Source organism: Nicotiana sylvestris, chromosome 3 (assembly GCF_000393655.2).
Source record: "Nicotiana sylvestris chromosome 3, ASM39365v2, whole genome shotgun sequence".
In the NCBI taxonomy this organism is placed as follows: domain Eukaryota; kingdom Viridiplantae; phylum Streptophyta; class Magnoliopsida; order Solanales; family Solanaceae; genus Nicotiana; species Nicotiana sylvestris.
Genome location: NC_091059.1, coordinates 212,187,211 through 212,259,299, shown reverse-complemented (window position 1 = coordinate 212,259,299; position 72,089 = coordinate 212,187,211). Strand labels below are relative to the sequence as shown.

General features: G+C 38.2%; 3 protein-coding genes across 3 annotated transcripts; all 3 read right to left on the bottom strand.

The window, feature by feature from the left end:
• Window positions 1–40,150: 40,150 nt before the first annotated feature.
• On the bottom strand, window positions 40,151–40,875 carry LOC138888641 (uncharacterized). The gene is made up of 2 exons (XM_070170542.1): window positions 40,797–40,875; window positions 40,151–40,710 (listed from the first exon to the last, which is right to left on the bottom strand). The coding sequence occupies exons 1-2, from the start codon at window positions 40,873–40,875 to the stop codon at window positions 40,151–40,153; spliced, it is 639 nt and encodes a 212-aa protein (XP_070026643.1).
• Window positions 40,876–44,832: 3,957 nt separating this feature from the next.
• LOC138888640 (uncharacterized) lies at window positions 44,833–45,237 on the bottom strand. The gene has a single exon (XM_070170541.1). The coding sequence runs from the start codon at window positions 45,235–45,237 to the stop codon at window positions 44,833–44,835; it is 405 nt and encodes a 134-aa protein (XP_070026642.1).
• Window positions 45,238–45,246: 9 nt separating this feature from the next.
• On the bottom strand, window positions 45,247–45,843 carry LOC104243281 (uncharacterized). Its single transcript, XM_009798451.1, has one exon. It carries the CDS (start codon window positions 45,841–45,843, stop codon window positions 45,247–45,249), a length of 597 nt encoding a protein of 198 aa, XP_009796753.1.
• Between the last annotated feature and the right edge of the window lie 26,246 nt (window positions 45,844–72,089).

The following is a 72,089-nucleotide window of genomic DNA, read 5'->3' as shown; positions in this document are numbered from 1 at the left end:
ATATGACCTATTAAAATATTCTTAGGTGAGATTTTTTTAGTAACACATAACAGTTTATTTTCTTAGTTGTCTAATAATAATTTTTCATTCATATACGCTTTCAAGATTAACCGAATTTAATAAGTAAACATAAAATCAATATGATACCTTAATAATAATATGTTCTATGTAATTTATTATTATCGAAATACCACTTCAAAATCGAAAAAGATATATACGAAATCTTGACATATGAATATGAAAGAGCAAAGCGATGATTGATGCATTTCAATAACTCTTAATAAGAAAGCGATACAATCCACTATTTAAAGTAAATACAAATGAATGCACTTCATAATTCTATTACATACTACATCTCATGAGAGGATCCCAAATATTTCTAGATATTTTTAAAATAAAATTCTATATAAAGTAATAAAAGTAGATATAAAAAATTATATATTTATATGTCGGTTTTATTCGGATTTTCTTACTCAATAGCAAACCAAATCAAATCAAACTTAGTCTTATTTTTTAGTCAGTTTAATTTGAATTTTCAATTTGGTGTGATTATCCAGTTCGGTTTGAACACCCTTACAAAACACTATGAAGCTTTTATGGATAGGGATAGCTCACTAGTATTTACCTCTATGCTCCTCCTCATGTGCCTATCCCTTGTATAAAAAGAAGGCCAATTAACATATTTATATGTTTTGTTTCCTACATTAGAACTCGGGGGAGGCGAAAGTACAAAAAGTAAAAGAGCTTTTTCAACATTTCTTCTCAAATTACAAGGTAAGAATTAGTGGTGACAAAATAGTCAAAAGAAAATAGTTAACCATCCATATTATCAACTAAAAAATAGGTTGCATAATTAATTTTTTAAAAATGGGTCAAATATGGGTAAGAACCATATTATACATTTAGAAAATGGTTAACCAATGGATAAACAATGAGTTTAACTTTTACATTTGTAAAGCCTCAAATTGAAGATTCCTCAAGTTTGGGAAATTACGAATTCTCCCAAAAATATCATATTCAAAAAGTCATGGTTAATATGGGTAACTATATTATCTGACGGTTAATCTATTTTTTATTCGTATTAAATATGAGTTGGATCAGATAATTTATTCGTTTTTTCATTATCCGTTTTTTACCTGAACCATATCCGACCCAACCCGCATGTTTGCCACTTCTAATAAGAATAGCCCCCTTTTTAATAAATTATGTAATCATTTGAAAGTCCAATTAAGGAATTTGTCATCGGCCAAAAGTTTAAGAACCCGTTTGAACATAGATTTTCAAAAATTATTTTGGAAAAGTTTGATTGGGTAAAGTTTGATTTGAAATGAAAATGTGATTGGACATAAAATTTGAAACAAATTTGGACATATTAAAAAGTCCTTTTTTCCGGCTAAAAAGTCTCAAATGGTCATGATTTGGTCCAAAAAGAGATTTTAAGTTATATTTAGAATTTGAAATTTTATTTTCAAAATTTCTTAAAAACTAAATTAATTCTATAAACAAACACATATTTAATTTTTTTTTAAAAAAAAAACTTCCAAAACTTATAGCCAAATGCCTACTAAAAAATTCAATGTTTCCACCATATAGACAAATCAAACCTACGCAGCTACGCTAATGCTAGTCATTCAAAAAAGTTAAAAATAGAAATTCCAATTTGGTATAATATAATGACATGGTTGGTCATTTGGACGCTTTTGGGCATTGCTACCACTAAAACCAAAGTACTAAAAAGATAAAGGAGAAGAATTGAATATCTCCCCGACGAAAAGCTGGACTTTATCAAAAATCCCTTTATATCGTGATATCTCGTGATTTGACATATATCTCTCGTGTTGGGAAATGGAGATTTAATCGGAATGACATGACCGTCAACCACTCAGCTCTTATAGTTTAACACCCTTTGTTTTGACATAAATATCGGAACTGCCACTTAAGGTAGTCATGTCGGAAAATCCATTTTTTTATATGACTAGATTCATCCAATTTCAATTGGACAATTGAAAAGGACCTGGAAGGAATAGATCCACGTTCAACGTAGTCTGCATTTCCACGCAAGGACTATAGGCCCCATTTTGCTTTGCCGGCAAACCCAATATAGCCAATCTTTTCTAACCATTTTGGAAAGTCTTTCGTATGTGTTTTCACATTTATTATTAAAAAAAAAATAATTCGTTGCACGGAACATTCTGTATTCATACATAATCCGGTAAGGAGTCACATTCGAAGAGAATATGATGTGGACAATCTGCCCTAATAAAAACATCAATAGCTAATTCTATGGTTCGTACCCGTAACTGATAGATCACCTTTGTTACTAGTACCAATTTATAATGCGATGATGAGTAAATGTAGAGTAGATAGGGGAGTTCAAAAATGACTTTAGTAAGCAAGAGAATTCAAAAATTAGTTTTTAGTAGACAAGGCAATTCAGAAATTATGCTTAAATCTAAAATGTGATATTATAATAATATTTTTTATTCCCTTTATATGAATTTTTAGTTCAACCATTGAACTGGTGTAATTGTTAAGGATTCACATGTTTGAATTAGGATTCTATTCGGTTTGCTAAAAATGTGTCTCGAAGTCAGGTGTTCATAGAAACCCGAAAAATCGTATTGTTTGACCAAAAAAGCGTTGAATCTTTTTGTTAAACTAATTATCAGAGATATAGAAGGTAAATCTTAGCCAAACATAATTAAGTCTAGATCCAGATATATAGAGTACAAACATCGAAGAAGAACAACATTGTATAATATTTCTTAAGATAATTATCGTACATCAAATGTGGATGATAGACTTACATCTGTAACTGGTATACATCATAATCGTAGAAGCAAAGAAGGAGAAAAGTGGGAACTGTTGATGACCAAGAGATTTCCCTTGTTGATTCCACAGTGATGACAATCGAAGAAAATCTCCCCGCTTCTCTGGGCCCAACTCCCCATATATATATATATATATATATATATATATATATATATATATATATATATATATATATATATATATTGACAATATTTCCTTTTATCCAATGGTCTTTGACCAGCGTACTTTCTTATGATTGTATCCTTCACCGCTCGCCCAAACACTACGCTTGTCCTGGGATATAAGCTTTCCGACGGTTTGACCCCGACAATGGCCGAGGTGTTCTTTGCTATCACGCCCCGTGGGCGTGATTACGGCTTGGTCGACCCCTTGTCATTCCCTTTAAGAGCAATCTTGGTCAGATTTTGACCCATACACGTATCAAATCGAAAATCGAACCAAACCGATCAAAAAAATTGATACTTTTCAGGTTTGGTTTGGTTTGGTTTTGGTTTTGAATTTTAAAAATTGATCAATTTTGATTTTAATAAAAAACTAACCGAAAAAACCGAACCAAATCGGCTATAAAAGTAGCTATTTAAATTTATTATTACACCTATATATCTGTATATTTTTATATAAAGTTTCTATAATTTTATGGTACATATTAGTCATTTGTATTTTTAGTCTAATTCTTTGCTATTATAATAATCTAATTTTTTATTTTTACATTCTAGTTTGATTGGTAGTTTTCTTTTGCTAAGTACAAGAATTTAGTTCATGTTAAAAATAATCGATTTTTAATTGAGTACTTAAATTATCACTAGATTCAATTATTATCAATATATCTTGGTAAATGATAGATTTCTCAAAGAGCAATTGATTTGATAGTGTTACGTTGAAAATATAGTCGCCGAAATATGCGTTTGGTAGTGTATGTATCATATTTAAGAAAAGACCAATAAATAACTGAAAAAACTCGAATCGACAAAAAATCGACTTAATTGGTTTGGTTTGATTCCAATATTTAAAAAAATCGACTTGCTTGGTTTGATTTTTTTAAGAAAAAAAACCGACCCAAACCGAACCATGAACACTCCTACTTGAAGTATATATAGTTTAATATGTAAAATAAAAAGAAGGTAATCTTCATATTTTTCATTAGTTGTAAACTTGTTTTTTAAAATAAATAAAAGGACGAGAGGTTGACCTCATCTTTATTTTTTCATCGAATTCTCTGGGTCAAGCCAATCACTACACTACAAAAAGACAGAGAGGGGGGGGGGGGAGGTAAAAGGGTAAGAATTAATCAATTACTATGAATCAAAGCAATAGTTGAACGGTAGAGATCAATACATCCCACGTGAAACGGGCAGCGGACCCCCTTTTCCTTTTCGGGTCAACCCGCCAGGACTTCACAAATAGGGGAATTCCCTGGTTTGGAATTCGGAATGCTTCTTTATTAGTAGCACTATTTATGTGTCATATTTGTTTTTTATCATAAAAGGAATACTATACTTTTTATCTAGAAATAATTTATTTTATTCTTAATGAAATAAGTTATACTTCTAAAAAATTATAATTGTTTTAAACTACAAATTTAAAAATAGAAATAAACTGTTAAACTTCATACGTAAATTAATACTACCACATAAATCCGGATGAGTGAGTAATTGAGGAGTTTTACAATCACAACGAGCGCAGTCCCTTACACTCTGTTTGGATCATTGTTCCCCATCATTTTATAATGTATCGTATCGTTTTATGAATACAATGATTGGATAGATTGTATTGTTTGTTATTGTTAAACAATATTTTGTTGTTTGATTTGACTGTATCGTACTGTATTGTAACTGATAAGTTTACTAAAATACCCTCAATTATTTAAATATTACATTTATAAAAAATTATGCATAAAAATAATTTAAAAAATAAACATAGAAGAGGGGAAAACACTTTAAGAAAGCAGAACAAAGGAGCGAGACAGAAGAAGGCAAAACAAAGGAGCACAACTAATTAGAATTAAGTTAAAAGTAAATTAAGAGAAAAAATAAAACGGAAGGAGGCAAACACCTTTAACATTGACGGCAGAGTTCTGGAAAAAAAAAACAAAGTAGGTTATTGGTTGAAGATTTGGAGTTAAAATAGAAAAAAAAAAGGTAAAAAGTAAAATAGAATTATGGAGTAATAAGTTAGGGCATAATTGGAAAGAAAAATAGGAAACAACCCCACCACACCAAATCGGTTGTTTAAAAAAAGGGGATTTTTCATTGTTCCGGAACAATAAATTTAACAATACAATACAATCAATTTTAATGAAACAATCAAAACAAATATTATGTTGCGATAACATACAAATACGATACAATGGAGAACAACCATCCAAACAAATTGTTAATCCCTTTACCTGGTCCTTTCACTTTACTTTGGATGTTGGAAAGTTAACCTTCTTTGTCAAATAAATTAATCCTTTAGGAGTCGTTTGGTACGAGGAATTAGGTGGGATACGATGTGAGATTAAATTTATACCTTATTTGGTTGGAAGTATAAATGTATTCTACCTCCAATCAAACAAGATATAAATTTAATCCCAGACTTAATCCCATCTTATCTCATCAAATATGGAATTATTTTATTCCATCTCTCACGTGGTATAAATTAGTCTTCGAATTATAATCCCAAAATTATAATCTCGGGATAATTTAGTCCGCGTACCAAACGACCCCTTAGTACTTAGCTCTACATGAGCCAAGCTGAGCTTAATCAGCAATCTCAGCCAACTATAAAATGAACAAACTAGTCGTACCATAAACTTTGATCCTGCCAATAGCTGAATCATAACTCATAAGAAAACAAAAACAAAATTGAAAAGGACAAATCGAAAACTGAATTAAGTAAACAAGCAAAATGCCACATAATTTAAAACAGTGATAATATTTAATTACTGTTTTCCTAAATGGGCTCTCTCAACTAAGGACTACAGGAAAGCATCTAAATACTTCCAAGACAAAATAAGAACAGAATACTGAAAGAAAATTAAGCAACCACACACTTCTATAAGCCTAAGTTTCTAAAACAATTTGATCCACAACGTAACCATTGTGTTGTTGGCAAATTTGAAATGTCAAAGAGATATTTATTCAAGAGCATGAGAAAAAGAGTGAGAGAAAAAAATTGTATTATAATATTAAAAAAAAAATTGAAAGGAGAAAATAAATCGGCAAATACCATGTACCCTTGCTTTTGATTGTAATATGAATAGGCAAGGACCAATTTGTATATGTTGGACAGCAAAGGTAAGACAAGGGTAACAAGTTAGAGCAGTACTTTCTTAACAAATAAATTATATAAGTAACAAATGAAAGAAAGCCACAAAATATTTATTGTCATTTGTCAGTGCCAGCAAACAAATATCATAATTCCAGCAATAAAGCTTTGATGTGATAGGGTGAAAATTACACCATGATAATCATCCAAAATAATTTTTTCTAGTTGAAAAAGATGGTTGAGTCATGGTGCAACACTTATCTAATGATCAGTACTCATATATTTTTTTAAAAAAAATTAGGAAACTCGCGGCTGCTACCCTTTAGGTGTGCTTTGGATAAACTCTGCTTCAGTGTAATAGCTCGCAAATCATACTGGAAAGGTAAACCGTACTAGACGACAAGCCTCGTGCATTGAGCTCGACTGAGAAAGCATGCAAGAGGTTTCGAACCTGCGACCTCTCATTTGGGAGATCTCTTGTTCAACCAACTCAGCCACATTTACGGGTCAGTACTCATATATTGTTAAGGGGAAAAAATGAATTTAGGGAGAAATTATTTTCTTTTTTGTACGTTGGTAAGATTTCTACAACAATAAACTATGTCCTCAGAGTAGTAATGGACCTAATGGTTAATTATACTCCATAAATGAATTCTACTCTATTCCATTTTATCTATGTTCAATACCTAATTAATAATTAAGGTCAAATTATGATTCATCTAAAATCTAAATGTAGGTGTGACTTCTAATGCACACTGGACCTAACGATAGGTGTAATGATGACAATTTAATTTACTTTAATTTCAAATAAAAATATCCGTTGATGATTAAATAAATCAAACAAAACATAGAAAGAAAAAAAGAGAGACATGTCTACTCTATCATAGTCTCAAATCAATCAGAGATATTATGGTATTAGCGACGTGAGAGATAATGTCGTCAGTGTAAGCTTACTTATATTATTGGTCTTAAGTTTAGATAAAGGACGAAGGTTGCGATTGTTTGGCAGTCAATATAAAGTTTGCTAAAATTTATGACTAATTATCATAATATAAATCCTAATTTATTTAGGACTAAGATATAATTATTGCTAGCTAGGTGAGAGACAACCAAAAAAAAAAAAAAAAAATATGCGAGCATGACCACGACATGCTGACTTTTCTTACATATCTAAAGACTAAAGGCACACGTTTTAGGATGTATAAAAGTACAAGTTGCGATGCTTCTATATACTTTATCCGTTCATTTTTATTTGACATGTATATTAAAAATAAATTTTTATTTTTATTTGTTACTTTACGCATATTACGAGAAGACAAAAAAGAATTCTGTTATACTCACAGTATTTATTACTTATTTCAAATTATTTTCTCAAATCCAATAAAATATGCATCAATTAATATGGATATCATAGTAAATTATGTACTCCATTAATCAATATTTATATATCCTTTGTCCTATGTCCCAAAGAACCAATATGGTATATGATTATCTTTTCTCTATAATGATAATAATAGAATGTCAAATTTTGAGCTTTATTTGTAACGTCTCTATTTTATGAGTCCAATGTTTTGGTCCACATTGAATAATGGATCCTTCGCTGGAGATAAAAGTACAAAAATTTATTGTTGTGTGTGCCAGTTTAATCAAAACGGTCTATATATTATTTCATATTAAAAGTATATTTTGAAATTTAACACAATATTTATACGAAGTTTTATCATGAACTAATAGTATCTATTGTGCAAAAACAAATTCAATCAATAGTTGCTTCTGACACTCCAGAGCACCTTTGTGTTCTTATTCTTAACTCCCATTTGTCCATATATTTTGGCTGTTTTTATTTCAGAAAAAAGATATTATTTGTTTATGGAATATGAGTAGTTTTTGAATAAGTTTTAAAAAATATATAAATTCCTAAAAACTGATTTTGGGCCGTTTTTTGGGGTGAATTTTTTTTTTCCACTCACAAAACTTCAACTTCCAAAAATTATTTTTAAATATTTCTTTAAAAATAATTTTTAAATTTCAATCAAATCTATATCCAAACGCTAGCAAAATGATTCTTATCTTTTTCTTTGCCCCATTTTTGCATGGCATTTAGTTCAAAATTCTCTCAAGAGAAGGATGACTGGATGAGAATCTGTTGATGTAGTAATACTGCAAAAGATAATAAGTCGATGTGTGAACCAGTCATAGTTGCCACCACATGCGATGACAAGTGTTACTAATATTTTCTCGTTTTTTTACTTTATTTATTTTCATGTCTTGTGCAACTTTATACTATTTTCTTTAAGAGTGAATTTGAATTTATTTTCTACCAAAAATACTCTCCTCCTCCTGATTTGCTACTCCACTACTTGTGAGAGTACCTCAATCCAAAATTTTAGCAGAATAATTCCAATAATACTTCCTTTTTGGTAAATTAAGTTTAATTTACTAACAACTTTTCACATAGACATATTAATTTATTTATTTTTTAATTTTGTTCATTATATCAGGGGTGAGGGGAAGGGGAAAATGGGGTGCTAAGCTAGTCCTCAAATTCATCTCATCAACTGCGGCAACCAGATAACTCATCAAATTAGCTAGTCCTCAATCGTGATATAGATAATATGCTTGTTTGGCCATAGATTTTAGTTACATTTTTTCAACAAAAAAAAAGTTTGAAACACATTGTTTGTTTATGAAATATGATTATGTTTTGAGAATTTTTATTAAATTTTGTTCATTATATCAGGGGTGAAATTTTTTCTTCCACTCACAAAACTTAAATTTTTCTTTAAATAAAATTCATGTCAAAACACAACTTCAACGTTTAAAAATTATTTTTTAATACAACTTCAAAAATATTTTTTAAAAGTTCAATCAAATTTATGTCCAAACGCTAACTATATTTTGGCTTTCTTGGGTTGGACCACTATGGAAAGGAAGGAACAATTTGTATGCCGCTATGTTATTCATATTTCTAGCCATCTAATTATTTCCTTCTTTTTACTCTTTTGGGTGAAATGATGAGGCTCCAACAGAGCGAAGAAGAAGAAAAGGAAAACTTATGACAGTATTTAAGGGTGTGTTTGGTATAACGGAAAATGTTTTTCGTGAAAATTTTTATTTATTTTTCGGTGTTTGGTACGCAAATTAAGGAAAATAATTTCTCAAGAGTATTCATAAATAATTTGGATATAATAAACATGAAGCCATAAACTTTCAAACCAACAACCTTCCGAATCCACAAATTTCGTAAACTTTCGAAACCGCGGAATTTCAAACCCGTAAACTTTATAATTTCTAAACCCGTAAAATGAAAAAAGCAGAAATTTGAAATTACAAAAAAAAAAAAAAATTGTGGGGGTGGGAGGGGTAATAAGGTGGGTGATAACATAAAAACTGAAATTTGAAGAGAAAAAAAAAGTCTTTTTTGGAGAGAGGGGTGAGGTGGGTTGGTGAGGGTGGGGAATGTTGGGAAGTAGTTTTGGAAAATGTTTTCCCTTCTCAATGGAGGAAAATGAGTTGATAAGAAAAATATTTTCCAAAATATTTAAGTCAACCAAACATGGGAAAATTGAAAAATATTTTTCTTTCTTACCAAACACAGCCTAAATCTCGTCTACTATAGAGAAGCGAGCCTGAAAATAATTGAACTAAATAAGTCAATTTTATCATTGTTTTTCTTTAACAAAAATGTAAAGTTTAAGATTTTACAATAAGGACCGACATTTGTGCGAAGAATACAAGGTATGCACATATGGCAATGATGGTGTACATGAACACGAAGATATTCGTACGTAATGTTTACATCCAATTATATGAATTTACTCTAATAATAAAATAAATAAATATATCACTTATCTATAATTAGATAATAAATTTCACGTGCAAGCATATACATATTGTACTTATTATTAGTAGATATAAACATCGGAATATTAAATTTTGCTCGAGATTCATATCAAACTTTTGATAAAGAAAAGATAAGGGGGTGGTCCACGCTAACTGTGGCTCGCACATTCCATGCACCTGTGGGCCCCATGTGCTCGAACCGTAAAAGGAAATCCTAAACAGTAATGACAAATAAATTATTATAATGATAAGTAATGGAGTATCATATTTTTATTTATATTTAATACTATTATTTACTTATCATCTATATATATATATATTTAATAATTTTTCTTAATGAAACGGTGTCCCGTGATACCTCTTGGAACAAGACAGATACCCCTTTGTTAAACAGAAGAAATTAAAAGATGGTAGTCCGGTGTACAAGATATTTAGCGGTCACGCAGAGTCCGGGAAAGAACATCATTTTAAGAGGTTGATGTAGACAGTCTACCCTAATACAAACATTAATAACTGATTCCACGGCTCGAACCCGTAACCTAGAGGTAAGACTAACAAAATAAAATTATAATTTCATTTTTGGCTTTTTGGGAAGGGGTAGGTCATATGTGTGTACTTATGATATACTATTCCTTATTCCAGTTGATTGTTTTCTTTTATTTGCTCTTTTTCGAAACAACCTGCGTCTCTAATTTTACACGGTACTATGATTGAGATTTTCTCGAACACTTTTATATTTTAGTTATATAAAAATTGTGATTATAATAATTTTATATTGTTGCTAAATAAGTATTTATTTAAGATAATTAAGAACTTAAAATCTAATTAATATATGTTTTACTCAAGTAGTTTGAATCATGCCATTGTTTCTGTAGTAGGGCAAGACAGAAGGGGGAAAAAGAGTATCAGATTAAAGTCTTAGTCTGTCATTTCTTTAAATAGAATAAATAGGACAAATAAGGTTGGCAACTACAGGAAAAAAAATAATTCGGTGCATAAAATATTTTATGTTCATATAAAATTTAAGAAAGAGCCGCATTTTAAATAATGTAGTGTAGGAAGTCTATCTTTTCTCCAGCATCATCTATTGATACAACTTAAATTAATGATGTATATATTATATCACATGAAGATAATTTTACATTAGCCAAACATTAATTGTTAGTCCTACATAATTCTTTTATCACCTATTCATGGACAACATGAGAAAAGGAAATAGTCATGGGCACCAGATCCTTTCAAACAAGTATTAATAAAGGCCGGCGACAATTACTTGTCATTTGACCTAATGCGTTGGGAAAGAAACCCTATAGAAAGCATTCATTTCTCTTGCCTTATTTGGTGAAGCAGAGTTTGGAAAGATAATAAATTATACTGACATATAACTTGTTTGGTAGTCCCATCGTTTCAATTTATTTTAACATATTTCCTTTTTAGTCCATATAAAAAGAATAACACATTTTTTTGTTTAGAATCAATTTATCTTTATGCAATTATTTATAATCACACAAAATATATATGCCTCATTTTACACCACAAGTTCAAAAGTCTTTTTTCTTTTCTTAAACTTTATGCCGAGTCAAATGGGTTCACATAAATTCAAATGGATGGAGTATACATTTACCACATAAAAAAGTTTACTAAGCTCGTGGGAATATATAGAGGCTGTTTGTGTATGGGTCAAAATTTGATCAAGAGAACCTCGCCTGAAATAAGACAATCAATAATCAATTAGGCCGAGGTCGTGCCTAAGAAGCAACATTGGCGAGTCGAAGCAGCTAATGCCGAGGTCGAGCACTCAGATCGACCACAACGGCTAGTTTAGCAATAAGATATTTTAAGGGAATATTCTCTACATTTGTACTTTCAGTAGGTAAGGGATATGTCCCATATAAAGAAGGATAGAGAGAGAAAGAAGGGTATGTAATATTCTATTTGATAAGTTCTCTCTATAAACGTTGACTCTCAAGTAACTACAAATATTATCTTTACACAAGATTCGATTTGTTGTTTATTCCAACCTTTCCCACATCAGATCCGATAAAGTATTCAATATCCCCACGTTTGGTTACGTTACATAACTGTCAGAGAGAGAATCATCCACCTCATTGAACATTTGGGTGACTCATTCTCTCTATTTACATTTATTGCTATTTATCATATTTATTACTTGTCTTTATCCTGTCATTTATTCATAACAATATCATTAAACACCCCTTTTGGTATTTAACATCTTTAAATGCGATTTTTAGACTATTACTATCCATCAATCTTGGATCTAGGGTTTATTATATTTAACTAGAATTTACCCATTATCATTTATTTTGTTAGTTTAACAAAAAAGTTTAACACTTTTTGGTCAAACAATTTGGCGCCGTCTGTAGGAAATTTCTAGTTAAAGGTTTTAATTTTTTCTACATCTAAAAGAAAACGCAAAGCGCACTAAAACTTTGCAAAATCTCGTATCTCGTTGTTCGCATAAATCTGACATTGCAAGCAATGGAGAAGAAAAGATAAAGGCGATAGCCAATCTCACTGCCAATCTCCTCATCACCATCAACGAAATAAACGAAATGGAGGGTGTGGATATAATACCAAACACCTCTCCTAGCAGAAATAGCTCGCCTCCACCTCCCGACAGCGTCATGACCTCGTACGGAAAGGGCGCCTCTACGTCTACAACAGAAGAAGCACCACCAAAGGTGAAAACGTTACTTAAGGCATGGTTGACAAATACGCTAATCGATTTCCTCGACAAGCCCGCTCGAAGGTCGAATAGGGAAGAAATAAGAGTTGGTGTCGCATCAGCGGCTGACGAACATCATGTTCCTCCCACATCAGGTATTACTCACAATGTTAGTGAGGCAAGTAATGACACCTTCACAATCATCTTGAGAAAAATGAAGGAGATGGAGAATGAGAACAAAATGCTCCAAAGCCAAATGAAAGAGCACAATAAAGGGTAGACAAAATACTAGGTGCCCCAAAGCTGCTGCCAAAAAGAGACACAGGTCGTTTTGTCGAGCAACCATACAGCGATGAGGCTGCACCACACGCCATACCAAAACTTTCAAAATGCCGCCATACTTGAAAATATATGACGGCACGACGGACCCAGAGGATCATGTGACCCACTATGTTACTGTAGTGAAAGGCAACGACCTCGCAAAAGAGACCCTAACCGGCGGGGCCTTAACTTGGTACTCGCAGTTACGTGCGTGCTCCATAGAAACATTTGAGAAAATGACCGACAAATTCGTCACTGCCCATGCCGGGGCCAAAAAAGCGGAGGCGAGGGTGAATGACATATTCGCCATTAAGCAATCACCTAGCGAAGGACTAAGGGACTTCCTCGCCCGGTTCAACCGTGTAAGAATGACCCTTCCGAATATATTTGAAGGAATGGTAGTGGTTGCTTTCCAGAATAGGTCGTTCAAGAGTGGGTCGCGGGCGGCCAAAAAGTTGCTAAGTCGCCTCATGAAATACCCTCCAACCACTTAGGACGAGATACATAACACCTACTGTGCTGAGGTAAGAGCCGACGATGATGATCTCAACGGACCTACTCAACGTTTGACCTCGGTCCAAATAGAGTCTGGAAAAGACCGAAGAAACGACACCAGAAAGGATCTAGCAGGATCCCGACCTAATCGAGAAAGACACCAGCCTTCTGTCAGATGCACCCTCATACCGCCTCTACGCCACGACGAAGGTCCATCCAGGCCGCGAACGGGAGTCCACCGAAATGAAAGAGGTATTCCCCCCTTATTATTAGCTCACAATTTTTGTGTTTCCCCCTAAAAAATAGTCTATGCATTGGAAAAGCTCGGCCCAAAGATGAAATGGCCACAGAAGATGAAGTCCGACCCGAGCACCAGAAAATCAAACACCCTCTGCAAATTCCACCAGGAACGGGGTCACAAGACCGAGGACTGCATTGCCCTTAGACAGGAGGTTGTGACATGCTTCACCAAGGGCACCTAAAAGAGTTGATGAGCCATCGAGGGAAGGCCAACTTTGCCCGAGGGAGAGAACAACATCAGGGGCCGCCCAAACCACCTTCCCTAGTTGGACCATTCAAATGATCATCGGAAGAGGCGACGACGCATTGATCAACAACGTGAAGTTCACCACCACCCACAAACTTAAGCGGTCAATCACCCACGAATGGTAAGGTTAACTCCAAGAAAGTATCATCTTCGATAAGTTGGATACCCACAGTTTGGTCTTTCCTCACTATAACACCCTTGTCATTACTTTACCTGTTTTGAATATCGAAGGTAGACGTATTATGGTCAATGATGGAAGCGTCACATGCATAATCCATCCCCGATTTATCACCCAAATGAAGCTCGAGGACAAGATAGTGTCACGATGCATCACGCTAACGGGTTTTAACAATGCAGTCGAGCGGACATCTGGAGAAATCACACTGCCTGTCCTGGCCGGTGGCATCACCTTAGAGACCACAATCCATATCATGGACCCGGATATGGCGTGCAATGCCATCATAGGCCGGCCATGGATACATACCATGAAATCCGTCCATTCCAGTTTGTACCAAGTCATCAAATTTCCAACCCCCTAGGGAGTATTCTGCATCCGGGGAGAGCAATGCACGGCCCGAGAATACTATCGCATCGCCCAAGACTGCATATACACCCAATAGTTGAAAGGAAAGGCCGAGGAAACATAGCAATTAACAAAGTCGGGGTTAGATAATAATGAAAGGGAGGACGTCATCAGTGACCCTGAAATCATAGAAGCCACATGATCAATAGTAAAGGACCTCAACCCCGTACAATTAGACGACGACGATCACAACAAGAAAGCTTTAATCAACCATAAATTCCAAGATCTACGTAAATTCCACCAATTCTTAAAAAGTAATGTACACATATTTACTTTTTCCCATGCAGACATACCACGTATCCCGAAGGAGATAGCAACTCACATGTTGAACGTCGACCCATTTTACCCCCCAGTAAGGCAAATTAGATGAAAGTTCAACTCTGCAATAAACGACGCGATTCGTGAAGATGTCGAGAAATTTTTATTGTAACAGTTCTATCAAAGAATCGAAGTACCCTCAGTGGGTTGCCAATGTGGTCATGGTGAAAAAGAAGAAGGGTAAGTGGCGGATGTGCGTGGACTTCACAGATCTAAATAAAGCCTACCCAAAAGACTCATTCCCGCTACCCCACATGGACCAACTCATCGATGCCACAGCCGGGCACGAACTGCTGAGCATTTTAGATGCATATTCGGGCTACAACCAAATCTTCATGGAGGAGGAGGACCAGGAAAAAAACCACCTTCATCACCCATCAGGGGACGTACTGCTACAGAGTGATGCCATTCAGGTTAAAAAACGTGGGGGAAACGTACTAGAGGCTAGTGACCAAAATGTTCAAAGATCAACTCGGCAAGGTCATGGAAGTATATATCGACAATATGTTGGTTAAGTGAAAAAGAAGGGAAGACTATATCGACCACTTGAGGGAGGCCTTCGACATACTCAGAAGGTACGACATGAAATTAAACCCCGAGAAATGTGCTTTCAGCGTGACATTGAGGTCAATCCCGACCAAATCAAGGCCATAGAAGGAATACCAGAAAATCAAACCAGCAAAAAACAAGTGCAAAAGCTGACTAACTGGATAGACACCTTATCAAGATTCATCTCGCGGTCCCCCAATAGGTGCCACAAATTTTTTGGCGTACTAAAAAAGGATAACAGACTCCAATGGAATGCCGAGTGCATCAACGCCTTAAAAGAACTAAAGGCCTACCTGTCTTCACCATCGTTGCTCTCTAAGGTAGAACCCGGAGAACGCCTTCTTGTCTACTTGGCCGTGTCCGATGTCGCAATAAGTGCAATCCTGGTACGAAAAAATAAAGGTACGCAATCTCTGATCTATTACATTCAAAACTCTGATTGACGCTGAAACAAGGTACCCCTACCTCGAGAAGTTAGCTCTGGCCCTGGTCGTAGCTTCACGGAAGCTTAGACCTTATTTCCAGTGCCACCCTATCTCGGTGGTCACAACTTATCCTTTAAGGAGTATCTTGCACAAACCCGAATTGTCGGGCAGATTGGCCAAATGGGCCATAGAGTTGAGCGAGCGCGACATAACCTATCATCCACGAACAACGATAAAGTCGTAAGTTCTTGCCCAATTCGTCGCCGACTTCAATGCAAAGATAATGTCCGAAGTCAAAAGAGAAACTGCCAATACTTGAGCTAACATACACGACCAATGGTTTTTATATATCGATGGCTCTTCTAACGCATAAAGATCTGGACTAGAACTCATGCTCGAGGTCCCAATAGGTGAAATGATTCGTCAATCCATACGATACCCTGATATGACTAACAACGAGGCCGAGTATGAGGCCGTGATTACAGGGTTAAAGTTAGCACTTAAGTACGGAGCACGACAAGTCATCCTTCGATGTGTCTCGCAACTCGTTGTCAATCAAGTCACATGGAATTTCCAAATTAAGGAGCAATGACTACAAAAATATCAGGCCAAAATTTTCAAACTATTACCCGAGTTTGACGAATGCCAACTCAACCAAATACCCCACACGCTGAACATCAAAGTGGACGGCCTCGCCAAACTGGCAGCGGTTACCAAAAGTGTAATTGGAGAGGGGGATGTGGTCACTCTCTCCATTTATCACTAGACCAAATCACGTTACAATCTATAGACCTAACTTCGGACTGGCACAATCGTATTATCTCATACTTACAGAACGGAGTGCTCCTACCCGACAAAAAAGAATCCAAGAAGCTTCAAATGCAGGCGGCCAGGCACATCATCGTCAATAACGACTTGTACAAAAGAACATTTGGTGGTCCCCTAGCAAAGTGATTAGGAACAAATCAAACATGGCGCGTCCTCGAAGAAGTACACGAGGGCCATTGCAGAGATCACACTGGCAGCCGAGCTCTCATCAGATACCTCATACGAGTAGGCTACTATTGGCCCACGATGAATAAGGAAGCTGCCAACTTCGTCAAAAGGTGCGAGAAATGCCAAAGATACACCCCCATGATTCACCAAGTGGGCGAACACCTTCATTCAGTCACCTCTCCCTAGCCTTTCATCAAATGGGGAATGGATATCGTCGGACCCCTCCCGACGGGACGAGGTAATGTATGATTTCTTTTAGTTTTAAATGACTATTTCTCCAAGTGGGTAGAAGCAGATGCATTCGCCCAAATACTCGAGCAAGAAGTAATCATGTTCATATGGAGAAACATCATATGCCGCTTCGACATCCCTAAAGAAATCAGCTACGACAACGGTCCCCAGTTCACTGGAAAAAATACCACCGAGTTCTTCAAAAAATGACACATCAAAAGAATACTCTCCATGTCATATCATCCCGCATGCAACGGTCAGGCAGAATCCTCCAAAAAAATAATATTGAACATTATGAAAAAGAAGCTCGAGAATTCCAAGGGAATATGGCCGGAACTACTACCGAAAGTGCTATGGGTATATCGCACTACGCCAAAAATGAGCACAGAAGAAAAACCATATTCACTAGTATATGGGACTAATGCAGTAATACCTGTCAAATTTGGGAAACCAAGCCTGAGGTATTCAAATGAGAGCGGGCCAAACAACGACATAAATAGATGGCAAGACCTCGACGAGGCCGAAGAGCGAAGAGACATGGCCTATATAAGAATGATAGCTCAAAAACAACAAGCAGAGCGGTACTACAACAAAAAGCCAAAATTAGGTCGCTCAAATTCGCGGACTACGTACTCAAAGCCAAAACACAAGCAAGAACAGAGTCACGAGAAGGAAAAATGGGAACCAATTGGGACAACCCATACAAAATCACGGTGGCAGTAAGCAAAGGGTCATTCCAACTAGAAACAATGGAAGGAAAATTACTACCAAACAATTGGAACGTCGCCTACCTCAAATACTTCAACTTCTAAGAGTAGACATCTCCCGAGTCATACTCTTTTTCCCTTACCCAAGTTTTGTCCCAATTGGATTTTCTCGGGGAGGTTTTTAACGAGGCAACGAAGAGAGCATCTCGAAGTTAAGTATAAGTTCATCGCTCAACCTTTCAAGTTGCTTTTCCATGTCGATAAATGAAAGGACTAGATAGACTGAGACTTCAATGTATGCATGAAAATAACAAAGACATGTAAACTTCTCCAATGAATGTATAAACAAAGCAAAATAAGCAAACACACGAGTTTTTCATCTCTGCCAAGTTCATACATTACGCCAAGTTAAGAGTTAAACATTTGACCTCTCTCGAATGGACTAACTTTCAACCTCGCTCGAATTTATTTACATTCGATCTCGTTGAATCACTTAAGAGTCAAATATTCGACCTCGCTCGAATCGGCTCACATTCGATCTCGCTCGAATTTATTTACATTCGACCTCGTTCGAATCACTTAACAATCAAACATTGTTCCTTACTCGAATCGACTCACATTTGATCTCGCTTGAATTTATTTACATTCGACCTCGTTCGAATTACTCAAGAGTCAAACATTCGACCTCGCTCGAATAGACTCACATTCGACTTTGTTCGAATTCATTAACATTCGACTTTGTTCGAATTCATTAACATTCGACTTCGTTCGAATTCATTAACATTTGAGTTCGTTCGAATTTATTAACATTCGACATTGTTCGAATCAACCAGTGTTCGACCTCACTCAAATTAATTAACATTAGACCTCATTCGAATCAACTAAGTCAAGAAAGGAAAAAACATGTGAAGAAAAGCGAAAAGAGCCGAGAACACACAACAAAAAGTCAATAGTCATTCCATTCCAAAATATAAAGTATCTTACAAAGGGCCAGAAAGACCCCCTAAAAAAAGAGAAAGAAAGAAAAGAGCAAAAAACTAAGTACAAGAAAATCACACTGCATCATTTCCGCCTGTGCCATCGCCACCTTCACCGCCCAGCCCAGCAGCACCATCTCCACCTTTACCCGCACTATCAGCATACTCATCATCGTACCAAGGATCATATGCAAGCCCGTCCAAGTCCTCTTCATCATCGTTGTTCCCCAGCGTGGCAGGGTCAAAACTACAGGCAAGATTGGCATCACGTGCCTTAACACGGGCATCTTCGAAGTCAGCCTCAGGAACCTTCCCCGCCGCTATCAAGTTCCTATATATGTCCAGATTTGCCTCAGCATGGATCCATATCTCGTATAAATCACGAGGAACGTCGGGGAAAGCGGAAGAACGAGAGGAGAAAGGTAGAACCAACAACTGCGCCTTCTCAACCTCAAGGGCGGCGACTTGCTCACTTAGGCTCAAAACTTCTTTCTCAAGCCCACCAATTCTCTCATCAAGTCGCGTCTCCCTCAACGCGGACGTTTCCCCATCGGTTGTACGTTCAAACCTGATAGCGCTCTCTAACGCCGCCGCATTTGCCAAGACCGTTACGAGCTTCCTCGGCGCTCACCAACTCTGCCACCTTCTTAGTCAACTCACCACTTAGGCCGACAACTCTAAGTGAGCTTTGCTCAAGCTCAGTCCGCAAGGTCTCCACTTGTGCTTGGAAGTCGATGCACTTAGCCACGACCCCCTTGCTCACCTCGAGCTCATTGTCCTTGGCCCTGGGCAACCCTCGAGCTCACTGCATCTACAATAGTTCACACAAGCTCCTCGTTCTTCTAAGACAATTCATCTTTAAGGGCCTGGAGATTACCACCTGCTCTAAACCGTGCACGCATCTCATGATAATTGTCACGATAACGAACGTACTTCGAAACCATCTTCTGAAAAACTACCTTCCACCTCTTTTCTCGGTGGGCACTATCGATCTCCAAAATGAAAGTTTAAAAAAAGAATAAGAAGAAAATTAGCAAAGGTAGAAAGAGGAAAAAGATGCAAACTACAGAAATGACGAAAGAAACTCACCCTCAAAGACATCCTAGATATGCCCGGTGACAGGTCGGAATCTCAGAGCGCCCGAAGGGTCGTGTTTTCAACAACAAAACAAAAAGGGGCAGATGAGGGGACCATGCTCACCGTATCCTCCAACAAATTGCAGTCCAAAGGGATTACGATCGAGTGAGAAGTTCCATCCGTTCTCACCTCCACCTGAGTAAGCCCTTCATTGAATATCCTCGCTTTCTCAGGGTCGACATCAGAGCCAGATTCATAATCATCTATGATCAGACTCTTCGACCTCTCCCCAGTCGAAGAAGGAACGTTGGCCTTCCCTGACATCGAGGACTACTCCTCGAAATGATCACAACCGCTTCTGGTCGCTTCCCTTCTTCGATAAAGGTGATCTCCATGTCCGAAGGAGGCACGATCTCTACATCTGAGGCCATACCGCCCCTCAACTCAGTCGTGTTCAACTCAGGTTCATCCCCCGCCGGCTCCTCTTCAATCACTTTTCCATCAATCTTTATCCTTCGCCTTTTCAGTGGAGCCTCTTCGTCTTCGCCCTGATCCGACTCATCGACCAAGTGAAAAACTGTAGAAGCCGAAATCTCCACTAGCAGGGCAGCTGCATGTTGACTAGGACTGTGCGAGGCCGGGGTCTGAGGAGTAACATCGGTCTTAGCAAGCTCACTTGCAGCCACAGAAAGTGCAAGCCCGATCAAAATACCCGACTGGCAAAAAATAGGCATAGGAGCCCTCGCCTTCCTTGAAGCCCTCCGACCTACTAACGAAGAAAGATAAATAAGAAACAGGAGAGAAAAGACGATACAAGGTCAAAATTACAAAGGTCAAAGCAAGGTGAATCACCGGCCATAGGCCTACGCCCAAACCTCTCATTAAAATGCGGCCCCTCATGAATCCCCATCGTGTGAGGCAAAATCTGACTCTCCTAGTCGCGAATGTCAACGACTGGTGAAGGGGTATACCTCTCGGATGCAAAAAGAGAAAGAATGATCAGACCTCCAAAAATAAATAACGAAGTCATCTGGGAGAAAAACACTTACGAGCAATGTTCCACTCCTCGGGGAATCCGTTGGGGTTCGATACCACGTGCTCTGTCTTCACGTAAAATAAATTGGCCCATAAATGGTGATTAGTTTTATTGTCCATCTTCACCACCAATCCCTTGGTTCCGCGGTGGCGCATGTGAATCATCGTGCCCCTATGAAAACTTGGGGCAAAGAGGTGGAGCAGATGGCGGAGAGAAATACCACGGTTGGTCAGCTCCATATACTTGATAAGCATGAGGAAAAATTGTATATGTACGGAGAGAGCTGAGCCGGGCACACACTGTAAAAATGGCAGAAATCCTCCGCCAAGGAAGGAAGAGGAAGTGTATAGCCGACAATGAACAGATACGCGTAAAATAGGCAGTACCCTAGGCGATGTACTTGCACCACATTGCCACCAACATGGATAAGTTCGACGTGGGTCAGGATTCACCACTTAGCCCGAAATGTAGCAATCGCTGCCACATCCATCTCGGAAACGACGAGCTATGGTTCACCCTCAAGTGGGTTCTTGAAGTCTAACCTGGCCTTCCCCGAACGTGGAATTATCTCATCCACGGTGGGGAAATTCTCGTCTTCTACCGTGGCTGCTCCTTCCTCATGAAAAGGCATATCCACAACCAAAGTGATAGGATCAGAGGAAGCATTAGCCATTCTTCTGATTGTATGCAAAAAGGAAATGCAAATATGAAAAAGGTGACAATGGCGGAAAACGCTAAAGGGCGGAAAAAAACACAGACGCAGGGAATTTGAAGGAGGAGGAAAAACTTGGGTTTCAAGAGCTCCAAAAATGCAACAACTCAAATGAAAAATACTAAACCTATTTATAAGAATATGGGCACCCTGAACGAGAAAGCCCAAACGCTGCCTTATTTACTTCGAAATGGAAGAGGCGCGGGAAACGATGTAACGTATTGGGAACATGCGCCATAATGATGCATGATGAAATGATGTCAATTCGAACTGACGTAACGGTCAGATATGGCTCTTGAAGCGCCACATCATCACCTCGCCATAAAAGGGTCACTCCTCGGCCAACGTGTTTAGATTTCTCATAATTGCAACTGGCGAAGTTCGCCCATCGAGTTCTTCCAAAAACAGCCCCGACGAGTGGAAGGACTAATTGTATGGGTCAAAATCTGATCAAAGGAACCTCGCGTGAAATAAGACAATCAAGAATCAATTAGGCCGAGGTCGTGCCTAAGAAGCAACATTGGTGAGTCGAAGCAGCTAATGCCTAGGTCGAGCACTCAGATCAGCCAAAATGGCTAATTTAGCAATAAGATATTTAAGGAAATATTATGAAGAATATTCTCTGCATTTATACTTTCAGAAGGTAAAAGATATGTCCCATATAAGGAAGAATAGAGAGAGAAAGAAGGGTATGTAATATTCTATTTGATAAGCTCTCTCTAGAAAAATTGACTATCTAGTAAGTACAAACATTATCTTTACACAAGATTTGATTTACTGTTTATTCCAACCTTTCCCATATCAGATCCGATAAAGTATTTAATATCCCCACGTTTGGTTACCTTACATCACTGTCAGAGAGAGAATCATTCCATCTATTTACATTTATTGTCATTTATCATATTTATTGCTTGTCTTTATCCTCTCATTCATTCATAACAATATTACTAAACACCTGTTTTGGCATTTAACAACTTTAAATGCGATTTTTAGACTATCACTATCCATCAATCTTGGATCTAGGATTTATTATATGTAACTAGAATTTACCCATTATCATTTATTTAGTTAGTTTAACAAAAAAGTTTAACACTATTTGGTCAAATATTTTGGCCATGCAAATTATTTTACTTTTTTTCAAAATCAGCGTTTGACCATGAAAATTTTAATTCTCATTTAAAAATTAATTTCGAAATTTTTCAAAAATTTGAAAACATCAAAAAGGTTATTTGTCAAAAATTTCACTTTAAATCACTCACAAAAATTCAAAAAAGTCCAAAATTATATTCATGTTCAAACACAACTCTAACTTTCAAATATCATTTTCACTTGGAAAAAAAATTCACTTTTTTCCGGAATTTACAAGTCTTATGTCCAAACGCCCACATAGACTGGTCCAAAGAACTAGAGTCTTATAGAATGTTTGACCAAACTTTTAGAAGAAAAAAATTACTTTTGAGTGGAAGCAGAAGCAGTTTCAGAGAAGGAGAAAAAATAGCTTCTCTTCGAAAATACTTTTTTTTGAATAGCACTTTGAGAAAAATACACTTAGAAACAGTTTTTAAAAGCTTTACCAAACATTAATTATTGTTCAGAAGTATTTTTCAAATTAATTAACCAAACACAAACTGCTTATTAACAAAAATATTTTTGAAAAAAATACTTTTGAGAAAAATATTTTTCAAAAAAAGTTGATTTTTACAACTTGGCCCACCATGCTATTAACTTATAGCCCGTTTGGTCAATCTTCTAAAATCAACTTATTTTGAGAAGTACTTTTCTCAAATACTTTTTTAAAAAGTGTTTTTGGTGAGAAGTAGTTTATGTTTGACTAATTAATTTAAAAAACACTTTTGAGCAGTAATTAGTGTTTGACCAATCTTTTGAAAACAGCTTAAGTGTACTTTTCTCAAAAGTGATTATCAGAAAAGTGCTTTTGGAGATAAGCTACTTTTTTCTGTTTCTTCTCAAAAGCATTTTTTTTCTTCCAAAAGTTTGGTCAAACACCTCAATTTTTGGCCAAAAGTGCTTTTGGCCCCAAAAAAACTTACTTTTTTTTCACCGTAAATGTGGATCTATCTTCGAGTACGGTAATTAAGAGCCGGTTTGGATATTAAAAAAAATTACTTTTTTTTCGAATTTTTTTTTACTTTTTTTCGAAATCATTTTGGCCGTAAAATTTTTAATTTTTACTTGAAGATGAATTTTATAATTTTTCGAAAATTTGAAAAATCTATTTTTCAAAAATTTCATTCATATCCCTCGCAAAACTTTAAAAACAATCCAAAATTATATTCATATTCAAATACAAATTTAATTTTTAAATATCATACACTTGAGAAAAAAAATTCACTTTTTTGGAATTTTACATTTCTTAGGTCCAAATGCCCACTAAGTTAGTAAGAGCGTTGGAAATAATATTAGAGTAAAGAACGGCATGGTTTGAAATTACATATAAGTCTCGCTGACTTGTAAGCCGACTATAGTTGTTTCGAATTTATTAAGGAAATGGACCACAGCACTAAAACTAGAACCCAAGGCAGTAAATGACAAGTCACATAAATAGCATAAGCTCCACTGTCCCCTCAGTTTCTTTATTATAGTTACAAAATAAATATTTATCAATAAAAATTATTGTGGAGGGTTAAATATTCTTAATTTTTAATTACTACTCCCTCCGTTCCAATTTATGTGAACCTATTTGATTGGACACGAATTTTAAGAATAAATGAAGATTTTTGGAATTTGTGGTCCTAAACAAGTTAAAAAGGGGGCCAGAGTATTTGTGTGGTTATAAAAGTTTCTCATTAAGAGTAGAATTGTAAGTTTAGGCTAAATTATTTCCAAATTTGGAAATGAATCATTCTTTTTGGAACAGACCAAAAAGGAAATAGGTTCACATAAATTGGAACGGGGGAAGTATAAATTTTGAGTTCAAACTTTAATAGTCTTTTTGGTCAAGCTTAGCCAAACCTAAAACTACTTTTTTTTTTCAAAATTAAAGTGTTTGACCAAGCTTTTAGAAGGAAAAAAAGTATTTTTGAGTAGCAGCAGAAATATTTTTGGAGAAGCGCAAAAAAGTAGTTACTCTCTAAAAGTACTTTTGAAAAAAATACACTTAAAAGCTCTTTTTAAAAGTTTGGTCAAATACAAATTGTTGCTTAGAAGTGTTTTTCAAATTAATTAGCCAAACACAACTATTTCTCACCAAAAGTACTTTTAAGCAAACACTTTAAAAAAATGAGGCACATGTATTTTGTGTGAATATAAATTATTTCGTAAAGATAAATTATTTTTAAATAAGAAAAGATGTTATTTTTTTTGGTTCGGATTAAAAAATAAATAATTTTACATAAATTGAAATAGAGAGTATAATATAAATATTTTAAAAAAGAAACAACAATATCTGACAGTGACAACTTATAAAATCCTACGGAACACGTCCATATCTTAGATTGACTGGCTCTACATAGTTTTCTCGTAATATCTCCTGCTTTACATTTTATCGTGAGATAGTAGCGTTACGATACGCTATCGGCGAATTTGGAGATCTTCTCCCTGACTGAGCTTTTACGCTCTGGCTACTTAACGTGTTGTGATGGAGATATCAGAAAAATAGAAATTCGAAAAGAAAGCGATATTAAACGTAACATTCAACCAAAACCCGGGATAAATTGGACCAACTTTCACCCATTCAGCGCGTCTCTGACGTAATATCGTTCAAATAAACCAATCGAATTAAATTAATTTTGTCGGTCATTACAATTGCTTAAGTTTTATTTTTGTAGGATTTTGTTAAACGTTTAGAAATGGAGCATTTGCATTTATATCTGTTTTTTGGATCACGTTTTAACTTGTGCCCGTTTTGTAAAAAAATTTGTAAGTGTACTCACTTTTTTGCGTATCTTCAGCATACGAGGCTGAAGTAGCAAAGACAATTACGCAAAAGTTCAACATTCTAGTAGACGGGCCTGAAGCAGCAAGTGTGCTGAAGTTCTTGTATGTAATTGCTGAACTTAAACATAGTAGCTAAAGTTTTGTTCTCAATTTGCTGAAATTTTTGTTTGTAATTGCTGAACTTAAGTATAGTAGCTGAAATTTTGTTCTTTATTTGCTGAAGTTTTTTTGTCTTGGATTCATTAGTTTGTCATTAAGCTTTTTCAAAAATTTCAGTAGAAGATGCTGAAGTTATTTAGTTCATTTATAAAAATTTCAGCACTAAATAAGCTGAAGTTTTTTTTGTCCTTGATTCATTAGTTTTGTCATAAAACTTTTTCAAAAAACTTCAGCAGAAGATGCTGAAATTATTTAGTTCATTTGCAAAAACTTCAGCACTATATAAACTGAAGTTTTTGAAAAAGCTTTCTAACATACTAGATAAATAATCAGATTGCCAACAGTATCTAAACCATAAATTTTGGAAACAATAAACGTGAAAAGAACATAATTATCATGAAAAGAATCACTAAGTGTGACCTGAAATTTTCTGTACGTGAAAATATTCACAAATTATTGTCTACTAACTTACATAATTATTTATAATTTATTTTTAAATAATTTGATAAACATACTTATGACAATCATCCCATGAACTGAAGTTTCATAGCAACACCAACAGCAGAAGAAAGAAGAAGAAGAAGAAGAAGAAGAAGAAGAAGAAGGAGAAAGGGGGCTGAAATTGTTTAAAAATTGAGTACAAATTAAAACTTTTTAGAAAAATGGATATAGGTTAAATGAGGGCGACCAAATAGGGCGCCCTGTACAATTTTTACTTTAAAAATTGACTTCTTTTGAATTATGAATTGATGGAGTTTTAGTCCACATTCATCCTTTTATTTTTAGTGATGATTTTAGAATAAGGTCACGAGTACATCTTCTATAAAAAGAATCTTATCCATCATTCATAAAACGACAAAGAAGCCTTGGCCAGAAAATATTGATTTGCAATCATATTAAATTTAATTTATTCCAAAGAATTACATTAATTTTTTATGTAACACACACTTTTATTATGTTAAAAGAGAATATACTGAAAGGATTTGAACGCTACTGTAAAAGATAATTATGTTAGATATATTGTTTACCAACCATGATTACGTGGCAAAAGTTCTAGTATAAAAGAAAAATGTCATGCATATATATTTATTATTTGGTACAAACACACAACAAAAACAATCTTTGGTCACGTAACGAAGAGATATTGTCCGATTTGGTCCAAGTTCATACATGATTAAGAGATTTATGCACTTTATATGTAGACTCCAGATTTTTTTTCAGTTACCAATGGTCGCATATCCAACAATTTTCCCCTCAAACTAAGTTCCACGTGACCCATCACCATGCTTTACAAATTAATTTCTAAGATTTATTGTGTGTCACCCACATCGTTAGAGTATTTTTGGCAAGTTTTCTCTGTGCATCTATGGAGCTCGTAAAGGGAAGTAAACCAAGTCTTACATTATTACTCTGTCATCCTCATACTTATCCCGTCGAACTTGGGCTCTTCACCCGCTATTGAGCTAAACAAGCCAAAATATACTCTTTTTATTGGTATGAAATTGCCTGCTTTTGGCCCAAACTTATGCGCTTTTTCCCAAAAGGTCACACCATTAAAAGATTCTTATACTTTATACTCCTTCCGTTTCAATTTATATGAACCCATTTGACTGGGCACAGAGTTTAAGAAAAGAGAGAAGACTTTTGATTTTATGGTGTAAAATGAGGCACATATATTTTGTGTGGCTATAAATTATTCTGTAAAGGTAAATTGTTTTCAAATAAGTAAATGAATCATTCTTTTTGGCACGGACTAAAAAGGAAATAAGTTCACATAGATTGAAACCGAGGGAGTATGTAAATTCTAAATCTTTTTAGGTACCAATACGAGACTTTCTTCGTGTCCAACGGGAAGCTAAAGAAAAAAGATCAAATTCAATTTCTACTGAAGTATAAGCTTGTGTTCATCGTCTAATATGTTGGTATTTTCTCATTAGTGCATTAAATAGTGTCAATTTGCACCAATAAGTTTTAAAATTGTTGAGTATACTAGTCATGTCGTGATTGATGACTACTCAACCTCCATCAACCATATATTATATTTTTAATATCCTCTAATGACCGTCTATTTTTCCTTTTATCCCACCTCATAATAATGTTTGTCTCAAATTAAAATTTTCTGTTTCACTTTTTAAAAGTCAAACTTTGCCCATAAATAGCTCGTTGAACAGTCTACCATTTTGTTTATTAAAATGATAATAAAAGTTATGAAAATAATATAATTAAATATCAGAGAGTAATTGAACCCCATGTGTTTCTCCATCTACTTTAGCACCAGAAGTTTTGATCCCCACATGATGCACGTGCCGGAATTAGAAAGCGAAGTTTCAATTACGACCAAAAAAAGGAAAGTAGAATAAAGTTCCAATAATAAATATCGTTAACACTAATTTCCTGTTTTAAAAAATACAACTAGTAGACGTTATTCCCGACCCAATATCCAGATAGCGACACTAAATTTTGAGACTGAGAGACAGAGGGCATAAGGTGAGAAGATAAGATAAGGTTTCTGAAGCTTCTTTAATAGCAATGTGGTTTTCAAATCTTTACAACCAAAAGAAATTGATAAAACAGCCACATATAAAGCTTTTGAAATTATAAATCAATGAAAGAGTCACTGTCACCCAGTTCATGACAAACGGGTCGAGAATTATGGATGCCAAAGTCATTTGATGCTGCTTCATTATTTTTTATTTCTGATAATGGTGGTATTCGAACGGCAAAATTGTCTCTGTGTGACCTATAGATTACGGGTTCGAGCAATCAAAATAACTATTAATCTTTGGATTAGGTAGTATCGCACATCTTGGGATGCGACCCTTCCCGCATCCTACGTGAACGCGAGATATTTTGTGCATCGGACAGCCTTTTATAATTGTGGTATCCGATTAATATGAAAGCACATTTGATATTTCAATGTATATTGCTTCCCCCATTAGGTATAGGTAATTTTGCTAAGCTTATATATATATATATATATATATATATATATATATATATATATATATATATATATAAATAAATCACTTAATATTTTGTCTATGTTGAAATTTGAACTATAATCTGTAAGGTTTACATCTATTTTATAGAATACTAACTGTTAGCCCCTTGACAAAGTTCCTCGGCAGGTGTGGGTTGTGACAAGGTTTTTCATGATGGCCTTGACACACAACCTGATAAATAGGGCAACATCACGACGGACAGCTCGGCATGACGTACTATGCGGGGTTGACAAACGCACCTTGAACGGAAGCAAGACGCATTTCACATGGACGTGCAGGTTGGCATGACAATGGCAAAGCAAAGCCAAGTCAAAGCAGGGACTAAGACAAGGCAAGGCAGGACAAGCAATGACATTAATGTGGGCAGATTTGATCAAGTTGAGGGTGACTTGACATAGGCGGGCAGTAGTGGCAATGGGCGTGTGCGGCTAAGTCAATAGGCGGCAAGCTGTGGCCATGACATTGAGGCAGAGCAGTGTCAAAAGAGCAAGGCTGGGCGCAATGCCAGCCTTGAGCGCACAACAGCTGGGCAAAACAGGCACATGCAGTGCACAAACAGCGGTTACAAAAAGTGTGTTGGGCACATGACAGGCAGTTGGCGGTTACAACCACATCCAAAGCATGACTAATCATGGGCTAAAGTGTGGACACGTTTTTGTATCAGGTTTGCCTAGGGGTGTGCATTCGAATCGGTTTATCGATAAATCGAATCGATTATTTGTTATCGGTTTATCGATTTCGATTTCGATTTCAAAATTTTCCTTATCGATTTATCGATTTCGATTTCGATTTTGTCCTCTTCGATTATCGGTTTATCAATAAACCGATAAGCTACAGTAAATTTTTTTTTTAATTTTTTTTTTAATTTTTTTACCCTTATTGTATAATACTCTTTCCTTTACCCTAAGTCCCTAACCCTATTATTTCCTCTACCACATTTAAGGAATGATCATATTTAAAGCTCAAGTGAATGAAGTTCAAATTAATGGAAAACAGAATTAGCCGTGATGATGTATTTTGATTTTTTGTTTGTTTATACCGTTGGAGTGTTGGTGGCATACATTTGATCCCTTACTTTAGTTTCGTTGCATGTGCTTGTTGACACAATTTTTATGTTATAAACGGTGCTCTTCTTATTTTAGCTTCCTTTTGTCCATATTAGTTAGGTGTGTTTGTAGCGATATACTTTCCGTGGAATCCCGTAAATTTTCTTATTGGTGTAATCGATAACCGAATCGATAAGCCCCAAAAATCGATAAATCGAAATCGAAAAAATCGAAACCTTATTGAAACGATAACGATAAGCATATGTACAAATCGATAATCGATAAGTAATTATCGATAAGGGTCAAAATCGAATCGATAAATCGAATGCACACCCCTAGGTTTGCCCATCAGTTGGGGCTTGTCAACTGATTGTCTTAGATATTGCCAAGCGTACTTGGGCAGCCTACACTATAAACATATGCATAAGGCTGTCCCAAAGGGGCAGAAACTTAGTCTTGTGGCAAGTGTTAGCCAATAACGTCTAAGTGTAATTCCTAAGGGTGGGAAATTCGTTTTGGGGCAAGGAACTAAGGAGTTCTTTGTTCTTGGCCATAGGGTTGGCTTCTTTGTGTTCTTGTATTCACATATTAATACGAGTTAAGAAGAAATTCCTATAAATTTCGTGTGTGTCTTTACTTTACTTGCTGCCTAAACTTTTCTAAGTCTCAAACAACCCTAAAATAAATCTAAATGTTGGAAAGGCTGAAGTCAAGGCTGGGCTTGACTGCCGCACGAAGGTGAACCTCGGGCAGAACTCGAGTGACATAAATCACCCCTGTGGCAACTGGTATCAGAGTGTGGCTGGATCGGGACGAAGATACGACATTCAGTGGTTGAATTTCGTGAAAAATGGCTGGTGGCAACGCAGAATTGAGGGAAAAAGTTGTTGCATTTGAGGCACCCGTCGGAACTGTTGATGGTGATCAATTTCTGACTATCATGACTCATCTCGCCTATCTTGAGGCCGAGATGAACAAGCTGAGCCAGGAGTGCACAGATCTGAAAGCAGAAAATGGGTTGGTGCGTCGTGTTGTTGGCAATGATGATGCACAGCATGGGGAAGCTTGTACCAAGGTCAAAATCCTAAGCCTAAAGAGTTTAATGGTATAAGGAGTGCCAAGAAACTCGAAAATTTCCTATGGGATATGGAGCAGTACTTCAAGCTGCCTATGTGCGAGACAAAGACAAGGTCACCATTACGACTATGTACTTGGTGGACGATGCAAAGATTTAGTGGCGGACATGCATGGTAGACGATGTAAGTGCTGGTAGGCCGAAAATTAACTCTTAGGAAGGGCTGAAAAAAGAGTTGAAGGATCAATTCTTTCCTAGCAATGTGGACTGGATTACTAGAGATCGTTTGAAAAAGTTGAAACAAACTGGAACGGTCAGGGAATATGTCAAAGATTTCAGTTCTTTGATGCTGGATATAAGCAACATGTCTGAGGAAGACAAGCTGCACAATTTCCTTTATGGGTTGCAGTCGTGGGCGCAGATGGAACTCCAAAGGCAGAATGTGAAAGACCTTTCTAGCGCCATCGCTGCAGCGGATGCGTTGGGTGATTTCCAGTTGGGATAAGATGGTTCTGATTTCTCTACTACTTCTAAGTCCAAAAACGGGTACAAGGACAAGACAAAAGAGTGGAGGAAAAATGGGAATAACTAGGGTAATACTGTTGAGGGCAATAACAATGGAAAGGAAAAGTAATATGTTGAACCTTCGACAAACAAGGGACAAAGCATCAAGTTTAATGGTTGTTTTATTTACGAAGGACCACACATGGCGAGGGACTGTCCAAAACTTGAACGGCTTACAACTTTGTTTGCTGAAGAAAAAAGTGAAGATGAGCCGAACGAGGAAGAATATGAGCAGGAGACGACATACTTAGGGCTTATGGTGGTGCTGAAAAATACGGAAATTGCTTCGTCGAGGACGATGAATTCTTCGGGTGGGGATGATTTGTTAGCCCTTTAACAAAGTTTATTGGCAGGTGTGGGTTGTGACAAGGATTTTCATGATGGCCTTAGCACACAACCTGAAAAATGGGGCAACATCATGACGGGCAGCTCGACATGACAGACTATGCGGGATTGACAAACGCACCTTGAACGGATGCAAGGCGCATTTCACATGGACGCGGGTTGGCATGACAATGGCAAGGCAAAGCCAAGTCAAAGCAGGGGCTACGACAAGGCAAGGGAATGCAGGACAAGCAATAACATCAATATGGGCAGATTTGATCAAGTTGAGGGCGACTTGAAATAGACGGGCAGTTGTGGCAATGGGCGTGTGCGGTTAAGTCAATAGACGTCAAGTTGTGGCCAAGACATTGGGGCAGAGCAATGTCAAAAGTGCAAGGCTAGGCGCAATGCCTGCCTTGAGCGCATAACAGCTGAGCAAATAGGCACATGCAGTGCACAAGCAACGGTTACAAAAAGTGTGCTGGGCAAATGACAGGCAGTTGGAGGTTACAACCACATCCAAAGCATGATTGATCATGGACTAAAGTATGGGCACGCTTTTGTATCATGTTTGCCCATCAATTGGGGCTTGTCAACTGATTGTTTTAGATGCTGCCAAGTGTAATTGGGCAGTCTGCACTATAAATATGTGCATAAGGCTGTCCCAAAGGGGCAGAAACTTAGTCGTGTGGCAAGTGTTAGCCAAAAACATCTAAGTGTAATTCCTAAGGGTGTGAAACTCGTTTTGGGGCAGGGAACTAGGGAGTTTTTTGTTCTTGGCCATTGGGTTGGTTTCCTTGTGTTCTTGTATTCACATATTAATAAGAATTGAGAAAAAATTCCTGTAAATTTCGTGTGTTCCTTTACTTACATGTTGCCTAAACTTTTCTAAGCCTCAAATATCACTAAAATAAATCTAAGTGTTGGAAAGGCTGATGTCAAGGTTGGGCTTGACCGCCGCACGAGATAAACCGCGGGCAGAATTCGAGTGACATAAATCACCCTTGCGACACTAACCACCCTTGGATAGTTGTTTGGATATTTGATGCTGCTTATTTCTACGAGATATGTGAATATGTTTCATATTCAATTTTAATATCAAATCAGATACAACTGTTTACTTAGAAAAATTAATATTTGCATGAATATAATAACGTATCGAACCTGAATTTGCTGCCCTCAGAATTATAGGTTTGCGCAGTAAGAATTACAAATTAAAAAGAAAATCTTTTATATGTTCCGTCGACAAAGATTATTCAACAGATGTTATCATTTATTGATTTGATCTAAAGTCGAATATGACTATAAGAATATGTGTTTTATGGTTTTGGTCGTAATAAGAGGAAGACATTTAGTTTTTACAAAAAAGAAAAAAGAAAAAAAAGGTAAACGACAAAGGGAATTCTTAATCAGGTCAAGTAACCACACCTAGATATTATAATGTGCATGGACTATGCTACAAATTTAAGTGACTTACTGCTACTAATATTGTTGGTTTTTTCCTTATTTTTTCCCATTAATCTCGTAATATTAATTAACAAATTAAAAGAAGAAAGTGGGTGTAAAGGCTAAAACCGCACGTGTCAATCGCAACATTATTCTGACCCATCATTTCCTTTGTCGGCAGTATATAGTCGAAGAAATATGACAAAGAACAAGTACGGTTGTGCATGATTTGGTAAATATCGAATTATCATATCAACAACAACAATAACAATAACCCAGTATAATCTTACTTAGTGGGGTCTGGGGAGGGTAGTGTGTACGCAGACCTTACCCCTACCCTGGGGTAGAGAGGCTGTTTCCAAATAGACCCCCGACATCCTTCCCTCCAAGAACTTCCCACCTTGCTCTTGGGGAGACTCGAACTCACAACCTCCAAGAATTATCATATCGAAATTGAAATTTTTGGTATTTAGTATTTTGGTATTTGACTTACATTTTAAAAAAAATTGGTATTTGGTATCTTTTTTAAATACCGAAGTACCAATACCGTACCAAAATATATATTGGATTAGTTTTAAATATCCTGTCATCCTTGCAGTCCTCAGTTATGAGCGAGCTTCAGGAGAATGTTTCTAGTTCCATGTTATTTTGTTGAAGCCTATGTGCCACCTATTTTTGTCTATATGGTTAATGGATGTTACCCGAATAGTTTTTGTAAACAACACTTGTGAAAGACTTATTTTGGTCACGTTTTAAGAAGCTTATTGGTGTCCGGTATATTACAGAGATGCCAGTTAGAGCTTTAGACCAAACATACTTATATGTTGATGAAGTTTGTAAATATTATTTTAATCTTATGCTCTTGTTTATAGAAGTCCCATATATGTTGTGCAGTGTTGTAGCATTCATAAAATTGATTTTACTGCCCCAAAATATAACGTTCCGAAGCTGCTTTAGAACCGAATAAACCGAAGTTACCATACCGAATAAATCGAAACCGAAAGGCAAAAAACCGAATTATACCGAATCTAATTAGGTACGATATTGATATAGCATTTTAGAATACCGAAAATATCAAACCGAAATGTCTAAATACCGTACCGTACCGACCGACGAACACCCCCAGAACAAGCACGAAATTTTGTCCATCCTTAATGTTACAGTTGACTTACTCTCTAAATTTGCTATTCCCTCTGTCCCAATTGTTTGAGTCAGCATGAAATTTACAAAAAAATAATACTTTTGAAAACTAAGACATATATATATTTGTGTAATTATAAATCTTTTTATTAAATATAAAATAAAAAATTTAAAGTTAAATTATTTTTAAATAAAAAAATAATATTCATTTTGAGACAAGCTTAAATGGAAAGCATGACACAAAAATGGTGACAAAGGAAGTATGTTAGTTTTATTTTACCTTTAACAGGATTTTGATTATTAACAAGAATACTGAATAGCTCAAGTTTTCTAGAAGTTAAAAATAAGACACATAAATTAAAATAAAACAAGCATATAACATGATTGATAAGCTCAGTAGTTGGACAGTAAAACACCAAAATATAGTGAACGTAGTAGGTAATGTGTTATAAAGTAAATGTCATGTCAAATGTTGACCCCACAAACTATTATAAATATATTATACTCTATAAGAGTTACATGAGACTTTCCTTTTCTTTATTGTATAATTGTATATGGTCGAAATTGGGCTTGTCTATTATATGACATATCAAGATTGAAACGCGATGAATTGAAGATCGGTCTCGGGTCCATCGAATCAAGATACGAGGTCAGAGTGCCCGTCCTCGAGGACATTGAGTCTGTGACCCAGGAATCAACCCTGCCCCGAATGAACTCGAAGAAACATTGCCAGACCGAATAACGGAAGGCGAAATATCCGTAACCGTTTGGGTATTATGACAGAAATCTCGGCACGTACCAATGAGGAACCGGCTAATTAGCACATCATGGGATTTTTTATCTTTTATAGAATTGTACCTAAAGTAGGACTCCCCTGCTATGTAAAGGGGGTCTGATTATTTGTAAAACACACTGTTACACGCATCATAAGGCAATATAACATTATTTTCTTTCTGCAAGCTATTGTTCTTCTGTATCTGATATCGTTTGAATTGTATCCAGTTCAAGTGAGACATATTTTCCCAAGTTTATAACTGTTCAAGTCGCATGGTTTGAATTTATTTTGCCGTTGTTCGCTTTAGTTACTATTCAATTCATCGATTTGTGTCAAATTAATACATGCATCTTTAAAATCACTTATAAATTTAATTGTTATCTGATTTTAGGGTAAACAGTTTGCGCCCACCACAGGGCTAAAGACAATAGTGGTTATTTGATACAAAATTATATAACACACGCTATTTTACACTTGTTCTTTGAAGTGTCTTTAATTTCAGGTTAAAGCTCAAAATGTCAAACTCACAATTGGCACCCCTACCTGCTGACAATGAGTCCGGTCACCACGGCGAAAATAACAACATAGTACCCGATAATGAGGTACCACCCGCTGATCCCATCGAAATCTGGTCGCAGACCCGTTGGACGCTAATTCGCATGTGGCTATCGACGCCAAAAATAGCATCCACGGTGGAGCCCGATCAACCATGCAGAATACTCAAAACAATAGGGGAGACGAGATCAATCTATGGATGATCTTCGGATTGTTACAAGCTCAATAGGTGGCGATAGCTCAGTTACAAAACCAAAGCTGCACACCGAGCAGAATTGAACCCGATCCGTCCCTGAAAATCACCTACAGAGAAGAACCAGTCGTGGAGAGATCGAATGGAGATGAGTCAGGGACTAACCCCGTGATCATAAGAATGCTCGAAGAGCTGACAAAATGGATAGAATTAGGGGAAAAGAAAATCGAGGCAAATAACAAGAAGGTTGAAACCTACAATTCCAATGTCGACCAAATCCCGGGAGCACCATCGATACTGAAAGACTTGGATTCCAAGAAGTTCGTGCAAAAACCTTTCCCTCCGAGTGAGGCCCCGAAACCGATCCCTAAGAAACTTTGAATGCCCAAGATTCCTAAGTACAACAGGACGACAAACCCAAATAAACATGTCACTTCATACACATGCGCCATCAAAGGAAACGACTTGGAGGATAATGAGATCGAGCCTATCTTATTGAAGAAATTTGGAGAGACCGTGTCTAAGGGAGCTATGATATGGTATCACAACTTAACTCCTAATTCAATTGACTCATTTGCTATACTTGTAGACTCTTTCATGAAAGCACACGTTGGGGATATCAAGGTCGAGACCATGAAGTCGAACCTCTTCAAAGTAAGGCGAAAGGATAATTAGATGCTCAGAGAGTTCGTGTCCCGAGTCCAAATGGAATGGATGGACCTACCACCGGTCGCTGATGATTGGGCCTTTCAAGATTTCACCCAAGGACCCAACATTTGAAGTTTTATGGCTTCACAACAGTTGAATCAAGATTTGATTGAGTATCCGGCTGTTACTTGGGCTGATGTGCATAACCGTTATCAATCGAAAATCAGGGTAGAAGATGATCAACTGGGGAGCTCCCCCCGGGTCCGTTTATCCTATTAGACCCATCGATAGAGCCAAGAGAGATATCGACTGTGAACCAAGGTCGAACATGGATCGGTATCAGCCTTACAATAGAGATCGAAAAAGCAACGGATTCAAACATAATCCTATGCGAAGCAAAAGGAGAAGTGACCGAGGTCAGAGCAACCGAAGACTCATGAGCAAGAATGGCTTCGACCGGCCTACTGGACCTAAGGAAGCACTTTAACGTCGATGTTGCTGCCATTGTGTCAACTATCGGGCACATCAAAGACACAAAATGGCCCCAACCCCTACAATCCGATCCTGCCCAAAGGGATCCTAACCAGAAGTGCAAATATCATGGCACTCACAACCATATAACGGAAGACTACCGACAATTAAGAGAGGAAGTGGCCCGGCTATTCAACAACGAGCATCTTCGAGAATTCCTGAGTGACCGAGCCAAGAACCATTTCAGAAGTACGGATTCTAATAAACAATCCGAGCAAGAGGAGACTCAACACGTCATTAACATGATCATCGGCGGGGTCGACGTTCCTCAAGGACCAGTGCTAAAACACACCAAAGTATCCATTACGACGACAAAAACGAACTCGAGATTACATACCAAAAGGAACTTTGTCTTTCAACGATGAGGACACGGAAGGGACTGTGCAGCCCCACAACGATGCACTGGTAATATCTGTACTCATAAATAAATCTCGAGTTAAACGTGTGTTAATTGATCCAGGTAGCTCGACCAACATCACCCGATAGAGGGTCATAGAACAGCTTAGCCTGCAAGATCAAATTGTACCTGCGGTCCAGGTTCTAAACGGATTCAACATGGCATGCAAAACAAAGAGAGGGATAACATTACCAGTGAATACTACCGGGACCATCTTGGAGACCAAGTTTTATGTGATAGAAAGAGACATAAGGTACAACACTTTGTTCGGGAGGCCATGGATTTACAACATAATGGCAGTACCCTTGACTCTTCACCAAGTGTTAAAATTTCGGACGTCAGAAAGTATCAAAACAATCTATGGGGAGCAACCGGCCGCAAAGGAAATTTTTACAATCGAAGAAGTGATTCCGGTATCACCACTGGAAACATCAAAGGAACTGAGTTTAGATACAAAGCAAGAAGCTAAATAGCAATTTGATAGAATATAAGGGTCCACCAAACTCTATAAAGAACCAGGTTCTCTACCAGGTTCAACAGTACACACGTACACTGCAATAAATAAAGGATAAGAGAAATTTTATGTGAAAAATTCCCAGCTCAACGGGATTAAAAACCACGACCTACCCTTGTAGGATTTTAACTTCACTACTAAGTAACTTTTAGATTACAACCTATGCAACCTAGGAATTAACCTCTTAATCCCTCACTAACTTGTAATACTCTATTACAAGCCACTTTGTAATAACTCTATTACAAAGACTTTGCAACTTGACTAACTCTAGTCAAGACTCAAACACACAAGTTTAAGGTTTACAAGAGTTTCCTACAGAATGCTTCTAAACAAGCTAGATAGGAATTACAATTGAAGAACTATTACAAAGTTACAACTCAACTAAGGACATCCAATAACTTGATGTGGGAACTGGTTCGTAGTTGTTTTGTTATTTGTTCTTGATGCACTTGAGACTTTCTTATTGGATAGTCACATGAGTGAGCTTGAGTTAAATCTCTAAGTATTCAAGTGAATTTGTTTTACCTCCCTTGATTGTATATATACATGTGTGACACCACTTACAATGTGTAAGTAAGGCAGGTAAAAAGTCTTCCACAGAAAGTTGACTGTTGCATTGTTCCTATACTGTAGTGTGTGCAGGCAACAACTTTTCAACTGGAGAGTTGACTTCGTACAGTCTCCTCCGGAATTGGTAGGGACCTGTTCCCTCAGTTGTTCCTTCCATTCTGAAAAGTTGAATCATATCCCAAGCTTGATCCCAACCTGGAACCTTGTGATCTTAAGGTCTTGTAAATGTGTAACGGGTTTCTTATCTAGTTCTGGATAATAAGTTTGTTAGATTATCAAAATATAAAGCAAAGTACTTATGACCAAAGCACTTGTAACCTATCAATTTTTCCCTTTTTGATGATGACAAACTCATAATTGAAAATCCCAAAAAGAGCCACATAGAACTAGATTGCGGATCAGAAAGACCTTAAGTTTCCCCCTGAATCTCTGCATTCCCCCTTAATCTGTACCTGAACCTCAGTGAATTCCCCCTGAATATGTATTTCTCCCCCTTCAGATTATTATTCATTTATGCTCTTTATTATTCAATTAAAACTTCCCCCTTTTGGCATCATAAAAAGCACAGAACAAGTAAGCAACATAAAGAAGTCTAGCGTGGTTAACTCATGCTACTTGTGTGCACACAACATGATAGAAAATAGAGGCAAAATAGCAGTAGCATAAATAGGAAAAAGGAAACCACTTGAGTTAACCAAATTTGGACCTTTACAGGCGGGAGCAAAATTATTGTTATCATCCATAGTTTAAAATAAACAAAAACAATTACCAGAAACAAAAAACATTACCAAAAACAACTAAGAAGATGAACACTTAAAGCTTGACACTGAGGGGACATTCTTTAGGGGACACTGGAGAAAGAGGGCTTGGAGGAGTAAGCAAGGGTTTGGAGAACAAGATCCATACGAGCATTCGTGGACATTTGCTCATTGAGCAGTTTTTCTTTCAGGTCCTCCACCTGTTTCCTGAGCTCAGCATTCTCCTTTGTTATGTGTGCAACTTCGGAGCTATAAGAACTACCAGAACCAGGTGCTTCTTGTAACTAACTGAGCTGACTCTCAAGAATTGTGTTCCTAGCCTTCAACTTCCGGATCTCCTCTGTGGCATTGTTCTAAGCATTTATCAGTTGAGAGATAGTGGAAGTGCTTCCAACTCCTCTGACCTTGTCAATACACTCACACTCCTCAAGAGTAGTTTTTGAAAATGATTGCTTTTTACTGCCCACTTTGGCTTGTCCTAGAGGCACTTTGAAGAACTCAAAGACTTTTGTGAGAAGAAACCTATAAGGTAGTCCAGGATTCCTATCCTTAAGGTTTGACACCTTCTGCATATGCTCAATCATTATGCTAGGCAAATTGATGGTGGAAAAATTATCCAAGGCTTTCATAAAGAACAGGTCAGCTTTGGATGTAACAAGTCTTGTCTCAGCGCAAGGAAGGAACACTTCGTTAACTATCTCAAAAAGCAATTGATATACTGGAAGGAGTGACTTCTTATGCACATGTTCCCCATGTTGTATTGCCTTGTCCTTGACAATGTCATTTCTGAAGTTTGATGTGCAGGCACCCTGAACAGACGACAGTCCTTCAGTAGGAACACCCAATATTGACCCCAATAAGGCAGAGTCCATCACTATGTCCACCCCATTTATCAACACGCAAATTTGCTCACCCTCTAATATGAAGAGGTCAGTATAGTAACTTTGTGCCTCCCCCTCATACACTTTGGGAACCTCATTTGTAAAAAAAATTAGTCCATTGTTGAGAATCACAAATGTCCACTAACTGTCTCATCCCAGCAAGTTCTAGAATGTCACAGGCAAATGTGCGGCCCCATAATACTTTCTGATTTCTCAGTTTCCTTTTCTCAGAACTCAGAGACTCACTAACTATTGCTTTCTTGATGGAACCAGGTTCCTCATCGTCATCCATTTTACTTTTTACTGACTTGCAAATAGACTTTCCCTTCTCCACTGACCTTTTATGCATATGTTCACCAGATTTTTCCTCTTCTTCATCATCAGACTTGTCACCACTCTCTTTCACGGTCTTGTCACCAGAACTTTTCACCAACTTTTCACTAGAAGCAGCATCAACACTCTTGGAAGGACTTTTAGCATTTGTAGAAATGTGCCTTATAGATTGAGAGTGAGAGTGCTTCTGCTTCGAGGACTTGTGGGTTAAGGAACTAGGTTCCTCTTCTGCTTCCACATCCACATTTACCACAGGGACAACTTTTTCATGCACAACTTTTCCATCACCAGCCTTCTCTTTCTTTTGCTCCTTTGACTTTTCTTGAGAGCATACTCTAGAGCCTTATTTTACTGCAACCAAGTAATGGGTCGCTTAGGGGTTGACCCTAGAGCTACAACTAACTTACTCCTAGCACTGATAAAACTAGCATATGCGAAATCATTTGTTTCTTCCTCACTGTCAGAATTCATCTCAGGCACCACCATATTCAAAGGCTCAACATAGAAGTGGGGAGAAGGAGCAGGATCAGCACTAACCTGGGGAGATGACCCCTAACCTGGATCCTTCAGGGAGGGATCGGGTTCATCACTTAGGATCCCAGTAGTTTCATCTTGAATCGGTTGTTCAAATGGAACAAGTGCTCCCCAATCTTCTGTGGATTGAGGCTCTTCACCTTGAGACTCATACCCTCCTCCACCTTCATCTACAACAACCCCTTCTGAAGCAGTGGAGAGCATATTTTCTATTCCCTCATTTTCTTGTGGTTTCATGGAAATTTCAACAGAAAGAGGAGTGATACCTATAGAATCGCGACCTATCATGGTTGTCTCAGTCTTTTCATGACTAATCACTGGATTTTCACTCGAGTGTCCAACTATGGAGAGAGTTGGTATTTCCTGAACAAGGTTCATTTGTTTACCCTGTTCACCTTGTTTACTCTGTTTGACCGGTGAGACTGGAGGAGGACAAACATTCTCAAACTTGCTCAGACAAGAAACATAATCGGAGTGGGTAAGAGAGGGAATGAACTGTGGAGGAGACTATACTTTAGGGTTTTGACTAGTGATTGTGTTGGGAGAGGAGTCTACCGTTGGAATGCTAACTGGTGTGGATTTAATGACAGTATTGTTGGGTACACTGGAGGTTGCTTGATTTTCAAACATGGTGAAATTGTACTCGAAGGTTTGTGGATTAAGAAGAAAGAAGGCAAAGAGGAGGTTTTGAATTTGGAAGTGAAGGGTTGTGATGTTGATTTATTTATGATGAGGGACCAGTTCTGAAATGGCGGCAAACTTTTGCTTGGGAAGTTGTATCATTCAGAAAAGATGTGACGCTTTAGATGAAAAGATACAACTTAAAGAGACTATCACGCTGATTATGTGGCATTGTTTTTGTCCATTTTAAATTGTATATGAAAGAACAAAGAAGCTGCTAACCTGTATCAAGAAAACCAGGTTCCCTAACAGGTCTGGCAAGTGAGTTTAACCCCTTTTTTCAACATGCACTGCAGCAGCTGCTCTGTAGTCATCATGCGTGTCTACCTGTAACGGTATGGAGGTGAGTTAGACTTAGCCAGAAAATACTTTAGCTAACTTTTACCTAAGTATGACTTTCATAACCAATCACGAGGAATCAGGTCCTCAGTTGGGTTTTATCATCCCTAGTGCAAGGCAATTTTTCTCAGAATGTTTTCTTCTCAGGGCTTTTGTGAAGATGTCAGCAACTTGATCTTCAACAATCAATGTATTTGCCCCTCTTGAGTTGGACAGTCTTCCAATCTATTGGTTGGTCCACAACATTTGAGCATAGCATGAGGCAGATCATATATATTCTGCTTCAACTGTTGAGAGTGCCATTGAATTTTGCTTCCTTGAGCCTCATGAGACAAGAAAGGAACCCAGAGAATGTCCCATTTCAGATGAGCTTTTCCTATCCATTACTTGATGGATAGTAGAGATCCAGGTCTTGTGTTCCTGTAAGATATCTCAAAATTCTTACAACAGCCTTCAGATGAGACTCCTTTGGATTTGACTAAAACCTTGCACAGAACCCAACTCTGAACACAATGCCTGGTCTACTTGCAGTGAGATACAGGGGTGATCCAGTTATATCTCTATTCATGGTTTGATTTAGAGGAGAACCAGGTTCATCCATGTCTAGGCGTGTAGTAGGGCAATGGGAGTGCTGACTTGTGATGCTTCTATGTCAAACCTTTTTTAACAACTTGATTTTCAACTTCTGTTGTTGTTGTCGTAGGACCAGGTTCCTTGCTGGAATCAATGAGCGTTCTCCACCTTGATCAGTATTTCTGTTCCTTCTTGAGACGAGTACATCAAGAGGATTCCCCCATCTCTTTTAGCGTCAGATTTTCAAAGCTGACCCTTACCATTGTTGAGAACATAACAATTGCACCCAGATATCCTCAAATGAGTTAGCTACTTTGGTCAAGATGTTTGCAATCCCTCTATCAAATAATATTGACCGTGCCAAATCTTCAAGAGTCATGTTCTTCTTTTTCACAACTCCATTTGCTACGTTGTTCTTGGAGCTAAGAGGTTGAGTAATTCTTCTTTGAATGCAACATTTATCCAATCTGGCATTATCCAAACCTGTTCCATGATCTGATCTGATGCAAGCCACATTTGTTTCTATTTATACTTGGATCTTCTTGACAAAAGCCACAATTACTTGAAATATCTCATCCTTGGTTCTTAAGAATAGAGTCTAAGTGGACCTAGAGTAGTCAATAACTGTCAAACAGATATATCTTCTTTCTTTCATGTTTGGCTCTCTCACTGTTTCATATAGATCCATATGAAGAAGATCAAGTGGCCTTGAGGTGCTGACTGCCCCTTTTGGGCTTGAATGGAGATCTGACATACTTTCATATTGCACACTTTGTGTTCCTTGATACTCAACTTGGTCACACCACGAACCAGGTCCTTCAGGGCCAATTTATTCAGTGATGAAAAACTTGCATATCCTAGCCTTCTGCCCCATAGTTCAGCATCGTTTTCAACAGCCCTCAACCAACTTATATCACCACTTCTGCATAGGCTCAAGCACAACACCATAAGTATTCTTGTATCTTTTGGCTACAACATCACCTAATTAGTCACAGGATTTGAGATTGTGCATATCCTAGACAAGAATTCCACTTTATTTCCCTTTTCACATATATTCCAATTCCTACAGTGTACCCCTTTTAGCTATTTCCAAAAGGGTACATTCTCTCCTTGCAGGGCTTTTAGTGAAGGAAAATTGATCTATTTCCAGTCATGTGCTTTGATCAGCCGTTGTCCATATATCATTGTTGGCTACTCTCCTTCACTGCTCCATGCACAAGGAAATCAAGGGTTAGATTAGAAACCCAAACGAATACGGGTCCCTTATAATGAGATAAGGGATGAATAAGTGCTCTTTTAGTCCAAGAAGGCAGTATACATTTCCTGTTTGACAGACCGGGTCCTTTAGTAGTAGTTACTCTCTCATCAAAGACTTTATTTTTCTGATGAGACTGAACCGTCGCCATGCAGTTTTCCTTGAGGTGCCCATTGTTACCATAGTTGGTACGTAGCCAATTGTCGGTTATAGTAACGTACTTGCTATGAGGGTTGTAGGGAATTTTTTCCCTTTGAAACCCAATCCCCTGCATGTTTCCCCCGTTGTTGGTGTATATGGCAGTGATAGCATCAGAGGACCAGGTCCACTTAAGCGATTTTGCAAGGTCATTCTTTACCTTCTCTAGTTCTTCCTGAAGCTGTTTGTTTTTCTCAAGCTCAGCACACAGACTAGTCTTCACCAAATTCAACTCATTTTCAAGCTTAATGTGTGCTCACTTGCAACTTTCTTTCCCTTTTCAGAGTTTCCAGGCCTATTTACCATTTTAAATTCCTCAATTGTCTCTTTCAAGTCTATTACCACCACTACTAGGTCATCTCTTTCTTGCTCAATGATAGCAACTCTCTCAGTCAAGGTTTCTTTTTCTTTACTTTCACACTCAATGGTTTCTTTTAAGTCCACCACAATAACCATTAGATCATCTTTTTCATGTTCTATACTGGCAATTTTCTCTTCTAAGGCATTTTTTTCTTTTTTTCAAGTTCTCTATTATTTCTTTCAAATCAACTACAATGACTACTAAGTCATCTCTGGTTTGTTCAGCTTCCCCTAGTTCTATAGTTGATGAATATTTATCATTGATAAGACTATGGTATGCATTAATTAGTACATTTGCTTATGACATGAGCTTTTAGGAGAATAAGATTTCAGATTTCTCTGAACATCCAGAAAATTTACCTCATGTCGTCATTATCTTCATCGCCATCAGATTTAGCTGTTAAAGTAAAGATTGAATCATACTCAGTTATTTTATTTTCCACTGCTATCATTGAACTACCACCATGATTGTTTTCTTCTTCAGATTCGCTGAAAGAGTCTCCTCATGCAGCAAGAGCTTGCTTTACAACATTGTCAGCATCATTCTTTCTATTGAAGCATTTGTGAGGAATCTGGTTCCTCTTGGCTGCTTTGTTAAAGTTGTTATTATACTGATCTTTCTTTAGGAGAGGGCAATCCTTGATGAAGTGTCCTGGCTTGCCACATTTATGACAGAGTTCATAATTTTTTGGCTTGCTAGAACTTTCGCTTTTTGGAATGCCTCCATTCCTGTGAATCATCTTCTTGAATCTTCTTATCAAGTAGGACATGTACCCGTCTTCACCACTTGAGTCATTGTTGTCCGTCTTGAGGACAAGGTTCTTATCCCTCTTGGGCTCTCTTCTTTCATTCTCCTTCTCCTTCTTCTTCATTTCATAGGTTTTCAAGTTTCCAACAAGTTCATCCATGGTCAGTGTCTACAAGTCCTTAGTTTCTGTGTTGGAATTAACTTTGCTTTCCCAAGAATTGGGCAGTACACTAAGGATTTTTCTGACAAGCTTGTTTCTCGAAAAACTTTCACCAAGAAAGTGAAGCTCATTGATGATGGAGGTGAAACGAGTATGCATATCTTGGATGGATTCATTATCTTTCATTCTGAAGAGCTCATATTCAGTTGTGAGCATATGAATTTTGGATTGTTTCACCTGTGTTGTTCCCTTTTGAGCTATCTGAAGAGGCTCCCAGATCTCTTTTGCTAATTGACATGCTGATATCCTATTATATTCATCAGGACCAATTCCGCAAACAAGAATTTTCTTGGCATGAAAGTTATTTTCTATGGCCTTTCTATCAGTGTCATTGAATTCCTTCCATGTCTTGGGGATGACTACACCTGATTCGCCAAGGTTCTTGGTAGGGACAAATGGTTCGTCAGATATAACATTCCATAGCTCAGAATCTTCATCCATGATGAAGTCGTGCATCCTCGTTTTCCACCATCCATAATATTGCTCGTTGAACCTTGGAGATCTGTAAGTAGACTGGCCTTCTTCGAAGTTTGGAGGAGCAACCATAAGAATTATTTCTAGGTGTTAACCGGATAGAAAGAACCCGCTTTGATACCAATTGATACAATATAAGGGTCCACCAAACTCTATAGAGAACCAGGTTCTATATCAGGTTCAACAGTACACATGCACACTGTAATAAATAAAGGGCAAGAGGAATTTTACGTGGAAAATTCCCAACTAAACGGGATTAAAAACCACGACCTACCCTTGTAGGATTTTAACTTCACTATAGAGCAACTTTTAGATTAGAACCTATGTAACCTAGGAATTAACCTCTTAGTCCCTCACTAACTTGTAATACTCTATTACAAGCCACTTTGTAATAACTCTATTACAAAGACTTTGTAATAACTCTATTACAAAGACTTTGTAACTTGACTAACTCTAGCCAAGACTCAAACACACAGGTTTAAGGTTTATAAGAGTTTCCTATAGAATGCTTCTAAATAAGCTAGATAAGAATTACAATTGAAGAACTATTATAAAGTTACAACTCAACTAAGGACATATAATAACTTGATGTGGGAACTGGTTCGTAGTTGTTTTGTTCTTTGTTCTTGATGCACTTGAGACTTTCTTGTTGGATAGTCACGCGAGTGAGCTTGAGTGAAATCTCTAAGTGTTCAAGTGAATTTGTTTTACCTCCCTTGACTATATATATACATGTGTGACGTCACTTACAATGATGTAAGCAATGTAGGTAAAAAGTCTTCCACAGAAAGTTGACTGCTGAACTATTCTTGTACTGTAGCGTGTGCAGACAACAACTTTCCAGCTTGAGAGTTGAATTCGTAAAGTCTTATCGGGAACTGGTAGGGACCTGTTCCCTCAGCTGTTCCTTCCACTCTGAAGAGTTGAATCATATCCCAAGCTGGATCCCAAGCTGGAACCTTGTGATCTTAAGGTCTTGTAAATGTGTAACAGGTTCCTTATCTGGTTCTGGATAGTAAGTTTGTTAGATCATCAAAACATAAAGTAAAGTACGTGTGACCAAAGTACTTGTAACCTATCACAATTATCGACACCGGTTGCGACCCAATCGGACAAACAGGAGACTGACGATGATGATGATTACGGGGTTCCCAGATCTTTTATAGTCCCCGATAATTCCGACGCCACCAAATCAATGGTCGAGAAACTGGAACAAGTAACATTGATAGAATGTCTACCCGATTGGAAGGTATACCTAGGCACGGGGTTAACCCCCGAGCTCAAGAAAAAAACTCATTCAATTTCTTATGACTAACATGGATTGTTTTACTTGGTCCCATCTCGATATGACAGGGATCTCATTGGAGATAGCTACTCACAAGCTGAGCCTGGATCCAAAATTCAACCTGATCAAGCAGAAAAGGAGAACCCAGTCCGAAATCAAACATGCTTTTATCAAGGACGAGGTATCTAAACTTCTTAAAATAGGGTCCATTCGGAAGGTAAAATACCCAGATTGGTTAGAAAATGTAGTAGTAGTCCCTAAAAAGGGGAACAAATTAAGAATGTGTGTAGATTATAAGGATTTGAATAAGGCATGTCCCAAGGACTCTTTCCCTTTGCCCAACATTGATTGCATGTCGATGACACAACCGGCCACGAGATTCTCAGTTTTCTCGACACTTATTCTAGGTACAGCCAAATACGGATGAACTTAGATGATCAGGAAAAAACCTCTTTCATCACTAAGTACGGCACATACTGCTATAACGTAATTCCATTCGGATTAAAAAATGCCGGTACCACTTATTAGCGCTTGGTAAATTGGATGATCGAAGAACAAATAGGAAAATCAATGGAAGCTTACATTGACGATATATTGGTTAAGTCCCTGCAAGCATAGTACCATTTAAAGCATTTGCAGGAAACCTTCAGCATATTGAAGAAGTACAATATGAAGCTGAACCTAAAGAAATGTGCGTTCGGAGTCGAATCAGGTAAATTCCTCGGGTTTATGGCATCCAACCGGGGAATCGAGATCAACCCCGACAAGATCAAATCCATCAAAGATATCACAATCTTGGACAAAATGTGAAGGCCGTGCAAAGATCAATCGAACGCATGGCCGCCCTGGGGCGATTCATCTCGAGATCCTCAGATAACAGTCACTTATTCTTCTTGCTGCTAAAGAAGAAGAACAACTTTTCGTGGACCCCGGAGTGCCAACGGGCCTTGGAGGAACTCAAGTGATATCTATCGAACCTATCGCTGCTTCACACACCGAAGATAGACGAACAACTATACATGTGCTTAGCTATATCAGAGATAGTGGTAAGTGGAGTCCTGGTTCGGGAAGAACAAGGTACGAAATTTCCACTTTATTATGTTAACAGGACTCTCGGTGAAGCCAAAACTAGGTACCCTTACCTAGAAAAGTTGGCGCTCGCTTTGCTAAGCTCCTCTAGGAAATTGAAACCATATTTCCAGTGTCATCCTATATGTGTTGTGACAACCTACCCGTTGCAAAATATAATGCATAAACACGAACTCTCAAGACGATTGGCCAAATGGGTTGTGGAAATCAGCGGGTACGATATTGAGTATCAACCCCGAACAACCATCAAGTCTCAAATTTTAGCATATTTCGTAGCCGAATTTACGTTTGGCCTAATACTCGAGGTTAAAAAAGAGTTGTTGGTAAACTTGGGGATGTCTTCAAGGATCTGGACCCTCTTTACGGATGGTGCCTCGAACACGAAAGGGTCCAGACTTGGCATCATATTGAAACCACCTACATGTAATGTAGTTCTACAATCTATTAGAACTGTGAAATTGACTCACAATGAGGCCGAATATGAGGCCATGATTGCAGGTCTCGAATTAGCCAAAGCCTTGGGGCCGGAGGTGATCGAAGCTGAGTGCGACTCCCTTCTTATGGTGAACCAAGTTAATGGGACATTCGAGGTCAGAGAAGAACGAATGCAAAGGTACCTAGATAAGTTGCAGGTAATAGTACACCAGTTCAAGAAGTGGACCTGGCAACATGTACCTCAGGATCATAATCGCGAGGCCGATGCCCTTGCAAACTTTGGGTCATCAGTCAAGGATAACGAGCTCAACTCAGGGGCAGTCATACAATTCATGAGATTGGTAGTGAAAGAAGGTCACGTCGAAATAAACTCTAAATTCTTGACTTGGAATTAGAGAAACAAATATGTAGAATATTTGAAGACTAGGAAACTACCCATCAGATCCAAAATACTCGAGGACCCTGCGTATAAATGCAGCCCCATTTAGCTTGTCCGAAGACGGAACCTTGTTCAGAAGAATGTTCGATGGCCCACTAGCAATATGTTTAGGGCTAAGAGATACAAAGTACATTTTGAGATAAGTTCACGAGGGCACCTGCGGAAATCATTCAGGCACCGAATCATTGGTTAGAAAGATAATCAGAGCTAGTTACTACTAGATAGATATGGAAAAGGACGCAAAGGAGTTCGTACAAAAATGTGACGAATGTCAAAGATATGCTCTGGTGATACATCAACCTGGAGAGCTACTGCATTCAGTTTTGTCACCATGGTCGTTCATGAAGTGAGGAATGGACATCGTTGGCCCCCTTCCATGGGCACCCGGTACGGCTCAATTCATATTGTTTATGATTGACTATTTTTCTAAGTCGGTTGAAGCCCAGGCATATGAGAAGGTCAGGGAGAAGGAAGTCATAAACTTCATTTGGGACCACATTATATGTCGGTTCGGAATGTCGTCCAAAATCGTGTGCGACAACGAGAAATAATTTATCGGTAGCAAAGTGACCAAATTTTTTGAAGACCATAAGATCAAAAGGATCCTGTCAACACCCTATAACCCTTGTGTGAACAGACAAGCAGAATTGACCAACAAAACTATACTCCAAAACCTCAAAAAGAGGTAAACTAAAGCCAAATGAAAATGGAAGGAAATCCTGCCCGAAGTCCTATGGGCATACCATACGGCCTCGAAGTCCAGTACCGGGGCCACCACGTTCTTGTTGGTTTACGGCGCTGAAGCTCTAATACCGATCGAGGTCATTGAACCAAGTATCAAATTCCGATATTTACCAAGGAATCAAACGATGAGGCCATGAGAACGAGCCAAGAGCTATTGGAAGAAAGGAGCGAAGCCGCCCTTGTTCGGTTGGTCGCCCAAAAGAAGTGGATCGAAAGATACTACAATCGAAGAGCCAACCTCCGGTACTTCAATATTGGGGACTTAGTACCAAGGAAGGTCACATTAAGCACCCGAAACCCGAACGAAGGGAAGTTGGGACCGAACTGGGAATGACCATACCAGATTATCGAGATCACTGGAAAGGGTCCTACAAACTCGAACAATGAAGGGCAAGCAACTACTGAATAACTGGAACATAAATCACTTGAAGTGATACTACTGCTAAGGTACGACCCTGTTCATTTCCTTTTTTCTTATTTGTTAACTAACACTTACAGTTAACCAATAAGAAGCAGTACTGATTTTTAGGTCTAAAAGCACGTGTTGCATTTTTTTTCCTTGAACTGATTTTGTCCCAAATCGATCTTTCGGCAAGGTTTTTAACGAGGCAACAATTGATCATGCTAACTTAGAATAGAAGGCCAGCTATGAATCGGTATTAAAGATTGCATCAACAGTATCCGAGGCTTCTCTCTACGATTAACCTTGAATACTAGGGGGCATTACCTTCGGATATCGACTTTAGCAAGGAAAGAAACTACGTCATTGAAGGGTCTCGATAGATAGGACTTATTGTAAGGGACAAACGGTCAAACGAATCGTGCCTGCATAGATTTCTTTAGTCCTGGCATAAAACATGTACGCATGTATAAATATTTTGCACAAGAATAAAAAAAGTCTCTTCCTTGCGGATAAATATTTCACCCTTTAAAAAAATTTCTTACATTTCTAAAGGAATTTCCTACATCCGATCCCCTAAAGTTATCAAGCCCCAAAGTCTATCTTAATTCCAGTTCGAACAATCACTCTCACTCGGGGACTACTGTCCGAAAATAAACGCGGATGGTCTGGGCTATCGGAGCTCGAGGGCATAAGACCTATCAGGCAATGCTCAAATCTTTAAGGCTATGGCCATCCCCATTCAGGGGCTGTTATCCTAGACAAGCCTGATAACTCGAGGTGGCCAGCCCACTGGGCCACACCGAAACTAAAAAAGCTACGCCCAAATTAAAATGGCTCGGAGATGTTCGAGGCCCGTAACGAAAAGGCCTTAAAATTTCTTAACCGGTTCTAAAAGCTACTCTCGAAAAACTATGATCTAAGAAAGTATAAGTACTTTGGGGGGAAAATTTCGGTTATGCCAAAACCCCACCATGCCTTAAACACAAAATAATATTGGAGGCAAGGCTTGTTCGAACCCCCAGCGTAACCTAACTATTTCATGTTAAGGCATTTTAATCTTTGAAAATATAAATGACAAAGCAAAAAACTTAAAAATTGCTGAAGGAAAAAAAGGCTTTATATACATATCAATTTTTTACAAGGGCCAAAATGGCCTCGACACAAATTCTTTACAGAGGCCAAACGGCCTCAACCAAAAGGTAAAACTAAAAGCAAAAAACAAGAAACATTTACAAAGCCTAAGTGGCCTAGTCTTCGACGGGGGCTGCCTCATCGCTCTCGGGATCTTCTCTATCCTCGGATTCGCCCAAGTCTTCAGGCCCTCGTAATCTTTGGGATAGGACAATTTTTTGGCCCCGGCTTCGAGCTCTTTGGCACTCTCAATCTCAGCTGATATGTCGAAACCCCGAGCATGAATTTCCTCAAGGGCCTCCCTTCGAGATTGCCATTTAACGTGCTCGATAATGTCTTTTTCTCGAACCTGAGCCGCCTCAGTATCAGCCTTATAAATGGCCACCATCTCATCGATATCGACATTAATTACTTTGGCCTCCGACTTGACCGCTTCAAGCTCCATTGCCAAATTTTCTCGATCAGATACGGCCGACTTCAACTTGGACTAGAGCTCATCGATCTTCTTGGCCTGCACCAAGGACTTCTCCTTTATAGCTCAGAGCTGGACCTCAGCCAAAGCTAGTTGGGCCCGAGCGGTCTCCATTTTTGAGGCCAGGCGGTCCATGTTATTTTTCCATTCTTCGGCCTCAGCCTTTACCGCATCCACCTCTGCCCGGAGCTGTCCGATCTGGTCAAGCTTTTGTTGGACCTGCGGGTTCGGACCATTAGTCACCGTATCTGAATCAGCGTCACTAACCTCAAATACTCTCCTTACCTTTTCGACCAGGTTAGCATGTCCTTTCGATCCACCTCTAACTCAGCTTGGAGTTTCATGACCTCCCCCTCACGTGGCTCACTAAGAAGTTTGTAAGCATCCCTCTTCTCAATAAGCCCTCGGGTCTCGGCCTTATGTTCGGTAAATTCTTTTCAATATCGGAGAGAAGTCTCGTGATCGATCTACGAGGCCTACAAATGCAAAGGAAAGAGTTACAAATTTTTATGACTTAATCTGGCTACATAATAAAAGTCACCAAGAGGCATTCGAAGTTACCCAGTTTAACGCATGTTAGACTTTGTTGAACAGGTAGGGCGCATCCACCTTGTTCATCTTTGCTTGATCCTCTTCGGTCACCTGGCACCGAAGATATCTTGTAACCCCTACGCGGGTAGAGAAGACCTGGGCATCGTCCAGAATAGACATAATAATCGACTGCTTCCGGTCAAGATCTACACTCGGAGATGGGAACCAGTTTACTAGTTTCGGGCTTGAAGATGGCCAGCTGGTCCCCGAAAACGGACTCTTCTTTGGTACCCGTAGGTCACCCAACCCGATGATGTCTTCTAAAGCGATAGAGTCTAAACCCTCAAAGAAGTTGTGGAAGGAGTATACCACCCCTTGGGGCCCCTCATTTGGACGTCCTTTTAGCCTCTGGGCATCGTGTATCATGGAGTCGAAAAATGAGGGCGACTTAGAGAGATCTATCAATCCAAGTTCATCCTTCACAGCATTATCCTTTACAAATCGACCTCACCCCTCTCTAGTTCGAAGGCCTCTCCCGCTGCCTCCTCATCGGCCCCCCTGGTTTGAGACAGTTCGGTGTTGCCTCGCACGCGGGCCACCAGTTGGGAAATTTCTTCTTCTTCTTTGGACTCATCCCTCAGCCGATGGATTGAGTCCGATGGGAGCTCTTGAGTGCTGCTGCTTTCCTTGTATTTGTGCACTAGCCTCCTTTTTGTTTTTTTTTTCTCCGAGTTCGGAGAAATCGGAGCCGTTCTCCTCTTCTTCTCCTACCTTGGATCAAGGGACTCGACGAGGCTGTCCCCATCACCATATGGAGGCCTCATGGAGACATCCTTTGAAAGACCTACAAAGAAAAAAGAAATAAGTGAGAACTCAACATCACAAAGAGGATCCAAGTGTTGATCACTCAAGAAAGTAATCTCACCATGAGAACAGGCCTCCCACCGACCCTTCAAAAGTTCGCGTCATGCGCACTCGGAATACGTTTTCTATTAGACAATGTCCTTAACCCATTCCTTGAGTCAAGGAACCGCATCCGGAACTCGAGCAACGGTTGCAGCGACATCGAACATCGATAAAAAGAAGAAAAAGAGAGTAAAAATAAAATTCTGGGAATGTTGATACCCAATTTTTCTCTATATATATTTTCAATATGCAAAATACATTCAAAATAGCTTATGTATGCATATATAAGTATGTCCAAGAGTTTTATTATTTTTCCATAATTTTAAAGGTTTTAAATTGATTTATTGTTTCCCTTTTTATCCATAAAATCCTCAAATATTATTTCCAAAATTATAGTTTTGATAATTCATATATTGTATTTCTATATTTATGCCAAAAATATGGCTAAAAGTTTTTTTATATATTTTTAAATTTTTATTTAGTTTTTTTAAAGCTAAATTGCACATAATTGTAATATTAATCATTTTAAGGTTTAATTATATTTTATACGCATAAAATTTGATCCTGTATTTTTAAATTGTTAATTATGTGTTATAAATCATTTTAGACCTTTAAATTAGTTTTCAGAAACTATTTACTATTTTTTATAATTTAAATAGGGAAACAATGACTATTTAAATTATAGTCAAATTTGGCTTTTAATTATAGCCAAATCAAGACCCCTTTTCACCTCTAACTCAAACCCTAGCCGCCGCCACCTAAAACTAACCCTTATCCCTTCGATCCTCACTCAATCCACTCCCATGGTTGTTTGAGACGTATATTTGTCTCTTGGTTGCCCCTTTTTGTGATTTCGTGGAAAAATCTCGAAGAGATCTAGTCCAGATCTTGTTCAACTTCTATCCATGGTCTTTTATGCTACTTTCCTGCCATTCATGGTTGTTCGAGTAAGGTCCATGGATTTTCTGGCTAAAATCGGTAACGATCTAATGTTTTCTCACCTTCTTTGGGTTCTCTGAAACCCTAACTCCTGAGATTTTTCACTTTTTCTTTAGATCTGTCTTAGATCTAAGTGTATCCATGAATTTTTAACCGATATTTTCTTCGTCTTTGCTATTTTCTGAAAAACCTAGCTATAAATCTTCCGATCTTTTTAGATCTGTGATGGATCTATGGGTTTTTAATGTTTTCACTTGCTTTCCTCAAAATATTTCTCCGATTTCAAAACGATTTCTTCATTTTCTAGACTAGGGTTTCAAAACCCTTTTTGCAAAAACGATCTCTTTCTGATTTTAGCAATTACTTTGATTCTTAGCATGTTTAAATATTACCTGAGTTTTTCTTTTTTGCTTGATTCCATTTGTCGAGAAACCCTAAAACTTCTGGGTTCGATTCGAAGTTTGAATTTATTTGCGGTATGACTACATGAACGTTCTAGGCTTTATGTGTGTTCTATATGCTCTTGTGCTTCCTATTCTAATTTGTTCTTAAGGTTTCTTTGATTTTGTCCCAACCCGTTTTATTTGTCGTTTAATAGGTCTGACTATTTGTTTTATTGATCGTTCACATAATTTATGTTGATTCCGTGTAATCTCCTTAAACCTACATCTTTGATTTTGTGTATTTTCTTTGTAATTCTGTACTAATTTTTTGAAATTGCTTCCTTACTTTTGTGATACTTCCCTTAGTTAGTACTGATTCCCTATTATTTTCAATCTCATCCTTGATTCTTTGAACTAATTTTTAGAATCAAATTGTACTCTACCTTATTTATATGCACAAATATGTTGTTAACATGCACTTTCCTTAAGTTGAAACTATTCTGCACTTAGACCTTATTACATGCTACATGTTTTTACTATTCCTATTATGGTAAAATTAGTCTTACAAGCAATTCTTTTCCTTATTTGATACAACTTGTACTCTTTGAACTATGACTCCCTAATTGAAGGGAGTCCATGTCTTTAATTGATTCTGATTTGTATTATTTCTATAATTATGCTAAGTCAGTACTTATTACCTTATTTTCCTGCCTGTTCTCAAAAACTATAAATTCTCTACCCTCTCTTCTTTAAACACACGAACAACAGTTGAGAACACACATATACACACTCAAACTCTCTCTTCTTTCTTTACTACTTGTGCTACTGCTTTGTCTAGCCGGCTGAAAGCCAAGGCTAGACTGTGGGACTCTAATTACTTTGCTTTTTTTGCACTTTGCTTCCTTGATTGGTATGTTCCTAGTTCAATTTTGAAACTCAACTCTATGTGCCCCCTCCCCAATTGTTTGTCAGTTCCTGTCTCTTTCTACATTAACTTAATGGCTCATGTTATTTAATTGCACTTCTTGTTCTCTGTTTTACTCAGCATGTTTAAGTTCTGCCCTCTCTTGTTCAAATGTAACCAACATGTCTACTTGAGTTTGGTTATGTACCTCAATTAGTATGTCTCATAATGTACTTGATTAATGCTAAGTCCTGACTAATTATATGTAATAGACCCCTGCATGATTACTCTCATACCCTGTCTCATGTCTTATTACAATTCTAATTTCAAGCATGATTCTCTTGTTAACTCTTTGAAGTAATTGCTTGTGTTCTAAAGGCTAATCAGTCCATACTTGTTCCTTGCACTTGCTGGTCTATATGCATCTCTTCTTAGCCATGTTTATGTGTTTTTTTATTAGGTTTCTCTATGTCCCCAACCCCTTACTTCCTTGCCTGTGAATGATGGAATGACACTGTTCTTTGGATTTGTTATGTGTGTGTTGTCTTGTTCCAAGTTATTATTGCTCCTATTCCCTTCTCCTTTTCAAAAACTGTTCTACTGTCTTTTGCAAACTCACTTCAAATATGACTATTTTCAAAACTGTTTTCCAACTCAACTCCTTTAAATCTATGTCAAGCACTCTCACATATACTCTTAGACCACTAGGTTCTGCCCCTTTTGTGTGAGCTTTGCTTTGGGGCCTTTGAGCTCCCTCTAAACCTAGACACATAAAAGCTGGCCCTTCCACACTGCACTCACTCTGTTTTGGTTATGAAATCTGGGTGTGAGAACTTCCCGGAATCCCTTGAGGTCCTTAGGGAACTCTGACACCTAGATATGAGAAAGGCTATAGAATAAAATTGGCACTTGAGGTGGTTTATTACATAACTCAGAGAGGAAGTCCTATTTAGGCTTCCTATAGTGTAACTTCTTATTTTTATTATATAATTCATTTCAATGTTAGTATGTAATAACTTATTGTAAACAAGTATTGGGGTTGACTAGTGAAAATGGATGAGGTAAATATGCATGTTATAGTCGTTAAAGGTAGAAAACATGTTATTAGGTTTATGTTCCTAATTGCGCAATAGAAACCATGCTTAGAGCTCATGCATGCATTAGAAATCATGCCTTTAGGTCTCATGTTTATTGTTTCAGCATGTGCACCCTTTCAAAATCATATGTTAAAATCTGCTAATAATTATCTCTTTACTATTATCTGCAATCCTGCCATATGCACCTAGAAATCCTGCTCTTAGGAAATTCTGCAATCCTTCCATATGCATTTAGAAATCCTGCTCTAGGAATTCTGCGTCATGAGTTTTATACATGCACCTTCGATACCATGTTTTAGGATCTTATTTGCACTTGCATTCACACTTAGTGTAAATTGCTGATTATAAAAGAGGTAAAAACAGCTTCACACTTGATTATCCCGTTTAAAATAACTGGTAACAATCTCTGCATTTGACTAGAACATCATGCTCTTAGTGTAAAATAATTTCCAAACTATCTTTCATTAATTCTGAATAACTAATGCATATTGCTTTACGCCTAGGCAAGCCTTAGGTAATAAATTAAATAAAATTAGAACCGACTTTGTTTAATTATCAACTGTTAAAATCAGTAGGCAAACCTGATTCAGACTTCTTTTCTAAGTCATGTAATAAATCTGGTTCTGTTGTTATCACTTAGATAACATGCTTTAAAATTCAAATATGGACCTTAATTGTGTATGAGTCATGCCGTCTATGTGCATTATTTGTGGAGGTATATCTGAGCCTTCTACTTGTTTATGTGTTTTCCCCTTTAAATGCAGTCCTACTTGTTTTGTATGTCGCCTTAGTATTTTGCCCCTTTAAACCTGAGGGTCTACCTAGAACCTCCTTCTTATAGGATAGGAGTCCTATATTCCTCGGGGACTAATAGGAAGGGACGGGTAACATCATGCAATAGGGGTAGAGAACAACCCTCGCTTTAATTACTTTCACGGGCGGGAAAAGGTATATATGGATATGATGACTCGTGCGCTAATACCACATGTAGCCCCTCTTTTGAGGAGTGTCATACCGGGTATTGCATTGATGTGATCCATATTACAAACAAACCTAGGACACTCCCTTTACATTCATAAGCATGCTTTAGATTGTAACTCTTTTCAAAATTTCGCCTTTCACTAATTGTTTTCTTACGTTTGTGTATCTAAACTTAAATCCCCTATTATTTGAGTCATACTTGTTTGTTTTCTAATTGTACAAATTCATAAAAAATTGTCTGGCCGGGAACCACACTAGTGGATCCTAAGGGGTGCCTAACACCATCCCCTTGAGATAATTTCAAGCCCTTACCCTGTCTCTGGTTATCAAACATAGTTAGGTGGAAACTCTTCAAAATTGCAATTCCCATACCAAAATATCATAAACCTGATTTCCGTGGAGGGAAAAGGGGGCGTGACAGCATGACAACTCTGTTGGGGAGTTTTAGGCTTTTACCATTTCAGATTGTTCTTGTGAATTTGTACCTCCTTATGTGCATTTACTTGTTTAAATTTCTTTAAGCATTTAATTTCTTCTTCAAAAGAAAAACTAACATATCTTTCTTGTTTCTTTCCTTCAATATTGCTTTAAATTATGAAACTGTTGTATTTAGCGCTTTCTTAACATACAAATACATGTCAACATGCTTTTAATTATTGCATAATCATGCTCAACATCATACTCCACTCGTGCCAAACAAATACTATATCAACATTTGATGAGTGGTTGCGCTCTTCCTATATCATTACCCCTAAATTTGGAAAGGCATATTTGCGGTAAAATTAGTCGATCAGCAGTGCAGTCGACAGTTCCATGCCTTCCCCCTTGAGTTGTCCGCTCAAGGGTATCAGTCTAAAACCCTATAGAAACCTTACTCTGTTTAAATTGTGCATGAATCATGCTCAAACCTAGCCGGGCCATTTATGTTGTCCACATAATGATCCTTTAAGATAGCCTTGTCCAAAAGTCCACTGGGTTTCCCTAAACCCAAATGGACATCATCACGTTCTGTGCATTTATTTGGAGAACTAAATGCTTCATGCTAATTGTTGATATTAAATAGTCGAGTCTAGTGGGGTAAAGGCCTAACCTTATTTGTCTTATAGAAATATGAGGCACGAAGTCCCCAGATTCGGCATGGTCACCAACATCCACCCAAGATTGCTAAGTTGGTTGGAATATTTACACTCTAGTGACAAAACTCTCGTCAAAAAATATCTGGGTAATCTACCATCCCTCCTAGAGATCCAGTCTAACAACATGATTATAGAAGCTTCTATATTATTTTGGGATTGTGAAAGGGCCGTATTCCGCTTCAAGGACATCGAAATGACACCTTTGCTAGAGGAGATAGGAGGACTGGCTGGTCTAGTGTGGGAAACTCCGGGTTTGCTAATGCCTTAGAACCGCACAGGCAGGGGTTTCCTTAAATTGATGGGTTTGAAGAAGAATGCAGAACTGACATGCCTGAAGGAATCATACATCCCTTTTGACTAACTGTATGAAAGATATGGTCACAGCAAATCCTACCGTACCTACCCTGACGAGTTTGCCATCATGTCCTTGGGACACATCCATCGTAGGGTTTTCATCTTCATGTTTTGCTTCCTGGGTCTGATCGTGTTTCCGATGAAGAAAAGGAGAATCTATACCAGGTTGGCCAGGGTAACCAAAACCCTAATGGAGGGAATTGGTGGGTAGACATTCAGCATTGTACCCATGATCATTGCAGACATATACCGAGCCTTAGAGAAATGTCAATGAGGAGCGAGACACTTCGAAGGCTGCAATCTACTACTTCAGCTTTGGCTCATGGAACATCTCCAAAAGGGCGAATACCAACAAGAAATTCAACGAAGGGTCTGGGACGATCACATCGCTTTCCAACATCCAAAGCGAATGAATTACATCCCCGACATGTTCACTCAGCCTGAGAATGCCAAAGGATGGGTTGAGCTCTTTGATAATTTGACTGAAGAACATGTTCAATGGATGTTTGAGTGATTTCTGACAAAAGATTTCATCGCCCGATACAGAGATGCACCTTTCCTGATACTGATTGGTCTAAGAGGAACATACCCTTACGTCCCTCTTCGAGTCATGAGGCAAGCAGGTAGGAAGTAAGTCATACCAGGGTCGATAAGATGAGCCATTTCCGAGCTGACTTCCAAAATGATGATAAATCCCTACAATTGCCAAGCCCAGCACATGTGGCACTGCAAGATCGTAATGGGGAAAGACACCATCGAGCCAGACAGACATCACGCCGGTTGTAACCCTTTCTATTCGGGTTGGTTGGAAGATAATTGGGATGGTCTGGGCCAGCTAGGGTTCGTTCGAGGTCACAGAATTATAGAAGAAAAGGCCGAGGTGCGAGTCAAGTACAACCAACTACTCAAAAGGATCCGTGAATGCGAGAGCGAACACCGCGAGATCCAAGAATCCAACCAGAAGCTAATTGAGGAATGGAAAGACATGACTATCAGTGCAAACAAATGGTTAGGATACTTGGAGCGAGGCATAGTAGAACTGGAGAGAAAATTTCTCAAAAGGGTTGAAGATTGTCAAAAGGCCGAAGGGCCCGAAGGCGGACATCTAGCCAGAGCATACCTGTTGCTGGGAATTCGCGAGTTGGGGAAGCTGTTCGACGGAGCCAAGGATGCCGAATCTGGGGAAGGTCTTTCTAGGACCAAGTAGATAGGAGTTTATCTTTTTCGCTTTATAAATGTAATAAGGCCAATGGCCATTAGTGACCTTTATTCCTTGCTTATTTAGTGTCATTTTGGGATTAGTCTATTTTTATCAATAAAATAAGGCATTTAGCATCCTAGGTTCTCCAAGTCTATTTGTCTCTAGGCCTACCTCAGGCACAAAGAGGTTCCCAAATTAGGACACGCTTTACATTCCCGCACTATGTGTTTAAATATTGCAATACTTTTTATAATCCTTACTGACTTGATTACCTTTTGTTTTATTTTTGTTTTTACTATTCCCCTCCCCAAAGGTTAGTTCATGCACTCTGGCATCATCATCTTATTTCACAAGATCCAGGGGCCCTCCACCCACTCCTCCTCTTAGTCCTGTTAAAAGCAAGAACAAAGGCAAAATGGAAGATTTAAACAACATCGGGAAGGAGAACACATCTGAACGGGTAGAGGCCACTGATGACCAGGGTATTCAGGTTCCTAACGAGAATGTGTCACAACTTGAACAGAAGCTGTTGAAATTTCAGAAAGAGCTCTATCAGGTTCGGAATCTGGCAAGCCTGTCATTTTTCCTCAGCACCCTAGATATCAACTTCCCCAACACTCAAAACCCTACACCTCCTCAAAATATCCCAAAATAGCAGAATCATCCCACTCCTCACCATCACGCTGCTCCACCAAAGAACCAATGTAACACCCACCATACCCCAAAGAATGCTCCACTACTCATCCTAGAACCTTCAAGAAATCTCTAAACCCATAAAACTCAAGAAACATGGCACTACCTTCGGCTTGGGATATGAATACACCTGGGAAGAGTTCAATAACTGGTCGCCACCATGGCACGGTCCTTACTACCCACTAGAGCAGCCAATACCACATCTGGAGCAGACCTTCCAACATGCCGACATTATTTATGGGTCAGATGAAGAAGAAGCACTTGCAGCAATGAAGGACTTGTTTCTAGAGGACATTGATATGGATTGATGCGTTATTCTCGAGGAGGAGGGGGAGGAGGTCCCTTCCATACAGGCTGTGATCAGAGGGGCACATCCCAAGAATTGGACCATCAGGACAACCAAAGCCCGATGAACCTCGGGGTAGCAAGGCTAAAACAAGCATTATTCACTGTTTTATTTACTAAATGATTTTCTTTTTGCATTTCTCAATTTCCACAATAAGATCTTCGATGTTCAAAACAGTTATTCAATTTATTAAAAGCATGTTTGATTTTTCTTATGAATTAATATTTACTGCTATCTCTCCTTACTTTACCCATACAATATTATTATTACTTATCTTGATGAACTAATGACCGTGACATGCAATGAGACAATGCAACAAACGGACATTGATTTAGAGGAAGATGACATACCTGACGAGATTATCAAAGAAGTTGAGGACTTTAAGAACAGACCTAAGTCCAACCTGGACGAGACCGAAATTGTCAACCTTTGAGATGTAGAAAATGTCAAGGAAACACGAATCAGCATTCGCCTATCGCCATCTGAAAAGAAATAATACACAGAATTTCTAAAGGAGTATGAGGACATATTCGCCTGGTCGTATGATGACATGACTTGTCTGAGTACGTCTATTATGGCTCACAAACTGCCAACCGATCCAATGAGTCCAGCGGTAAAGCAAAATCTCAGAAAGTTCAAGCATGATATGAGTCTAAAAATTAAGGAAGAAGTCACCAAGCAGGTCAAAGCTAAGGTTCTCAGGGTAGTAGAATACCCGACATGGTTAGCCAACATTGTGACAATGCAAAAAAAGGATGGGAAGGTCAGAGTCTGTGTCGACTACCGGTATCTCAACCAGGCCAGTCCGAAAGATGACTTCCCTTTGCCAAATATACACATCCTAATTGACAATTGCGCCAAGCATGAGCTACAGTCATTTGTGGATTGCTTCGCGGGTTATCATTAGATCTGGATGGATGAAGAAGATGCTGAGAAAACAGCTTTCATTAGGCCGTGGGGAGTGTATTGTTACAAGATGATTCCATTCGGCCTGAAGAATGCAAGAGCCACCTACATGAGGGCCATGACTACCATCTTTCATAATATGATACACAAGGAGATAGAGATATATATGGATGATGTTATTATCAAGTCGAAGAAGGCCACCGACCATATGGAAGATCTGAGGAGGTTCTTCAATAGACTACGGAGGTACAACCTGAAACTAAACCCCGTGAAGTGCGCATTTGGGGTTTCTACTAGGAAATTGCTTGGGTTTATTATGAGCCACCGAGGAATAGAACTGGATCCATCAAAAGTCAAAGCCATTCAAGAACTACCACCGCCGAAGAACAAGAAGGATGTGATGAGTTTCTTGGGAAGGCTTAACTACATCAGCTGGTTCATAGCATAGTCTACAGTTATCTGCGACCCAATCTTTAAGATGTTGAAGAAGGACACTACTACCAAATGGACCGATGACTACCAAAGGGCCTTCGACAGAATCAAGGAGTACCTGTCAACACCACCAGTCTTAGTCCCGCCCGAGCCAGGTAGACCCTTATTACTCTACCTTGCAGTGTTTGATGGAGCTTTCAGCTGCGTTCTGGGGCAGCATGATGAAATGGGAAGGAAGGAACAAGCCATTTATTACCTCAGTAAGAAGTTAACCCCGTACGAGGCCCGGTATTCTCTATTGGAATGCACCTGTTGTGCTTTAACTTGGGTAGCTCAGAAGCTGAGACATTACTTTTGCGCCTATACTACATATCTCATATTGAGAATGGATCCCTTGAAGTACATCTTTCAGAAGCCCATGCCCACCGGCAAGCTAGCCAAGTGGAAAATCCTGTTGAGTGAGTTTGACATTGTTTACATAACTCAGAAAGCGGTCAAGGGACAGGCACTGGTAGACCACCTTGCTGAAAACCCCATGGATGGAGGATATGACCCCTTGAAAACATATTTTCCTGATAAAGATGTATCATTCATAGGACAAGATATTGCGGAATCCTATGATAGTTGGAGAATGTTCTTCGATGGAGCGACAAACTTCAAAGGAGTTGGCATAGGAGCAGTCCTAATATCAGAAACCGGTAAGCTTTATCCGATGTCTACCAAACTCAGGTTCCCCTGCACCAACAATAAGGCCGAGTATGAAGCTTGCATCTTAGGACTCAAAATGGTCATTGACATGAATGTTCAGGAGCTACTAGTGATTGGAGATTCAGACTTACTTATACATCAGGTACAAGGAGAATGGACAACCAAGAACTCCAAGATACTCCTGTATCTGCATTATGTACAGGAATTGAGAAAGTGGTTCACGAAGACGGAATTCCAGCATATTCCCAGAGTCCAGAATGAGTTCGGCGATGCATTGGCTACCCTATCATCTATGATACAACATCCAGACAAGAATTTCCTTGATCCTATTCTGGTGAAAATCCATAATCAGCTAGCTTAATGTGCCCATGTCAAAGAGGAAGCAGACAGAAAGCCTTGGTTTCATGATATCAAGGAATATTTGGCAAAGGGAGAGTACCCAGAGCTTGCAAATCCCACTCAGAAATGCACACTTTAGAGATTGTCCAACAACTTCTTTCACAGCGGAGGAATCCTGTATATGAGGACTCCTGATTTAGGATTATTAAGATGTGTCGACGGAAAGAAAGCATCCAGGCTACTAGAGGAAATTCATGCTGGGACCTGCGGTCCACATATGAACGGTTTTGTCTTAGCAAAGAAGATACTTCGGGCTGGTTACTTTTGGATGACTATGGAAACAGACTGCATCCAGTATGTCCGAAAATGCCACCGTTGTCAGATACATGCAGACATGATAAAGGTAGCTCCAAGCGAGCTTCACACAACAAGCTCATCGTGGTCGTTCGCCGATTGGGGAATGGACATTATTGGACCAATCGAGCCTGCTTCTTCCAACGGACACAAGTTTATCCTAGTAGCCATCGACTATTTCACCAAATGGGTTGAAGCAACATCTTACAAAGCAGTGACTAAGAAAGTAGTGGCAGACTTTGTCTGCGACCACGTCGTTTGTCGCTTCGAAATCCTAGAGTCAATCATTACTGATAATGGCTCCAACCTCAACAGCGACTTGATGAAAGCTATGTGTGAAACTTTCAAGATTAGACACCAGAATTCCACAGCCTACAGGCCTCAAATGAATGGAGCTGTAGAAGCCGCCAACAAGAATATCAAGAAGATATTGAGGAAAATGATAGAGAAGCATAAGCAGTGGCACGAGAAGTTATCATTTGCTCTATTGGGGTATCGCACCACAGTATGCACATCAACCGGGGCAACTCCCTATAAGCTGGTTTACGGTACAGAGATTGTCATTCCCGCTGTGGTAGAAATTCCCTCCCTAAAGATCATACAAGAAAGTTGATCTCGACGACGTAGAGTGGGTAAAATGTCATTATGAGCAACTAGCCTTTATAGACGGAAAGATAATGAATGCAGTCTGCCATGGTCAACTCTACCAGAATAGAATGTCTAGAGCCTTCAACAAAAGAGTCAAGCCAAGACAATTCACACCGAGGCAGCTGGTGTTAAAGAAAATTTTTCCGCATCAAGATAAAGCCAAAGGGAAATGCTCTCCTAACTGGCAAGGTCCGTACATGGTTCACCGGGTTTTGACAGGAGGAACCCTCATACTTGTAGAAATGGATGGAGAAGTCTGGCCAAAGCCGATCAATTCAGATGTAGTCAAGCATTCTGATTCCCGTTTAAGAGGGGATACGTAGGCAGCCCTATGGGTTCGGTCATAATTCGATAAGAATTTCATTTTCCCCCGCAATTAGAAACTGGGGCAGAATTTTGAGGAGGGCCATCAAAATTTCGAAGTAATTTCAGCCGATCATCGCACGAGCAACAGTCAGAAATGTCAACCCATCAAACTGGGGAAGAATTTTGAGGAGGACCCTCAAAATTCCGTAACAGGAAAGGTTGCAATGTCTCGAACTATGCTACAGTCATCGGTTCATCTGAAAGCTATTTTTAATTATACATTTATGCCATACTTTTACAAATCATGCATGTTATTATTGAAACTGCTCTATTTAGCAATGTTACCCCAATGATACAGACGGTATTACTAGATCAAAGTAGAACGAGTCAAGCAAAAGCCAACGGGGATACAAACTAACCTTCCCCTTACAAAACTCACGATTTTTCTTTGGATGCAGGCACTAGGATTGCGAAATCATTAAACATACTGCACGCCCATGGGACAAACATTATTCAAGAATACGGCTCTCCGAACCGTTGCACTTGCCAACATGTGCTATCAACATGCACAAGTGATGTCCCATATGTCACAATGCTCCCAATAATCACAACGTTGCAATCTGCTATCAGCTAAGAAAACTTTAATGTCATTTGTTATCTTATTTTTGCATAAGGCTCTTCCGAGACTAAACTTTGTCTCCATCTGCATCTGCATTGCATAAGGCTACTATTCTGCCTTCCAATCTGCATAAGGCTACCATTATGCCTTCAGAGACTAAACGATGTCTCCATCTACATTCTTGCATAAGGCTACCATTCTGCCTTCCAACTTGCATAAGGCTATCATTCTACCTTCCGAGACTAAAAGTTGTCTCCATCTGCATTTCATAAGGCTACCATTCTACCTTCCAATATGCATAAGGCTACTATTCTGCCTTCCAATTCGCATAAGGCTACCATTTTGCCTTCCGAGACTAAACGCTGTCTCCATCTGCATTTCATAAGGCTACCATACTGCCTTTCGAGGTTAAGCTCAACCTCTATCTGCATTCGCATCTTTGCATAAGGCTATCATTCTGCCTTCCGAGGCTAAGCTCTGCCTCCCATTTTCTTCGATACTAAGCACTATCCCAAACACTATTTATCTCGCTTCTCTTATGGGCTAAGCTCTGCCCTTCAATTCGCAAGACTAAGCTCTATATTGTTCGCATCATACAACTGCATCTTTCATGGGCTGAAATATTGCCAACTCATCCAAAGGAGTCATCGTTCGAGGCACCATATTCATAGCCCGAGAACACCATGTCATGGCCTAAGGATCTCTTTCAATCTTCTGCATATCATTATTCAAAGGCGTCATGGTTCGGAGGCACCATCCTCATAGCCCGAGAACATCATTTCATGGCCTGCGAATCCTTTATCATACGCTTCATGGCCCAGGACGTCATGGTCTGAGGATGCCATTTCAAATTGTCCGAAGACAACACTCATGGCCCAGTTCCCTCAGCCATATCAAACCTAACCTATAAATCGCTCACTCACCCGGCCCTAGATATTGCGTCCGTTCTTGAAATATCCTCATCGACATACTCCGCAGGTGAATTCTGAACTATATACGGCCTGGTTCCTATAAAATCAGGGATATGTAGGCAGCTCAGAAGCCAGGGTGCGGCCTAACCTCTTCAAACTGTTTCGCTCGGTCAAAATTGGCCATCATTTCTTTACCTAGAAATTCTTTCATTCTTCCCGGGTAAAGAGGGGCAGCTATTGATACCTAATTTTTCTCTATATATATCTTCAATATGAAAAATACCTTTAAAATAGTGTTTGTATGCATATATAAGCATGTCCAAGGATTTTAAAGGTTTTAAATTGATTTATTGTCTCCCTTTTTATCCACAAAATCCCCAATAATTATTTCTAAAATTATAATTTTGATAATTCATCTATTTTATTTCTATATTTATGCCAAAATATGGCTAATACAATTTTTATATATTTTTATAATTTTACTTAGTATTTTTAAAGCTAAATTGCACATAATTGCAATATTAGCCATTTTAAGGTTTAATTATATTTTATACGCATAAAATTGGATCCTATATTTTTAAATTGTTAATTATGTGTTATAAATCATTTTAGCCCTTTAAATTAGTGTTCAGAAACTATTTACTATTTTTTATAATTTAAATAGGGAAACAATGGCTATTTAAATTATAGCCAAATTTGGCTTTTAATTATAGCCAAATCAAGACCCCAATTCCCAGCCAATTAAAACCCACTGGACCCAAGCCCAAATCCGATTTTATAACCCAGCCCCCAAACCTTTCAATCCTGGCCGTTGATTATAGAGATCAACGGCCACCGTTCACTCTTCTATAATTAATCCCAAACAACCCCCAAACCCTCTCATTCTTGCCAATCTACCGCCCTTGAATCCCCTTTCCTCTCCAATTCTCTCTGAAACCTAACTCAAACCCTAGCCGCCGCCACTTAAAACTAACCCTAATCCCTTCGATCCTCACTCAATCCATGGACTCCCATGGCTGTTTGAGACGTATACTTGTCTCTTATGTCTCCTGATTGCCTGTTTTTGTGATTTCGTGGAAAAATCTCGAAGAGATCTAGTCTAGATCTTGTTCAACTTCTATCCATGGTCTTTTATGCTACTTTCCTACCATTCATGGTTGTTCGAGTAAGGTTCATGGCTTTTTCGGCTGAAACCGGTAACGATCTAATGTTTTCTTACCTTCTTTGGGTTCTCTGAAACCCTAACTCTTGAGGTTTTTCACTTTTTCTTTAGTTCTGTCTTAGATCTAAGTGTATCCATGAATTTTTAACCGATTTTTTCTTCATCTCTGCTATTTTCTGAAAAACCTAGCTATAAATCTTCCGATCTTTTCAGATCTGCGATGGATCTATGGGTTTTTAAGGTTTTCACTTGCTTTCCTCAAAATATTTCTCCGATTTCAAAACGATTTCTTCATTTTCTAGACTAGGGTTTCAAAACCCTTTTTGCAAAAACAATCTCTTTCTGATTTTAGCAATTACTTTGATTCTTAGTATGTTTAAACTTTACCTGAATCTTTCCTTTTTGCTCGATTCCTTTTGTCGAGAAATCCGAATACTTTTGGGTTCGATTCAAAGTTTGAATTTGTTTGCGGCATGACTATCATGAACGTTCTAGGCTTTATGTGTGTTCTATATGCTCTTGTGCTTTCTGTTCTAATTTGTTCTTAAGGTTTCTTTGATTTTGTCCAAACTCGTGTTATTTATCGTTTAATAGGTCTGACTATTTGTTTTATTGATCGTTCACATAATTTATGTTGATTCTATATAATCTCGTTAAACCTACATCTTTGATTTTGTATATTTTTCTTGTAATTTTTTACTAATTTTTCGAAATTGCTTCCTTACTTTTGTGATACTTTCCTTAGTTAGTATTGATTCCCTGTGATTTTCAATCTCATTCGTGATTCTTTGAACTAATTTTCAGAATCAAATTTACTCTACCTTATTTATGTGCACAAATATGCTATTAACGTGCACTTTTCTTATGTTCAAACTATTCTGTACTTAGACCTTATTACATGTTACATGCTTTTACTATTCCTATTATGGTAAAATCAGTCTTACAAGCAATTCTTTTCCTTATTTGATACAACTTGTACTCGTTTGAACTATGACTCCCTAATTGATGGGAGTCCAGGTCTTTAATTGATTCTGATTTGTATTATTTCTATAATTATGCTAAGCCGTACTTATTACCTTATTTTCCTGCCTGTTCTCAAAAACTATAAATATTCTACCCTCTCTTTTTTAAACACACGAACAATAGTTCAGAACACACACATACACACTTAAACTCTCTTTTCTTTCTCTACTACTTGTGCTACTGCTTTGTCTAGCCGGCTGAAAGCCAAGGCTAGACTGTGGGACTCTAATTGCTTTGCTTTTTTTGCACTTTACTTCCTTACTGGTATGTTCCTAGTTCAATTTTGAAACTCAACTCTATGTGCCCCCAATTGTTTGTCAGTCCATGTCTCTTTCTGCATTAAATTAATGGCTCATGTTGTTTAATTGCACTTCTTGTTCATTGTTTTACTCAGCATGTTTAAGTTCTGCCCTCTCTTGTTCAAATGTAACCAGCATGTCTACTTGAGTTTGGTTATGTCCCTCAATTAATATGTCTCCTAATGTACTTGATTAATGCTAAGTCCTGACTAATTATATATAATAGACCCATGCATGATTACTCTAATACCCTGTCCCTATGTCTTATTACAATTCTAATTTAAAGCATGATTCTCTTGTTATCTCTTTGAAATAATTGCTTGTATTCTAGAGGCCAATCAGTCCATACTTGTTCCTTGCACTTGCTGGTCTATATGCATCTCTTCTCAGCCATGTTTATGTGTTATTTTTATTAGGTTTCTCTATGTCCCCAACCCTTTACTTCCTTGCCTGTGAATGTTGGAGTGATATTGTTCTTTGGATTTGTTTTGTGTGTGTTGTCTTGTTCCAAGTTATTATTGCTCCTATTCCCTTCTCCTTTTCAAAAACTGTTCTATTGTCTTTGCAAACTCACTTCAAACATGACTGTTTTTAAAACTGTTTTCCAACTCAACTCCTTTAAATCTATGTCAAGTACTCTCACATATACTCTTAGACTACTAGGTTTTGCCCCTTTTGTGTGAGTCTTGCGTTGGGACCCTTGAGCTCCTTCTGAACTGGACACATAAAAGCTGGCCCTTTCACATTGCACTCACTCTGTTTTGGTTATGAAATCTGGGTGGGAGCACTGCCCGGAATCCCTTGAGGTCCTTAGGGAACTCTGACACACCTGGATATGAGAAAGGCTATGGAATAACATTGGCACTTGAGGTGGTTTATTACATAACTCAGAGAGAAAGTCCTAATCAGGCTTCCTATAATGTAACTTCTTATTTTTACTATATAATTCATTTCAATGTTGGTCTGTAATAACTTGTTGTAAACAAGTATTGGGGTTGGCTAGTGAAAAGGGATAAGGTAAATATGCATGCTATAGTTGTTAATGGTAGAAAACTTGTTATTAGGTTTATGTTCCTAATTGCGCAATAGAAATCATGCTTAGGGCTCATGCATGCATTAGAAATCATGCCTTTAGGTTTCATATTTATTGTTTCAGCATGTGCACCCTTTCAAAATCATGTGTTAAAATATGCTAATAATTAGCATTTTACTATTATCTGCAATCCTACCATATGCACTTAGAAATTCTGCTCTTAGAAAATTCTGCAATCCTGCCATATGCATTTAGAAATCCTGCTCTAGGAATTCTGCGTCATGAGTTTTATACATGTACCTTAGATACCATGTTTTAGGATCTTATTTGCACTTGAATTAACACTTAGTGTAAATTGTTAATTATAAAAGAGGTAAAAACAGCTTCACACTTGATTATCCTGTTTAAAATAACTGGTAATAATCTCTATATTTGACTAGAACAACATGCTCTTAGGGTAAAATAATTTCCAAACCGTCTTTCAATAATTCTGAATAACTACTACAAATTGCTTTATGCCTAGGCAAGCCTTAGGTAATAAATTAAATAAAATTAGAACCGCCTTTATTTAATTATCAACTGTTAAAATCAGTAGGCAAACCTGATTCGAACTTCTTTTTTGAGTCATGTAATAAATCTGGTTCTGTTGTTATCACTTAGACACCATAATTTAGAATTCAAATATGGACCTTAATTGTGTATGAGTCATGCCATCTATGTGCATTATTTGTGGAGGTATATTTGAGCCTTCTACTTGTTTCTGTGTTTTCCTCTTTAAATGCAGTCCTATTTGTTTTGTATGTCGCCTTAGTATTTTGCCCCTTTAAACATGAGGGTCTGCCTAGAACCTCCTTCTTATAGGATAGGAGTCCTAAATTCCTCCGGGACTAATAGGAAGGGACGGGTAACAACATGCAATAGGGGTCGAGAACAACTCTCGCTTTAATTACCTTTATGGGTGGGAAAGGGTAGATATGGATATGATAACCAGTGCACTAATACCACGTGTAACCCCTCTTTTGAGGAGTGTCATACCGGGTATTGTATTTATGTGATCCATATTACAAACAAACCTAGGACAACTCCTTTACATTCATAAACATGCTTTAGATTGTAACTCTTTTCAAAATTTTGCCTTTCACTAATTGTTTTCTTACGTTTGTGTATCTAAACTTAAATCCCCTATTATTTGAGTCATACTTGTTTATTTGCTAATTGTACAAATTCACAAAAAACTGTCTGGCCGGGAACCACACTAGTGGATCCTGAGGGGTGCCTAACACCTCCCCCTTGGGATAATTTCAAGCCCTTACCCTGTCTCTGGTTATCAAACATAGTTAGAAATGAACCTTGTAGGTGCCCTAACGCACCTTAAAATCGTTAGGTGGCGACTCTTCAAAATTACAAAACCCCTTTCCTAAAAGGAAAGAGTTATCCCATACCAAAATGTCATAAACCGGATTTTCGCGGAGGGAAAAGGGGGCGCGACACATTTTGTGTTCCACTCCTCGGGGAACGGCATGTCCTTGGCCGTGATAAGGTCTGAGGTCCTCACTCGGATAAATCGACCTAGCCAACCTCGGTCTCGATCTTCATCGATGCTCGAGAACGGGGCTTTAAAAGCCCGACGGGCAAGTTTCATCAGTCCCCCCTCCCCTCGGGAAAATTGGCACATCAGATAGTTAATAGTGAATGGGAATCCGTTAATCTTGCTCACGAAGAATCACAGAAGAAAAACTATCCTCTAAAATGAGGGGTGGATCTGACCAAGGCACACCTCGTACTTTTTGCAGAACTGAATGATCACCGGATCCAATAGGACTAAAATAAAGGGGTAAATGTAAATACTTAAGTATCCTTTCACGTGGGTAGTGATATCTTATTCGGGCCCGGGAACCTCCACGTCTTTTTTGACCCAGTTGTAGTCCTTTATGATTGTAGGGAGGGTCTCTTTGGTGATCGAGCAAATATACCTTGATACTTTCTTGCCCCGATCTGGAACGGGTGAAGGTTTTTCAACTTTTAAGTCGGCAGCCACCAAGCACCCGCCAGGGATAAATGCGACAAAAGGAGGTTCTGCCGCTGGTTCTTCGCCGGCCGGCCATGAAG

Coding starts and splice junctions, on each gene's coding strand:
- LOC138888641 (XM_070170542.1), bottom strand. CDS start 40,875: ATGGTGGTGCCTGAGATGAATTCTGACAGTGAGGAAGAAACAAATGAT. Junction 40,711..40,796: donor TAGTTTTATCAGTGCTAGGA/GTAAGTTAGTTG, acceptor TATGCTCTCAAG/AAAAGTCAAAGGAGCAAAAG.
- LOC138888640 (XM_070170541.1), bottom strand. CDS start 45,237: ATGGATGAACTTGTTGGAAACTTGAAAACCTATGAAATGAAGAAGAAG.
- LOC104243281 (XM_009798451.1), bottom strand. CDS start 45,843: ATGGTTGCTCCTCCAAACTTCGAAGAAGGCCAGTCTACTTACAGATCT.